Consider the following 72,089-nt stretch of genomic DNA (forward strand, 5'->3'; position numbering starts at 1 on the left):
ACCCCCTTAAATTTATGGGCTTACATCTGGTCCTACAGGTGAATGATGATTATGCTGAAAATGATGAAATCATCTGATTTTTAGTACAGGGCAAGGCTAATGGCTAATATTTGTATTGCACTGGAACTGCTGGGCAAACAGGACATCAGTGCTGCAGCTACTTTTTGTAGCTATTAAGACATAAAACAGACAAATTTTGACTAAGCAAATCTAGAAGGTGTTTATTATCTAGTGGAATTGGAACACCAAAAGGGTCAACAGGCTATTCAAATTTGAACAAAAGAGAAAGAGAAGAGCTTTTACTTTTTTGTCTTTGTTATGCTTGAGACAATCAGTAACTTGATGGATCAGGAGAAGCGCACTTATTTATAGAACAGCAAGGGTTTTGATGAATACCAAGTTGCTGGTATGCATTTAAAAAATATAGAAGTGTACTTTTCCTATGTTTCTCTCTCTTAAACCTCTCTGTTTAAGTGGGAGTTTTTATACATGATCAACTTACAGTTTGTCTCTGTTCAGGGTGCCAGAATGGCAAAATTTGAGGGAAATACGGAAAAAACTGACAGTGCTTACTTTTAAGGGCTGAGAATATTTTTTCTTTTTCTTCTTTTCTTTTTTTTTCTTTTTTTTTTTTCCTCTGAGGATTTCCCTGGGCTTTGGGTGGAACAGAATCCATTCTTATTCTTTGATAAGAATATTCTGCATTTGGCTGATCCTACTATTCTAAATTTGGAAATTATTCAAATTAATACTTTTTGTTTTTTTTTTTTTACCTTCAGGGCAGTAGCGCCCACTCTGTTTTAGGCATGCCTCATAGCTGTGGTTTTTCATTATACACTGTTTTCCTCCACTCCTCCATCATCCATGATCTGTGACACCTCAATGTCCCTGCCTTTCAAGATCTATAGCACTGTTTTCCTCACCACCAAGCAGCATGTTGTTTTTTTTTTTTTTCTCTGAGATTTAAACTTGGGAGTGAAAAAAAGAGTGAAGAAACATAATAAACTTAAGAATTCTCTCTCTTCTGTTCTTCTCAGGAGTATCTCTGCTCTCTCTTCTGTATCTTATCTGCAATGCTGTCATGGCTCACTAAGAAGGCTTGACTCATGGGTTGGGAAGTACTGCTTTTGGTGTTGACTTGTTACTTTTTTTTTCCCTTTCTGTTTATCATGTCTGAGCTAACTCAACAACTTTCAGTCACTGCCAGATTGTCAATACTGGTCCCAGAAGTTCCCTGTATACAGAGTGAATGCGGTCATAGTTGTCCAAGAGCAGCATCTAAAAGCCCTGCTTCTCTCCACACCAAATATGCCTCAGTCCTCTCCTGGAGGGATGGCATCAGTGGCGGAGTGGCAGGAGGGGGGATTTGGCTCCTTTGGCCACTTGCCTGTCAGTTGAGATGCCAGCCCGAGAGTCCGCAGTGATGCTGGTGTTGGGATGTGGCTTAAAGCAGAACTGGAATGGCTGTTTCCCATCTGGTTCCGAGCAGCTGTCAGATGGCAATGAATGCCAGTCTCCAACGGCAGGAGCCTGTTTTCGTTGTGTGTCCATACGTTGTGTGTCGTGCGTGTGCAACTTCTGAACCATCCCTGCGCTGGGAAGCGGTTTTCTTGGTTTTTGCTAACGAATGTACAGGATGGCTCATGTAAGGGTGAATATTACCCAGTGCCATGGTTTGCAAACCATAGTTTGCATTGTTCTGGCTCACTAGCTGAAAGGCCAAGTTAATGTGTATCTGTTAAAGTAATTAACTATTAACTAGAAATACATTTTATTTATGTTTTGAAAAGGGAGCTGGGAGAGTTGCTGGCTTGGTATCTTGACTAAGAGTCAGAAATGACTGCAACAAGTCCTTCATTTAACATATAATGTGACCCAATACCGAAAAGATCAGCTATGATGTTTATATATGGTGCTTGGATACGAAACATGCATGTGATTCAGGCTCCCTGAAGGTAGTCTTTCTGGAAGGACATCACATTTTCAAGAGCTGTAGAAGTATCTGAAAGCCTGTAGCAAACCTATAAAATGGAACATGTTCAGAACTTTCTCTAACAGGACATTTTCAAATAAAAAAGAATATATCTCCTCTGTAGCAGGTGCATGCAGATCCCTGCCATGAGGAAAAGTGAGGGCTACTTCAAAGCTGAGTACCGAGAAGCAAGAGAAACTAAATAAAAGGCAGATTGTGTTAAAAACTATCACTGCTTGCTTGCCATTCTGGCCAAGTTTTCTGTGAAGTTTTAGTTACCTCAAGAACTGACTGAGTAATGGGACCAGCTTTCCAGTGCTTGTTCTTGCCCATCTGGCCAAGGGGCTTTGTGTGCTTGGCCAGGACCTGACAACTTTTGGACTGCTGGTGTGTGGCATTTAACCAAGGAGAGCAGCTGTTGCTTATTGTAAAGCCAAGATCTCACCCAGTCCTCAACTGTGAGCTTGTCATATAACCTACCCCCGTAATGGAGATAATGTTTGCCCTTCTTTAGAAATTACTTTGAGATCTGCCAAAGAAAAAGGCCTATTCAAATGCAAAGCCTGATGCTTTTATTTATTAATAGATATTGTGCCAGAGTCACCAATCTGCTCCTGATGCCTAGTGAGGCTCTGAAAACAGAGGATCTGCTGGCTTGCTTTAACCCAGACGGCGAGTTGAGGCCTAGGGCTGCCTCGTGATATTGGAAGAAGCATGAAACGGCCAGATGTTAGCCAGCAACAACTCAAGCTCAGTGTTATCCTTCCTGTTACTCCTCTAAAACTCAAGCAAACATTGGAGTGCCTAAGCTTGCTGGCTGGCAGTGCTGCTGCTTCTGACGCACAGGACTGGGCTTCACTGAACACTCTTATTCCCTTACAGAGTCACACATTCTTACAAAAGAAAAAAAATAGCAGTTATAGGTAAAATTATGATCTCCCTTGGGGAATGAATTTTATCTACCCCATGGGATTCATGAGGGCAGCTGCTTTGTGCTGCGTTGGTAAGCACAGCACAGGAATAAAGTGAGTTCACCTGGTGCATTGCCATTACTACAGCACTACCTGCCGTCTCTGGAGCCTCTGGCTCAGCTCAATCCCAGACAAAATTTCCAGGGAAGACAGGCAGGAAGAGAAAAAAAATCTCTTTTCAAGCTTGCTATGGCTTGATCCCTCTCCTGTCAGTGATTAGCAGGTGAGAAGTCTGCTTGTCTGATCTTCTGCCTTCCCTGTTCACTTTCTGACTGCACTTTTCTGGTGTGAAAAGCCTGGTACTGATTTCAGTCAAACAACAGGTTGCATGGCTGGATCCATTTTTGGTATCCTCAAGGATTTTTTTAAGTCAATCACTTTCCCTTCCGCACAGGTAACTTTTTGAAGCTGTTCTATGAGTATGAACACAAGGGGCACATTTCCACTGGACAACAGTTTTACCAGGTGAAATGTGAGTGGAAGTAACTTCACTGGCATGATTTTACAAAGCTGGTTGCTGGAACTGGTATGTTACTGCCTGTTTATTTTGGTTTCTCATATTTAGAATTGAGTTCTCGTCTTAGAATATTGCTTCTAACCACTGAAGCATTTTTATCGCAGACATCTCATAGGCTGATGCCTAATTTTAAATGCATTGTTAACCCTCCCTGTAAGTCCGAGGGAGTACAGTAGAGCCCTGCTGCTAGATGTACATCGGCTTGTTTTGATAAACGATGAGTCTAAGCAGGATCAATTTCCTCTTTGAGCTCCAATTCAGCACCAGCATGAGCAGAAGGTGCAGCCAGGAGGTGGCAGCCTCGGCATTGCAATGCGGCTCTCTTTTCTTAGGGCGTTTTCCAAGTGGAAATTCCCCCTCCTTCAGCATAAAGTATTGCTTATCGTGTGTTGTCATGGATTTAAAGTAAAACAAAGGGGTATTCTCAGGGATAGGTTTTGCCTTGCCTCTGAACCGCTGCTCCGGCTGCTGCTGTCATGTGTGAATGTTGCACCAGAGAGAAAGGGAGATGGCAGCAAGGTGAACACCATGGGTGACTTAGTGAGCTCCTTTTGATTGACAAGGGTCTAATTTTCAGGTGGTTTAGGTCACTGTCAGTCAAAAATGTTAGAAGAAGAGGGTCACTGGAGCAAATCAGGAAATAAAATAGAGCAAGCATTGAAATAAGTCCAGTTTGCCTTGTTCAGATTACAGACACCTCCTAACAATGTTCTCCTTCGTTATGGGGTGGGATTTTCCTTGGCTTACTTCAGTTTCCATTGAAGTAACTTGGAAAATTCCAACAGCTTTGGTGGAAAAAAACTCTAATAATCTGGGATTCTCGGAAGTGTTCTTCCTTTCCAAGATACATCATTCTTCTGCAATCGAGAGAGTTCTATCTTTCACAGAAGTTTAATGATTCTTCACTTTTCATGCTGAAAATGTACGGCATCAGAAATTAAGCCCAGTGCAAATGAGGTTATACACTGAGCTTCCAACTCGAAGGGATTAAATCGCATGGCATTTTATATATCTTACATTAATATTATTTGGTCCTCCATTTAATTCCTTTGTCTGACATTTGAAGTTTACTGGACAGTCTGAGTTGCCCTCAGTTTAATTCATTGTCTTCAAGGAGTTGACATATATATAGTGAATTTGGCTGTCTGTCTTTAAATAGAGATTGCTACTTTGTATGAGCAAATTCCTGGAGTTGTAAACGCTTCCTTGGTTTTTATACCTCCGCAGCACTGCTGTGAATTGACAGAATCACTCAGAAAGCAAAGCTATTTTCGGGTGTCTCCCTGGTCAATAAGGAAAAATGTTCCTCTCACAAAAGAAAACTGTTTCTCTTCTGTATGAGTCATGACTCTGCTTGTGTGCGCAGAGCAAAAGATTTCCAGCTTCTCAGGCTTCACTGGCATACGGGGTAGGCTTCAGCCCGCCAAGATTCACATGTGGAAACTAAATATGGTCATAGGGTTACACTCCCATTTTTTGCCCATTACTCAAGATCCTGCATGGTGTATTTCAGTGCCTACTCCCTCTCTGCTGCTGTGCATCTCCCTCTGCAGCAGTAGTTTACTCTGTGGTTAAGGCTAGTAAGATCTTAGACAGCACCAGTTACAAACAACTAGTGTGCTTCGTCTTCTGCTTAGGAGAAGTACATAAATAAAAGAGACCCAGTATTAATCCTGGGAGGGAAACTAAAGCCTAGATACTTTAATAAAGCTCCATGATAAAAGGTGTAATCTTAAGTCTTACTCGAGCTTTCAGCTGTAGCAATTGCCAGTTTTCATGGTAGAACCTGCCAAAAATAGAAAAACAAGAGAGAGAACATGTTTTTTTAAAAACAAAACAGCCTGTGTATTTTCAGCAACAAGAAGTCAGAGGGACATTTTTATAATTATATACAGCAGCAGAAGGGTTCTGATGTCATGGGAGCCAGAAAATTACATCCTACATTATACTGCATTTCGCCATGGAGGTTAATCAGTGCAGCAGCAGCATTTTCAGTCAAGAAGGTGTTCAACCCCTGCTTGGGACTGATCAACCCTTGTGGCTCTGGAAGAGCAGTGGCAACCAGGAATTACTGGGGTCTATCAAGTAGGCACAGCTCTGACACAGTGACACAGCTCTCAGCAAGGCTCTGGCTTGCTTTCCATCAGCCCTCCTGGGGAGCCCTCATCCCCCTTCAGGCACTTCGTAGAGCTGTGTGGGAGTAGCAAGGGGCCTGATCTCATCCTTTGAGCTTGGATTTGACTTCTTAAAGAGCTCTGTGTTTTCCATTTGTCTAAAAGCTATGCCACGCTGCCTGCAGGCACAAACTTCGAGGCATCCTCCAGTGGACAGCTGACACGTGCTCTGGTCTCAGTTTCCACCTTCAACCTCCATGCAGAATTCATTACAGAATGGTAAGGGCACCATGACCAAAGATTTCTATGAATCAGGCCCATTTTCAGGAGGCTTTTACATATTGTCAAACGCATGAGTTCTCCCAGTAATTTATGTGAGGCCATACTTGACTTAGACAAACTTATGGTCAGGCTGGATTACCATTTTGATTGGGAGATATTTTATAGCTGATAATTTGCTTTTGCCCTGTACAACCTCTGCGTGACTTGATGGCTCGGTCTAATATTTCTGTTAGAATGCAAGCCCAAGGTTTTTTATACAATAGCTGTGGTGCCTACATGGATTAGCAGCCTTGAACTAGAAGTATCTTTCACCATGACTGCACTGGTACTCTCTGACGATGGCACGGTTTGCATGGCAGGAACGGATCCAGTTTCAATCTTAGGCCCACACAACACAGAAGTTATCATAAAAATGGTGTCAGTGTAGGAAGAAGTAGGAACTAAGGAATCCTTCAGTTTATTTCTTTACCATGAGAACCAGCCCTTTGAAGAGACATGGGGTAGACATTTCTGGAGGGCAATATGAAAGTGCTTTTATTTCTGATGTGTGTACCAATATTTATTCTGGATACAGACAACTTGTTTTGGAAGAACTATTTCATTTCGTTTCATGCCCTTTTCCAAGACTATTGAACTATCTTTACAAATATTCAGACATTCCTTATGCCAACTATTTGCACCTGTTACATTCTTTATGCAAAATTAAGTCATTGACTGTAAAGCTCCTAAGGGACTTACGTTCTGCCTCAGAAAAGTCAGTTGGTGTTTATACATACTGAAATCTGATAGTATGTGCCATGAAAAGGGATCAGCATGGCTGCTCATCTGGACTGCAGCTATCCACAAATCCTTGGTTGACAGATAAACTGTTATTTCTTAAGATGGAAATGACATTTCTTAACAGACTTTCATCAGTAGCAACGTTTGGTAACCCAGCTTAGTTTTGGGGAGCAATTTTAAAATTGCATTTGGCATACTCGGTGTTCATGGGGCCACAGCAAATAGCATCATGAACAGGAAGAACTGGATCTAATACATTGGTCATTATCTGATGACATCGGTCATTATCTGATGGGCATTTGGAAACATCATACTAGGACTCAACAGAGAGCAATAAAATGGTTAGCTTGTAGTTTTTTGCCACTTCAAATGTGTTTTTCTTAAAAGGAATAAAGACTTTTTGTTTCTAGCTGTTGTTTGTAAACGGAGACAAAAAAAAACCCCACAAGATCCACCTAGGAGAAGGTAATGAAATATTATTAAACAGGGAGAGGAGCAGCTAGGAAGTGACTTTATTTCCATAAGCTTTCTATCCAAGATCATCTACATAACTGCTGGAAGCTCATGCTGAAATGGAAGCAGAGGAACAGAGATCAGGACAGAAACAGAGCACGGACTCGCTTTAAGACCCCCAAAGTTCTGTAGACATTATAATTAGCTAATTCAGAGGTGGCTTTGGAGGGAAAGAAATGCCTTGAGCTGAAGCTGTTGAGCATCCCTGTGTCTGTGTAAATGCAGGGATTCCTGGATATCATGGTGATGTGATCACTGATGGTAAGGTAGGGAAGAAGGGCTAGCTGAAAATGACAGTAATGACCACAAAAGGCTATAGCTGAAACAAGTATCATGTTTGTGGCAGTGAAACTGAGTAAAAGGTTTAGTGCAAAGAAGTACAGCATGCACCTTTAATGATTGCTAATACAACTGAGCTATTCTGCATTGTTAATTCTTCCCAGGTTTATTTTACTTTCCCTTGTCTCTCTACAGGCTTAAACTTCTGAATGAAAAATATTGCTTGTCAAGAGAGTCAGGGTTCAATGTCCCCAGTATTCAAGGTGAGGGGTCAAACTGGAGGCTTTTCCTAGTGCTATGAAGAACCCCTCTGCATTAAAGCCCAGTTCTTGTTTCCATTACCACAGGGTGGCTTTGTGTTTCAGTCTCAGTAATTCACAATTCAACAGGTCATTGACAAATCAGTTTGTTGGTTTTTTTTTTGGTTTTTTTATTTTGTTTTTCTTATTTTGAATAACTATCCACCAACACAATAGTTTAAACTGTAGAATTTTTAGTCTGTCAGCCAGGAAGAAGTAAACTGATACATGGAGAGCTCCAAGATTTTTAAGAACTCTGCAACAAAACCTAAAGAGCAGTACTGGCTTTAACCTCTCTGTACTGAATACTGGTATTTGGTCAGACAAATCTACAGCCTAGAGGAGTAGATCTGTATTTTCAGCGGCCTTCCTCAAAGGATGCTTGTTAGAGATACGCAAAGAAATCTTTTTTTAACTATATAACTGATGCTCCAAAGACACTCAAATTCAGACTGAAAGATCCAATCCTGCTAAAATCTGACAAAAACAGCTCCAGATTTTTGTCTCTAAGCAACTTTGTTCCCAGGCTTCTTTGGACTGTTTCAGAAATTGAACACAGATGAAACAGGCAGGATTTTAGCTGCTTCTGAATGTAGTTGAATCATTGTCCAATAGGGACTAACAACACCTGCTCTTCTTAGGAGAAGGCAGATGAATTGACAGATGTCTGTAACAGTTGAATCAGAGTCTACACATCAGGAAATGCAAAGATAAAATACTGTACAAGCCAGAAGATTACAAGTCAGGGGATGAGAAACTATGAATAAATGTCAAAGGCACTCTTCTAAACCTAAAAGAACTCATGCTCTATTCAGTTGTCAGTTCCTATTATTGGGATATTTACTGTCCTATGAGGAATCTAGACTACAGCAGAGAATTTCTGTCAGTGAGATAGAGCGTATTTATAAAATGCGCAGTCTGGAAAGGCAGCATACACTTACTGCAGGGAACACAGGCTAAGTATTGCCCACCAGCACACTGGGGCTGGGCTTTGGGACTGCATGCAGAGAGTTTTCATGCATGGGTCAGGCTGATGCTGGCAGCATGAAGTTATTCCCCAGCCTGCTTCTCAGTGTACATTTAAAGCCAGCTCTATGTGACCATATCTACAGTCATTCCACTTCAAGGCAAGTCACACTTAAGTAGGAATTTGCACATCTTGAGGATACATTAATGCCTTGATTATTGCTGTGCTCTACTGGTACCTATCAATGCACTGTTCATATTTGCTCTCTCCCATGAGTCCCTTTTGGTTCAGAGTTTACCTGCAAAACATTACAGGTAGGAACTGAAGAGAGGTATGAAAAGTTCCCCCTCTCCTTTTTTCCTTTCAAAAATCTCCTTGTGTCACTTCCAGATGGAAATACATCTGCTGTGGACAACTTCTCATTCCTCGAGTATGAAAGCAGACCCCTGAGATTCCCTCATCCCCTTGCTCTCTCTGTAGAATATACCTGCTCCTTCTGATGATGTTCTTCATTTTGTTTTTTCTCTTAGCACCAACTAGTCAGTTTCCATGTCACATTTTTCACTTGGGATTTTCTGCTGGTATGATTTCTGGCAATGTGTACATCTGGCAAGCTACATCTGGAGCTCTGGTTGCGGGAGATCGGCAGGCTGAGTGTTTTGATGAGTAATAGTCACAGATGAACGCCTGCATTCTGATAGCTGCCAAAAAGTTACACAACTACAGATCCCTTGGTCCTTAAAGTTTCCTCTGAGCTGATCCTCTGGTGTAATGCATTTAGTAGCTCAGAATAACTAGCCAGGAAAAGACTGTCAGTGCCTACATGCGCTGTAGGTGTACTCCATATCCTAGATAGAGGTTCAGAGATGCAATCGACTGAGAAGGTAGCAGTTATGACAGCTAGATTTAAGTTAATCCCTGGGTGCTAAAATAACCCTTGATAGATGCTGTCAGTTTGAAGAAAACAGACCAAGCTTCAAGCTAGGTTCCTAGTGTTTCAAGCTGGAAAACAGAATCACCTCTAGAAGTGCTACAACTGGAGACTGTAACACCTTTATTTCCCTTTGCACTGACATAGTTGTCAGCATACTGAGTGGTGAGAGGTGTAAGTTTACACCTAGGAGCTCAGGGTGAGGGGTTTAAGTCTCCTCTATCTCAAGAAATGAGATGGTTGGTAGACTAGAAGCCTCAGAAAGGCATTATTTCCCAGCTCTTGTTAGTGGTCTCTGGGAATAGCTATCATCTCCAGTTCCTGCAGGAGACAGTGGAAGCCAGAAGAACCTCATATTTGTACCTCCCAGCACTGTGTAGGTGTGACCTGGCACCCTTGCGGTGAGTTTTACTGGCAATTATGTGCTATGAAAATTCAGGTATCGGCAGGGTTATGTAAATATAGGTTCTCAGAACAAAAGCAAATTACCTACTGGCGTTGAGCCTAGGGCCTTTTGTGGATAGAATTAACACTGAAATACACCTTGACTATGAGAGAGGACACAAGCTTGTATCGACTCTAATCAGTCTCTTCCCACTTTTGCTATCCTTAGTAAAATCAGTTACAAATTTAGTGGGAATACTGTACATTTATATATTGCCATAGTTATCAAATGTGCAACATTCTATCACTGCTCCTTCAGAAGGCTATAATAGAGAAAAGAACCTTGAAAGCAGGATGTTCTAGTTGTACTATACAACTGAAAATTTAATTAAGCATTCTGCAGAAGAAAGTAAGATAGAAATAGCATAATCTGTATCATGTTTCCCACTGTCAGATAACGCTATTGCAACTGCGTTCCAATAAATATATATATTTAAAAAATAATATCTGTATTTAGTTAGTTCTTACATCAGGAAAAAGGGTGATCAGGCATTGGAACAGGCTTCTCAGGAAAATGGTGGAATCACTGTCCATGGGAGTGTTCAAAAACTGTGTAGATAAGGTGACATGGTTTAGTGGTGGACTTGGCAGTCCTGGGTTAAAGGTTGGACTTGATGTTCTTAAGGGTATTTTCCAAACTAGTTGATTTTATGATTCTATTCTATGATTAAACAATCAAATTCAGAAGGATCAACCACACAACCAAGCAGTTCACACTCTCATTTCCCACAGCTTGGATGCTCCAGCTGCTTTTAATTGCCATGTCCAGCTACACCATATATTGTCTCAGGGTATTCAAAGGAAAATAGCTAAAACTACATGGCACAATTTAAGAACTGGTGACGCAGTGGATGAGAAAGGCGACCAATGACAGCTATGAAAGTTTTCTGGTAGGAGGAAAAAGTGGTGCTGAGGCCACCTGAATCCACAGGTCCTGAGGCCACTTATGACACCGACTTTCATACTGAGCAATGTAAGACTGTCTACACCACAGTACCCACGACAGGAGATTCCCTGATGCCACTAACAGCTATGTCTAGCCCTCTAGTAGACAAACCTGGATCTTGCTATGTGGTGGTGAGATTCACCCACTGAACAGCCCTGTGATCGCTGCCCAGTGAATCACCAGTGATGGTGCAATTGTAGGGTGAATCTGCACATCTCTTCTGTAGAAGAGTCTTGGAGAAGTGACATTATAAATGGTTAAGATTAATAGATGTGTCTTTTCTGAATCTACCAAAGATTTTTTACAAAAGCAAACTGGTTTTGAATACCGGAAGGTTCATTTGCTTTATTTTCACATTTCAGCCTCTCTTTTACCTTTTAAAATATTTTTAATTTTCTCACATAGTCCAATTCAAAGTACTACTTGCTACCACTGGACTATTAATTGCCATTAAATACACCATTCTTCCACTGGAAGATGTATGTCACACTACCTTAAGCCGATGTCTACTATTTAGACATTTAAATACAAGTAATAGATTTGTAGGCCAAAATGTAATACTTTCGTGTACTAGTTCAATAGTGACAAGTATTGTGCAATAGCCCCATAGAAAACTGACCTGTCACAAGTTAGTCTACACACAGCAGGATAAAAGCTGTCATTCCCATATTTCCATACATTAAATGCTTTGTCTCATGAGCTTTTATTAAGAACAATCCTGTTTCCACTGGACTGAAAAAGAAAGCTTTAAACAATTTTAACTGAGGAGTCTATTATCAGAATAATCCAGGAATGAATTTTGGGTGACCAAAGACTTTAACATAAAATGAAATAGAAACAACTCATTATATTGTGATATTCTGGTTATTGGATATTAAAATTGTCTACAAGTAAGCATCATTATCCTAATTTAAAATGTAGGAAAACTGAGGAACAAGCATTTAAACAAGCTTAGGCTCCTTGTTCAACACTGTATTCACTAGTCCTACTGCCTACTAATTTAGCAGCAGAAAATATTTACTTGGGGAAAAAAAAAGTCATTCTTTTGCTGGGAAGAACTTTTCTGAGTCAGATCCTGAACCACAGATCGAGATGATTTTGTGCATTCTTTCTTGAGAAACAAACCACATTACTTTCTGCTTCTTTATCAAGAAATACTGGGCTTTTCTTCCTAATAATATGAGATTGTCCACATGACTTTCTAGGAAAAAGAAGTCAGACAGGAACTACCATTAAACATCTTTTTATTGTAGTCTTTAATGTACATGCAGAATTTAAAAAAGTGTCAGTTATGTCTGTAAGCGTATAACAATATAAATGTTTTGGATCAGCAATGTATTTGGGTTAGGGACTAATAACTCTAAGTGAACAGACACCTTGCAGGATATACAGTTTATATGGTAAATCAAAAAGGTTTTCTTCAGAGTGATTTTCCTCATAAAAAGATAAAATATTCCTTGTTTACAATCTCGCTTGTTTTTAATAGTGAAAAAATCTGTAATAGTACACTCTTCATTATGTACATAGAAAAACATAAAACTATATCCATACCAGTGTCTGTTTTAAATGCAAACAATAGTAGCTAATAGCTTTGTAATTCTTTTTGTGCACCCTCTCCCCTGTTCCCTCCCTCCCCCCTTAAAAAATGCAGCATTTCCTAAAGAAATTGAACTGAAGGCACTCCTGTGTTAGGTAAAGCAATACGTGAACTATCAGCACTAAATATAAAAGCTGTAGGTGTACCAGACAGCTCCATGCTCATCCCAAGGGCATGCACTCTTCAATGTCAAGAACTGGTTTGCTGGAGATTCCAAGTGGAGCAGGCTCAGGCTCCAGCTTGGTTTACAATAAAGCTGATTAGCCTCACAAAGATTTCTGCAAATGCTTCACGCAAACCTTATGAGGATGCAGAGAGCATCTCTGAAACAGTACTATCACGAGGGCAAAAAGCTCTTGCAGGTCACAGCATCAGAACATGTTGCAAAGGCTTTGCTTTCTGGGCCTTGTACTTTGCAACACGGTAGTTTCACACAACACCCTCTGTTTAAGACTTCCTGATTTTGCAGCTCAGCTAAAAATGAACAAACCAACCCTCAAATGTGAAGTTTCTAAACCATCTCTTGTGATGGATTAGTTCAGATTCAGCAAAGCATCCTGAAAACTACCTGTGTGCTAGTGGCCTGCTGACTTCTGCTGACAGGGAAGTTTTGACAGCTCATAGAGAAGTTTCTCTCATGGGAAGCTCCTCCTTGGCTTCATGTGGCTTGTGTTTGGCACACCTTCATTTTTCTTGTAACTTGGAGTTATCTCTGGCAAATCTGCGATATGTATTTGTATGAATACTTTGCAAAAACCCGCAGAAGCCTACGACATAAGCACCTAAATGCTTGCTAAAGGATGTGTCATAAGTCACAGTCACGAAAATGTCTCCATAATGACCAGTTTTAGTTCTCAGCTGCAGTTTGTTTCTGCAATCCTAACAAAGGTTGAGAAATGACTGGTTGCAAAGTGATGAGACAGAAAGGCACTGTCTGAAGCTTTTCAAGCATGTGAAAAGCTTTCATGTGTCACTATGTCCAACCTGACAAATTGTTAGGGTTTTGAGAAATATATTAGTTCAGTAATTTGTTTACTTAACTAGTAAATTCATAGTGCACCATATCTGACCATGACTGTAAATAGCTGCAGTCAACTGACAATCCAATTGAAAAAGAACATTCTGCTAAAACCTGCCAGCTGGTCACGTTCATTCTGCTGCAATAGCTCTGCACTCTTTGGCCACAATAAAATGAATGGCTTTATAGTGTTGGAAAGCATTTTTGTCGTTCTTTAGTATCACTGTGGATTTATCTCACAAGGAATGAAGCGTGAGATAGAAAGGCATCCAACAACACTTCAGTCTCTGAATTGAACAGCCAGCAAAATGATATACAGCTGGCATGGAAGAATAGCCATTTAAGGTTAGTTTGAAATGCAGACTGAAGGGAGAAAAAAAAAAAAAGCAGCAAGAAGTAGTCCAGTAAGAATAAACAGTAGAAAAAGAAACTGAGCAAGTGATTCTTTGTTTTGGGCCAGTATATCCACCACCAGTTGCTGTATGTTGCTTTGGGAAACACGAAACTGGCATCAAAACACTACAAACAACACAAAACCCCCGCCCTCTTCCTAGGCTGATGGCTCTCCTTGAAATGTCCCTCAAATCTCTTTCCGTACTGTGGCTCGGATGCTGCTGAACATTTTGCCTATGGCCTCAAACATTGGGTCGCAGAACGTGTGGATGCAGATCGAGTAGACGCGGCTAATGCACTGGATTTCAATCAGGTAGCTCCTTATGCACGGCACCACTGCCCAGATGTGCAGGAATGACAAAATGGCAAAGTAGATGCCCCAGACGAGAGCCATAGGAATGCCAAAGATCGCTGACAGTAAACGATAAAACCAGTATTTCGTTACAGTGAAGGTGGTAAAACTGGCCTTCCAAATCCCATCAAAGCTGTGTGTTCCCTCTGGCTCAGCAATGACATCTTCAAAATCAATCTGCAGCAAAGAACACAAAGTCAGGTCAGTCAGATGTTTGTATCAAGGGTGGATTCCAGAAGCACCTTTCCTGGAGAACAATGGTCCCATGCAACAAAATACTGAAGCGTGTACTTCCTACATTCCAACATGATTCAAACCGTCTTTACACATCAATTTAAGCCATGAATCTTCGAATAACTATCTTTTGCTGGAGATTACCAGGGAGCCTTAGTGATTAGACATCTAACTTCTAGGTGGAGATGTCCACAAAACTGCATATATTTTCCTCATCTCCTACAGTCCTAAGGGTGTGCAGTGGGACAAATCAGGTGAACAGAATCATTGTGCTTTCATATGCCTAACTTAACTGTTTCTCATCTTTACGAATGGAGTAAATGCAGTCACTACTTCTTTGACTTTTTATACACCTCAAGCATGTATCAATAAAACATGTTTCGTTTGTCTAAATTTTCCCATCCTTCTTTGTATAGCAATTGCTGAATTTTGACAGTGAATAAATGGTGAGGCTAGCTATTTTAAATATATACATTAAAACAGGTATAGAAAGTTCTTAGTAGACTGAAAAATAAAATGCTGGATTTAGAACTGCATCAGGTGGAGGTGTTCCTTAGTCTGAAAGGGTTAAGGAGCTCTTTCATCTTCCTGAACATAAGAAGGCTCTTCACATTATAGCTGGGTTTTTTTTCTAACCTACCCCGTTTATGTCATAACACCCTGCTCATGAAAGACATGGCCAGGCTAACATATTAATATTTATAAGGAACACACTTTTCCACATATTTCATAGTTTTGACTAACCATAAATAGTTCGAAATGTCACCTAAGGAAACACTGCATTCCAACAGGCTTATTTTAATGCTCTCTGCTGAAATTCACGGAACTTAATTGTCGTAACATTTCTATTAGAAAATTAACAGAATTGTGACGATAGTTCAGCTCCATGTCACACAAACGTGTTTGATATAACCCACAATACAGGATATTTAATATAGCTAGCATAACTAATTGTATAGGTACTGCATTCAGCAGGAAAGAGAATATCACAATACTATTCCTCTGCAAGAAACTAAATGACTGTCTAAATCAGGTGAAAGAAAAAAAAGAAACTACATTCCTTGGACTGGATCCCAAAGTTATAGGATAATGCTGCTGTAAGTGAAGATTTACAGAAGCTAGATAAGCGTGATACTGGCTAGTGGTCTCAGAAAATCAAGCAGAAGTACCTCAGCATGCTGGAAGGAGGTGAACATATATATGCTCAGATTAAGCATTGCATGTATGTGGGAAAAGGCTCACAATCACTTCTTTTGATCTGAAGTATACATAATAATTGGAAAGAATTCCTTCCTCTCTCTTGTTGAAACATTAATCACCTCCAACAAAAGTTACCGACAAAGTGAAAAATACTATAAAGCCACTGGACTTCCCAGTTTCTTAAACATAAAATTCCAAAGCAAAACTGCACAGTCTAGGCTCAATTTACTTGAAGGGCTTGGAAGTCAGGGGGAGGAAATTTCCAAATCAGCTGTTGTATGAAATGTCTTGAATGCCTAACATCAAGCTGGCTCAATTCATGGCCTAAACGTCACTCTCTGCCAGTGCTTCTCCCTAGGCATCATATAACACAAACTACAAACTTCCTTTTTATCTGCTAGTCTGAACTAGGCTCTAGTGATCTGAAAGTGATCTATGATCCTTTGGGTTGGGAATTCATCATCATCATCACCATCACACCTAACGGTAGCTTTTGGATTGGAATTCTATCTCCACAGAAACCAATGGCAGACTGCATTGGCAGAGTACCCAAGGAACACACCTCATCACTGCGCACTTGTCTGTGAAGGCGTGCAGAGCCAGCGGTCTGTCTGGACTTTCTGAAACTGAACAGCATAATTTCAAATGATAATTACAAAATGAGAAAAGAGAGTTTGAATCACCATTTTCGTCTGCAATAGTTCTGCATGTATGTAATAACCTCTACTTCTGTAGGTCATGCACATGAATTCTTGGTACAAAACTTAGAAAGCAGTTTCCTTTAAATCAGTGCCTAAAGACAGTATAAAATGTACACTACATTCATTGCTCAGTGAAGACAGGAAATCTGAGATTATTTGGGGTCTGCAATTTCAGTGAGAGTGAGACTGAAACTCTGGTGGAAATAACTAATTCTGGAGAAGGCACCACAGGCAACAATAGGCTCCATTTTCATTGTGGGGTTATTAGAGATAAAAGTTTATGTTTGGGGACTAAACAACTGACAAAATATTAGCTTTATAAAGTACATTGGCCATAAAATAGTTACATGAATCAGTCCTTAAAAGTTAGATGCAGTCTGGTAAGACAGAGCAAGGAGCTTTCCTGGATGCATTGTGATCTTTTTTCCAAATGAAACGATCAGATAACCTTGTGTCAATCACAGAATTTTAGGACTGCATCATGAAAGAAAGAAGAAAATGTTGTAGATGTATACATGAAGAAGTCAATAATATCTACTGATGATGGCAGCTAATTATCTGGTACATGTTCCTGCTCTGACAAAAGATGATTTCAAGGTCTATATATTGCTCACTGAGATCAGTCTTGTTCTACTGAGTGTACATGTTGCAAAACATATGCCTGAGTTTATGGAGCAAATATATTTTTGTTCTAAAATACACAATCAAGCATGCTTATAGTACCTGTTTCTGCAGCTGTTCAAAAGCAAACTTTTTACTGTAGCCCATATCCCATGTCAGCTCATTTTCAAAGTGAATGTGTGCTCTTGGCTTATCATCAATGCTTGTCTTGAAATCAGGTAACAAAAATATGCAGATGATGGCAAACCCCAAGATGATAACAGCAAAAAAAAGTTGCTTCTCAAAAAAATGCTACTACATGAAGACTACATGGTTCAGCCCTCTTATTCTAAAACTTCTAGCAATTTATTGCATGCTTCCCATCAGTTGATGTGATGTATGGCAGATCCAGTTCGTGCACACAGCCATCACATAGCAGTTCAGTACATCGAGGATTATTCAAGGCCAAGATTAAAGTGTTTTTATTTAGATCAGTTGTGTAGTCCATCTTGTATTTTTTCACCTGTCTGACAAGGGAAATACTGAATCTCAGCAGGAAGGCAAGTTAGCCCTGAGCTCCATCAGCCCTTTCATCTTTAATCTAGCTAAGTGGGACTTCTTTTTATCAGCAAAGCATATTTTTGGCATGCAAAAAGAAGCCATAGGTTATGTCGGTTTATTAGAACTGGCACATAATTTGATTCCTTTCAAAATAATTCATTGTAATGAATGTTTTATTGAAAAATGGAAGCCAATAAACTCATTGGTTTTCAAATCAAATAGTAAACTTTCTGCAATTGTGATTCTCAGTAACTAATGTTTTAGCTTGTTGTGTGCTCCAAAATGTCCATGGAGTTAATCCTGGGGAGCTGACAGAAGAATAATGACATATAGCATTTCCAGATGGACAGCCCAGTCCTCATTCCAGGAGATGATGCTAATATTAGAACATTTATGATATATCTTTGGCCAGGATTTCCCAGCTCAGGTCATACACAGTTGTCCTAAAAATATTCAAGAATTAGTCTCTCTGTGAGATGATAATAGCGTTGTGTTCATGCCACCAATAATTGTCAAGAGGTTACTTTCTTGGAGCAATTTCAAAAGCTCTCAGAATGTTTCTACCAATGCACAGAAGCTGAATACATGGTCCTGTAGGAACCATATCTGATGTCTCACTACCATAATCTCTCCCATTTCATTATTCCTCAAATCCCATGTTCCACACATTGCTCCAGTTTGAATAAGGGAGGTGATGCCAAACCGAACTTGGAAGTGGAAAGACAGAAAAACAGCCTGGCAACTCTAAAAACTCTCAGCTGAGTTAAAATGAAGCTGTTTTCTCCCTGAAAGCCATAAGAATGTAATGAAATTATATAGATGTCAAGAGAGCCCAGGTACGACTGGAAGGCAAACTTCTGCTGTCCAAACTCAGAGTTAGCTGCAGCAGTGTACAGTCTAAATAAAGATAGGCAAGGAACTGAGGTAATTTGGGTTTTTCTTCTCAGCTGCTAACAGATCACGTACAGATTCACTGGCTGGGAAACACTATTTTTTTTCACTGTTCAGGCTGTACAGATAAGTCCTTATACTGCAGGAACTGAGATATCACCCAGGTTCTTCCTGCACTGAACCACTCCCATGAAAGATCCTGTTTTTAACTCCTGGGTATCAGTCCTCCGCAGGCAGCAGGAGCAATAGGTGACTGGATGCATTTTGCCTTGCTATGGATTACATTTATATCGCCCAGATTACTCACTCCTCGCTCCCTCCTATTACTTTCCTCTATTTTTTTGTTCAGCAGCACCCAGTGATGGTGAATGTCGTCAGACTGATAATGGGAGTCCAACTGAACTAAGTGAAGTAAAAATAGGACTTACAGGAGAAAGAGAAGTGGCCAGAAATCTGATCCTAGGGAATAAGGACACTCTAATTTCTGGAAATTAATCTAACTGGCTTGCAAGGATAAGGTACCTTTTTTAGGCTATTGCTCTTGAGGCCACTTTTACCAAAGCATCACGTGCATGTAGATCTGTGAAGAGCTCTGTTTAATTTACACAAAGGCATACTCAGGTTAGACACAGGTCTAGTTCAGTAGACTGCATGTTCAGCATTCAGTTTGTTCCTCCAAAGTTCTGCTGTGAAATCACGCCGAGTTATTTGCCAAGCTAATGAAAATACAGGAAAGGTCACTTGCAACAAGGAGAGAAGTAAAGAAAATTTGTTTTGACTCTCTAAAGGATGCTAATAACTCACTACAACCTTCTGTTTCAGCCAAACACTATTAAACACTATCAACTCCTGTTCCATGCCTACAATACACTTCCTGACTTCAGCTATTCTTTGTTTCCTACTATTCAGTTCAGTAAAGCCAGTTTTTACATTGCTTGAAGCCTTTGTCTGATTCTGCTATGAGAATTACCGCAGCTTCTTTTGCTCTGCATATGTTTATTAAACTCTTATCAGGAAATTAAGGAACCTGCTTTGATTCTCAGAGATTTATTTACAAGAAAGGGAAATGGTACGGGGAATTTGTTTTCCTTTTTTTCAAAGTCTGTTTAAAGAAAAAAATATTAATTAAAAAATTAGCAGCGTGAAGTTACTGTTTTTGTGTAAAAAGAACCCAACAAACCCAGCTGACTCAAGAATATATGCCTTATATATGAAAAGAGTTGACCTTGCCACTTTAGTCCCTGTGTATCAAAACCTGGCAGGCTGGAAAGGTGTACTAAATGCCAACCTCAAATTGCCTAGCTGTGCACTCAGCCTAGCTGGGGTATGTAGTATCTATTACATAGAAAAAAATACTGTGCTGGGGCTACCAGAAAAATATTAACGCCATCAACATTTTTTGGGAGCTTTGACCTCCTGTAGATTTCTGTGATTGTAACTACCATTATTAAAATCTGCATGTGGTAGCTGTATGTTGCTACTGTGCTCACAGCATGCAATTTGCATAGATAGGTACCACCGCTACTCCACTGAGGAGGAACCCAAACAAGTGTTGAGGATGCCAGCATTTTTTAGTGCCATCAGTATCTTTTAGTGCCATCAGTATCTTTTAGTGCCATCAGTATCTTCAGTATCTGCCATCATAGGAGTCAGTGAAAGGATGCTCAAGTCCTGACTGTATCTCTCTTGACTGACTGCTAACACCTCCAGTCAGGCAAACCACTTAAATATGCACGCAACCTGACAAATGTGAACTCTCTTACTGATGTCAGTCTGCTCTGTCAGACCAGAGCTATAGTCAAGTATTAATGTATATGTATGTAAAAAAGAGTCCCAACCTAGTTTTCTCTACATTTTTAGCACAGAGTATGGAAAATGTCAGTACTGGGTACCTCATGCTGTTTTTAATCAGTTTGTTCCCTGACTGTAAGCATAATACTTTTCGCCATATTATACTGTGTCCCTATGAGACTTGAAACAGATGCATGGAAAAAAAAAGCAGACTTTTTTTCTTTTTTTTTTCTGCTGTGATAAATGCAGTTTGTAAAATTTCCTGATGCCTTCAATGTCCTTTAAAGAAACATTCAACAGAAGAAAACGTATACAAGATCACAAACTGACAAGCCATTCAAAGGCATGAGTCACATTTGCAGGGTGGCGTTCAGGACAGGTGCAGCACTAGTAGCTTTGGAGAAGGCCATGGTGTGTGTTATTAAAAATAAGAAAATGCATTGTATGAGATCACTATTAGTTTCTGCACTTCTACATACCATTTGGAACTTAAAAATTGCCAGTTACAGTGCTTGGAGAACAAAAGCATCACAGCAGCATAAAAGACCTTAGGCAATAAGCTCACATCCATTCTGTTAAATCAGTGACAAGAGCTAAACATCTAAATGTTTCTTTGACCCTTTGAAATATGTTTCCACATTCACTGATGGTGTCTTCTTGAATTCTGCCACAGTTTATCAGAAAATGATGGAAAAGTGTATAATGTTGTTTCTACTAAACCTGAGTGAAAGTGCATAGGAGGCATCATGACTTCATAGAGTCATGGAATGGTTTGGGTTTGAAGTGACCTTAAGGATCTTCTACTTACAACCCCCTGACATGGGCAGGGACACCTTCCACTAGACCAGGTTTCTCAAAGTTCCATTCAACCCGGCCTTGAACACTTCCAGGGATGGGAAGTGTTCTTCCCATCCTTCTTCTTCCAGCTTCTCTGGGCAACCTGTGCCAGGGCCTCATCACCCTCACAGGGAAGAACTTCTTCCTAAATCTAATCTAAATCTAACCTCTTCTAGTTTACAGCCACTCCCCCTTGTCCTGTCACTACATGCTCTTGTAAAAAGTCCCTCTCCAGCTTTCTCGTAGGGCCCCTTTAGGCACTGGAAGCTCCTTTAAGGTCTTCCCTGAGCTTTCTCTTCTCCAGGCTGAACAAGCCCAACTCTCCCAACATGTCTTCATAGGAGAGGTGAAACAATGATATTCATGTTGGAAAGTAGACTTGAAGGACTACACTCTTCTAGCCAGAGAAGAAAACCAGTCCTGTCAAACGTGATCCTTACTGCACACGTAACAAATATTCAAACAGACTACAAAAAATTTTGAATTACATGACTTAAAGAAAGTTGTGACTGCAGATCACCATATCACAAACTGAAAAGCAATGAAAATAGCCAAAAAATACTTTGCTGCTAATTACTGACAGAACAACCTGCTGCTCCCTGCCCATGCTGAGCTACTGATTGTATACCAGAAAAGACCTGAGGATGGGCTTCGTTTAATCAGAGGGGCAGGATCATCAAAATCTGCGGAAGTACTCAAGAGAAAAATGCAACTGATGCTAATGGTTCAGCATTGTAGCAACCAGCCATTCTGCAGAGATCTCTTCCTGAAGCACTTGTCTGTCCTGTCTCAATATAGCCCAGCAGAAGGAAAGACTAGCAGCTTCAAGGAGATCTGCACTCCTCTGAAACACAGCAAAACTTCCTGTGCAGGTGGGGATATCGTGTCAGCCAGTTCCTTGGAAAATACACTGATGTCGTTGGAGTAAGCTGTCAGAAAATAAAGTGGTTATTTTCCTCCCTGGACACTGGCCTGATGGGAGGTTATTGCAGCTTTCCCAATGAGAAACTCTTCAGAAGCTTTCTTTGCTTTACTATTTATGTTCTGCAGTTCCTTGTTTGATACAACTATTTTAGCAAAGAACTACGGTATGTCTGTGTGCATGTACATCCACACACTTCTGTCCATCTGTTATGTTCAAAGATGTATATTCATCAACATGAACACCAGGGTGAAGTTTTGACTACACTAAAGACAATGGGAAATTTTTTATTGATTTCAGTGGGGTCTGGCGTAAGCCAGAGTCCACAAACGTTAATAAAAGTGAAGATACCCTCTAAATTTAGAGATTTCAGCTTATATTTCAGTATTTTATTTTATATGTATATGTAAATGCAGTATTTTATATTACATTGCTCTCAGTGCAGGTTTACGGACCTGCTGTTAAGGTAATAAACTGCTACTAAGTAGAACTCATTAAAATTTGCCCTAGCTTCATGCCTCCTAAATTTAGGCACTAACAGGAAATAGAAATCTAGTGATCTTAGATTCTTTAATAGTGTGCAAGACAGGCACCTTTGGAGGACGCTTTAGATGCTTTCTTCTTTTTATCATTTTTCAGGCAGTCTAAGGAGAGCAGACTCTTAACTAGGTATATAAACACATCCATCTGCACCGCTACAATTCTTTTTAGTAAATCTCTATATCTTGTTCTCACCTCTTTCCTCATTTCTACCTGAATACACTTATTGCTGACAGTGAGTGTGCAGTGATGCCCAGCTGCCTCTCTGTTCCTTTAAAAAAACATTTCCCTCTGCATTTCTCTTTTTAGAAGGTTGTCTTTGTTAGGGGAGATCTCAAGTTAATAATCCTTAAATAGTGTTTAAGTAACTGTTTCCTAACAGAAACTGTTACCAGTTAACTGGTAATTGTTTCTTAAGTATTTCATAAAAATCAAGATATCATTTGTCTATATATCTGGTCTTGTCATAAACCGCACTAGAACAGAGACATATGAACTTGGACTTCATAAAACACCAGGAGACTTTATGGCTGAGGTCAACAGGAGATATTAACCTGATCTTGAAGGAAAACTGTTGTTTGTTTGCATTTTTGGTTGTTTTTTTTTTTGTTGTTTTTTTCTTTTTTTTTTTTTTTTTTGTAGCATTTGTTTGAATTCTAGAAGGGATTTCAAACTTGACAGAGGAAGTGTTGCAATCTGTCTATGAGACTCCCTTAGATTTCTTTGGGACTCTGAGTATAAATTCAGCACAGCAGGAATTTGGAGAGGGAATGTGGCGCTTTCACCTTCAGCTCTGAGAGCATCTTCTTGCTTCTTATCTACGAAGCTGAATTTATCAGTTCCCATTTCTTTGAAAATAAAGTATACGGGCCTGATAAACAGAAGACTGTGGACAAACCCCATTGTTGTACAGCCCCACTAACACCTCTAGCACAGCTCCTTGACTATCTTGAATAAAATCAGGCACAAGGTTTATCAATTAATATGCACATTAGAGTGGGGATAACGGTACTGAAACTATTTGTCCTTTAGAATACTAACCCAATGACATTTCTGACAAGGATGATACTGCCTAAAATTCAAAGTTTGTTTTGAAACTATTGAAAGACATTTTCATAAGAAATCTGCAAGTAAAATGTAAATAAACTAACAGAGCTAAACCTTCCCCCCCAAAAAAAAATCAATCAAAATTAAATGGCATAACTTCTCTTTCATCTTCACAATAACAAGTCCTTTTTAGTCCAAGATGGTTTTTATTACTATCATTTGCCTGGAATACACAGATGGTAGTTCTGGATCTAAAAGCTAAAAAAACATCATTTACTGATGTAGATTTCATCCCACTGTCTGTTTATCACAAAAGTATTTGAGAGCTGTGGGAAATAAATACAGACTCATCTTGGTTTAGAACTATATGTCTCTTCAGCTTTTCAGAGATCACAAGTTTTACAGAATCAGCCAAGTTCATTTGTATTTTCTCTCTCTGTTGCCTAAAACACAACAAAGATCACATTCTTGTAGGGGACCCCATGGCAGACCTCTCTACTACACACATTTAGCACTCCTTCCCCTCGAGAATTTCGGATTTCAATTTTTGTTTGCTTGTTTGTTTCAGACATCCATACTCTCTGCAATAGAAGATGGCGATTTCTATCCATATAGTAGGCTAAAAATTCTAAAATGAATTCAAATTGAGTTTTAAATTCTGTTGAATTTATTTGAAACAAAAACTATTTGTCTCCTGTGAATCTGAGATAGTGCCCAATAAAGTCTAACAAAAGGAACAACCATGCTGAATTGTTGGCTCTGTCCCTACAGCCATCAAATCAACATTTTCCTATGGAGTTATGAGTCATGTTCATCATGCTAAGCAAGAAGGCAACACATAAGGCTTTAATAATACTATGACCTTAAATGCAAATTTTTTTTTTGAGAAAGAAGCTTTTGTTAGAGCAGATGCCATTATTCTCTGTAATCTTATGGACATTCAGAAGTTCCGTGTCTGGAAACTCCTAATTAACGTGCAGGAAAACTGTTTTACAGAACTCTAAAACCTTGCTAGGTCCTCATATAAACTCGCATTCATAATAATTTGAGTTTTCAATCTCTCACTCCGAGACTAGCCTTGGAAGAAATATTTGAAACAGAATTGTATCATGTGGATAGCAAAGTCAAACATTCAGATATTCTTGCCTTTTAAATCTAAACCCCATGCAAAGTTTCAGAATAATTTCATTTATCTGTAGTTATGCAAAAGTAAGGTGCCATGTCTGAGCTACATAGCTACATGTATCGTCAATGGAGAGAAACATGCCCCTGGAGAGGACCCCTCATCCTGTCCTATGGCTAGGTCTAAACTCTGTGACAGGAATCTGCCTCCAGAGGCATCTAGCTTCCATCACTGCCAACAGCTAGAGACAAGATTACAAGCTTGGATTGGAACGTATGTTTATATTTATACATTATATGTTTTTAAAACTGTACATTTATATACGTATATATGCATATATATACATATATATGTGCATGTGTCAAGATATTTCATATTATTTATATATTTATATTGATGTATTTAAATTCACACATTCACCTATTTTCGCATGACTTTTAATGATACCTGAAAACAAAGAAAAGGGGTCTGCATTAAATTTCACATAATTCCTTGTTTTAGAAAAAGCACTAGACTGAGCTCTGCTTTTCTCTTGTTTTACCATGTTGAAGAGCAGAACTCTCTTCCTCCAGGTTGACATCTGTTGTCACATCAGAGTGACAGTCTTCCCATTCATAAAAAGCAGGGCACAGTGCTGCCCTTCGTTCCAGGAGGTGTGGAGGCAGGAGGTGTTATGCCTAGTCTTCTCTCTGTGTGTCTTACACCATGCTCAGAGCAACAGGGATGGACCATAATTATGAAGGATTAAGGAAAATGGCAAACTAATTTTTAAAAAGCCTCTTTTTTTTTTTTTTTTCATTTAAAAGTGGCAGAAACTATAAATGGCCTTAAAATGTCTGAGTAATACTTTCCTCCCTAATGCCTACATAAGGGTGTTGTGGTATTTGTCAACATCTGACAAAAATTCCAGACTTTTGCTTACAGTGAGTTGAATTGTCCTTAACTCCATTGGCTTTAAGTAAAAGGCACAAATACATCACTGTTTAAAGCTTGGTACAAAAGCTCTGCATCCTTATATTTGTAGCCAAGGACTGGATTTTTATTTTTTCTTTTTCCAGAGAGAAAAGGACTCCTATGCAACAAACAGCAGAGAGACACCACTTTAAAACAAAACAATAATTATGTTTGGAATGGTAGACCAGGCACAGGCCTTTCCTCCTGGCACTGCATCCCAGGAAAACATCTTCCCTTGGCTGCAGATGTGACTTCATTTGGTCTTCACTTGTCCTAAAGGAGTAGACTTTGCAGGGTGTGTTGCAAAAGTCCATCCCCATTCTGAGCAAGAGGTGAGGAAGTACTGAGAAGTGCAAGCTGCAGGAGAACTAACTCCTTCCTCTGCTTCTTCCAAATTCAGTGAACTTAGTGCAGACTTGACCACAGACACTTTGAGAAATTTTGAACTCCAAAGAGTTGGAAGGCTGTAATTTAGCTGTACTCTGGAAAACACAAATATTGTGCTGGGAAACAGGAGCATCAGGCACCTTCATATGAGTCCTTGGTCATTGGGGAATGAATGAATGAGTGAAAAAAACACAAAAAATATCAGCTTTCTACCCTGTTTGTTGCGCCCCATCGCACAGATACGAAAACTGTGGTACGCAGGTACAAAAGTAGAATTGTCCAGTGAAGGACATATGAAATAGAAACAACTGTGAGGCAGAATAGCTGTATAATCACCAGCATGATTTCTGGAGAGGTCCCAAGTGCACAGAGGCTGTTTCTCCCTCACTAGATTCCCTCTTTGCCTCCTGTATGACCAGCCATCTTCACAAGCATGCACCTCAAGGAATGGGAGCCCTGTTGCACGTTCTCCCTGACAAGGTGATGCACGAAGGCAGCTGTATGAGGAAGAAACTCCTTCCTTTCTGCTCCCCATTGAAGGAATTGGAACAGGAAGGAAATTCTGGTGATTTTACTAGATTGTGCTTCCTCCAGCACAGAGCTGCCAACTCCACTGCCTGCGGACCTCAGGCTCAGTAAGGCCTCACTTCCATCTCTCTCTGAACAGAAATCTTGCTGTTTTACCCACTTTTCCATAAACCTCCCATCACTTAGCTTCCGCTTGGTAGCTAATCGGAAGATAAGCTGAAAGCAAAGTCAAGGTCACTAATAACTTTGGTATAAAGCTGCTCCATGTGTCTAGTTCTTGCCTGGATCCCCACCCTATTGCTGCCCGTACTGTGTATCTGCTGCGAGGAAGCTATGCAGATGCTTTGTGTTGCACATCAAGGCAACATGTCTCCTGCTTCTCACAAGCAAGGGTTATTTTTAAAATGTGCTATGGGAAGTATTTGAATGCAGACAACACTGAGGCCTTTTAGAGAGCTGCTTACGGAGCAGATTCCTCGTTCTCTGTCTCATCATTTCTATTTCATGGCTGACTGGCTTGTCCCCAGTTTCCATTCTATTGTGCCTCATAGTCAAGTGGCAAGAAATGCATTAAACGCTGGGCAAAAAGCAGAAGGTTCTGAATCTAGAAAAATGCAACAGCTCTAAATAAAACTGAGCTAAGCCTGAACCATATTTCTGGCTTTACAGCACTCCTTAACAGTTTTTTTTTCTCTGACTTTCAGTAGTCAACTCAGACTGGGGACTCCTGTTACACAAGTGCATTTTTTGCACTCTGCCTGGACGATTTGCAGCTGAAGTAAGAAAGGCAGATGTGTGACAAAAGGGGACCACATACTGATGTCTGAGGCAGGAGCTGAATCTGTGTATCTTCACTCCAGTCAGAGCATGTCCCCCAGGCACTGGGTCTGAACTTTATTGCTATGCCTAATAGGCTGAACTTGAAAGTGTTGTCCAAATAAACTCAATTTGTGCCAAAATTCCTCTCTGCTTTTCACGTTGGACTATGAAACACTTATAAAAATAAAAGCAATTCTTATTTATCCTTGCAGCAAGACAGAAAGGTGTTGTTTTACAACGCCCACATTTTTTACAAACACTGCTGGTTTTATGATGCAAAATGGATCCTGTCTGGTTAACATCAAATTCATTTTGGTATATTATTGTGTCTTGATGCGAGTATGTGCACTAGCAGGAGCTCACTTGCTGACTGTGAGGCAGTACTGATATTCTAGATGTTTTTCAATTAATATGCTGGTCTATGATTATTTCAAAATAACAAACTGAAAAGCTTGGTTTTTCCATTCTTGTAATTCCTGTTTTTCAACTTTCTTTTAGATGATTGGCCATCACAAACTTTCTTAATCATTGCCCCTGTGGAAGGCAGAGAGGGCAGGATGGGCTTTGTGCATTTCAGCTTCTTTTAAGTCCATTAGGAGTTTTTTCCTTCAGTGGTCTCCCTCTTTTCCCAGCAGGAACTTTCTTTCCCTAGTTAAGTTTGTGGACACTCGGATTCTGACTTGCTTGGGGGCTATGACTCATCCTCAGAAGGTTTGGTTGCTTTGGGGACTTCTTCTGTTGCTGTACGCAATAAGCCATAATACAGTCTCATTCTTCAGCTCTTGCATTCCCTTTCTCCTCAGCTGCTACTCCACGGGTAGAAGACAAAAGAATGGCTTGCTCCTTTCTGAAATCAACCATTTTAATGGAAGTTTTGGACCACTCGTACACAGCTGTTTTTTTTTCTAAACAAATAAAAACTTTATGCCTTTGCTTTCACAATCACAAATCTGACAATGGCTCCTTAAAGGTATACCCTGCTCTGAGGGATAATTCTTAGTACTGATCCAGCATGACAGTTAGTCATATTCAGCACCTTGAAATTGTGTTGAAGTCCGTGGAATTTGAGGTTTCTCAGGACCTTGCTATATTGTCTGTACATAGCATGAATCATTTTACTGACATATGTTCAGGAACTAGAATACAACCTTTTGATTCTCTGGAAACAATGCAATATTTCTCTCTTTCAATAATAGGTCTTCCTGGTTAACAAGCGTCATGAACTGCACACACTGACTGCTGGACACTAAGCCAGTCACCCACCCACTGTGACTGGGCAGCTCCTGTTTTTTTCTAGGTCTGACAAACTCAGATGACAGCATCCACAGTTTTCACATGCATAGCATGACGTTTCTCTGCTAAGGGAAAATACACCTATCTGTTTTTTCTGACCAAAGTGAATTCAAGCTAAAACCTCCATCAACCCTGATTTCTCAAAACAGTGGAATTCTGATTTAAGAACTCAAACTCTGATTTAAGACCCAAAAATGTCTTAGACAAGGGCACCGTCAGATTTTGCTTAGCTTGCTTCCATTTATCATTTCTTGAGGGAAAGAAAAACACCAAAAAACCAAAACAAACCAAGGACACATTCCGAACGACCACCGATCTTGCACCCCCTTGGCTCAGGGAGTGTGATCTGTCCCGCAGGCCGTGCCCAGCAGCGCAGCAGCTCCGGCTGCACTGGGCTGGTGCCACCTCCCTGCTTCTATAAGTGCCCGCAGGGGAAGGAAAATCTCTTTACTGCTGCTCCATAAGGTCACAACTTATTTTCCGCCGGTCCCGGGCGGGACATCCCGGCTGCAGAGCCGACCTGCGGGCACACAGCTCCCGGAGACTGCTTCCCGGGGACAGCCCGCGAGAGGATGCGACCCTGCCGCGCTGCAAGCAGCTCCAGCGGGCTGCCCTGGCCCGCTGCCCGCCTCCTCCTGCGCGCTATCCTTTACTTACAGAAAAAACATACGACACCCCCCCCACACACACACACCCTCCCCGGCTTCCCCGCACGCAGCAGGTGAAGGGAAGCGGTTCGCGGACTGCTGTCGCCCCGTCTGTGCCCGCGTACTGTGTCCCGCATCGCCCCTCGCCCCGTTCCCCCCTCGACCCCCTCACCTTGACCACGTCGTCGTTGAGGTGCTTGGGGTCTCGGTTGACCAGGTCGATCTCTTTGGTGTGCACGTCGTGCACTGCCTTTTCGCTCAGCTCATCTGCCATCATCTTGTTGTTGGGCTTGTAGATGTTGCCCTGCTCCCTGACGGGCGCCGTGTATAGAAAGCCCTGCGGAGAGGGAGAGGGAGAGCGGGAGGGAGGGGACAGCCGAGAAGAGCCCAGGAGGGCAGGGCCGGGCCGGGCAGGGCCGGGCAGGGCAGGGCAGGGCCACGCCGGAGGGCGGGCTGCGGGAGGTGGCCCTGGGTGCCGCGGGGCGCGGGAGCGGCGGGAACATCGCTGCGGGGCGGCTCTCTCCCGGCTATATAACCGCGGCCGCGGGGTGCGCAGCACACCTCCGCCACACCAGCGCGGCGCTGCCTCCCGCTCCCGCCGCCAGGCGGCCCCGGCCCCGCGTCCCGCACCGCCCGCGCCCTGCCCCGCTCCGCTCCCCGCGGAGCCGCCCCAGCGCGGACCGCTGCCGGCACTGAGCGGGGACGGAGCAGCCGCGGCCATCAACGGGCAGTGCCAGGAGCGGCCGGGGTCCCCGCAAAGCACCCTCCCCACGCTGCCCTCCCCACGCTGCCCTAGCAGCGAGGACCAGAGCGCGGTGCCCTTATCATCCCACCTCCACCCCGGCGCCCTCACCGTACTGTCCTCACTATACTGCCCTCACTATACTGCCCTGCCAGCGCGGCCATCACCGCTCCCTCTTCAACCCGGCGCCCTCGCCTTATCGCCTCTCAAACATCTCCCTCACCGTACGGCAGCTGCCACGGTCCCCTCGGCCGGCAGCGTGGGCGAGCCCCTCGGGTACCCCTGCCCCGCTGTCCCTGCCCGCAGGTGCCCGGTTGTCCGCCCTCCCCGCTGGGCACCGGCCGCTGGGTTCCTGCGCCCCTCGGAGGGAGCTGCAGCGTACGTGGAGCTCAGGGGGTCCGAGACGCTGCAGGTACCCCGCGGCGGGCAGCAGGGCAGCCGGCGAGGAGCTGGCAGTGTCGCGGATCCGCCGCCCCTCGGTCGTCCTACCTCCGAGTCTACGTATTTGGTACCGGACATGCTGTCCCGGGCTGGCTGGCTGGCTGCTCTGCCGCGGGTTTCTCTGCGCTATAACGTGTAGGACCGGAGGCAGGAGGATCCCGCTCTGCGGAGCTGCCGGCCAGGGGGAGGTAGCTGCCAGGGAGACGGCTGGCCACCTGCCAGGGGCTGCTCCCTGCCTCTGCCTGGGGTGGATGACAAGCCGCGGTAGGGCCCGGCATATCGCAAGGCGGCGGGGAGCCGCCGGGGCTGGGAGGGGAAAGCAGCCCTGCCCCGGCAACCTGGGAGCTGACGGACCCGTCCCGGATGCTTGGGCCACGTCGCGCGGGCACAGGGACAAGACACGGACGCGGGCACGGACACCAACATGGACAGGACCGGGGGGGGGGGGCAAAGACGAGATGGAGACGAGGGAGCAATGAGGGGATGGAAAACTTCAGTGGTATTCCACGTCCAGAGCGAGCAAGGAGTTTGTAGGGCTCCCCCCCCCCCGGCATTGACAGTAGTTTACATACAGTCATCGCTGCCCCAGGAACAATTGTGGAAACTTGGACATCCTTGGGATGAAGAAAAAGCGATTTTTCCCAACTGGTTCATTTCAAAACTATGCAAATATTTAACAGTTCTGCACTTTAGCTGTGCTATATTTTTTACCAGGAGGAGACTGACCCATGCATATCTGCCATGAGTATTAACCCCTGGGATTAAGATTTAAAGAGGAGTGGTGGGACACTGACGTTTTGCTACACGCTGTTCTCGAATTCCTTTGAAAACTAAGGGGCATATGTTGGTGTAAAAGCTATAAGGATTCATCATTGTATTCAAGATGGTTCATGTTGGCACTATACATCTATAAACTATGAATTATATTTTGCCCTATTTTTCTTTTTTTGGTGTTTGCAACCATCATTTTTCTGTTAGGAAATGGGACGATGGTGAAAGATTTATAACATTAAAAGAAAAATAGTGACCTTAGTGTTATGCCACTGAGCAAAGAATTGCAGCAACAGAAGTAAAGAATTCTTAACTGCGGTGTATTTGGCTTTGGCAATTCAACAGAGAAATGACCTCAAAAAAGCCAGTGGCTAAGATGGATGTAGGCTCCACAGATGTAAATAACTGCACCTGCTGAAAATGCAGTCCACATGGGCATGTGTTACTGATTTGGTCATGAGTTAGCAATGAACTTTCTTGAAGAGTTTATATTGCTGATAAACTTTAGAACAAACGCTTTGGGTGGATGTTTTCCAATTTTCCAAGTTGTAATTTTTAAAAATACCTTTCTTTCATTGTTGCAATAATTCACTGAGGCCATCATTAAAGTATCTTCATCTGCCCGTACATTTGAGTGTGTACGCAGTCAAATGGGTATATTGAAAGATTTAGTCTCTGCGATTTTTCAACCCATCTGAAAAAAAACCACAAGACAGTTGTTTGTTTCTATACTTAGGAAAGTTTTGCAATTAGCCAGTACCCTGCACATGAATCAGAAGATTTTGATCCATCAGTATTACTGCTTTTCTTAATGTGACTAAAAAAAAAAAAAAAAGGTATATTTGTTAATTTGAAATGCTGATTTGGCCCTGAAATGTGGTTTCTGCAGAACCACAGTCCCCTTTAAAAGCAATTTCTGAATCACACAACACTGCTGTGGCTAGAAGAATATTGGAAGCTGGTGGAATTTATAAACTTTGTGAGGTGAATTCCAGAATAGGCTGCATACGAACTAAAATGAGCCGTCACATCTAGTGAACCTTAGCCGTGCTCATCTCAGCTTGAATACCACGACAACAGCCTACAGAGAAAATGCCATGGATACTAAGGGTGAGGAAGTGACTTCCGCAGAGATGGACAGGGATAGAACTGTGGCCCATTGCCTCCAGCACTGCTGTATGTGAAATGCAATCAAATTTAACAGCCAGGAGCTCAGCATGGATGTGTGCAGGAGTTCTGCAAGGAGCTCCCATTGCGTACAGAAGAAGAGTGTAGCTCAGCAGGAAAGGACCTGGTAAAGGCTTGCAGGAATCTTCTGAAAGTGCAAAGGTTCTGATCCTCTTCTTAGCTATTGTGGATGCATTATCCAGGGGTGGCCTAAAATTGACAGGGGTTATAGACACACAGGCTGGCCTTGAAAATGCCACCCAAACTGTCACCTCATTGAGCTTTGCTGTGTCTTTTGAAGCCCAGGTCAGCTGTTGAACAGGACTACCTACTACCTTGGCTGGCCACCTCACTGCCTTTCTTCCTCCATCACACCAGCCTTAGACATGTCACGCCTAATTTTAACAAGTTCTTATAGCTCCAATGTCTTGCTTTAACTGAACTTTCAAACTTCTGGATTACCTTAGTTGAGAACTTGCTGTAAACATGGAGCAAAGTGTGTGCAAATTATGAGCTGTTCTTTCCATTCTGAGCAGAGGAAAGGTTTTGGTAAGGGTAGGAAACAGTGCAAGGAAAAAAAAAAAAGAAAGGAAAAAAAAAACCCTGATTGGACAAAGTTCTTCAAAAAACTGTCAGAAAATGAGTCATGAAACTGAACTGAATGTGCGTGACTGCTCACTGAGTGTCTTTGTGTGGTATCAAACACTCCCTCTCCTTCCACTCATTACTCCTCCTCCCCACTTTTTTTCCAAGCTTGTGTAATTATTCCTATTATGGTATTAGCAATACTTCTGATATATTCCAATGTAAGCGAGATCAGAATCATTCCTGGGAAACTGTATTCTTTATGTATGGTTTCAACAGCAGCGAGGGTGTCAAGACACAAGACACTGTCAAAGCAGCCTGCCTTATGTAGAGCATTTAAGAACCTCTTAGAAGAGGAAGATCGTTGCATTTTTTTTAGTGGCTTCTGTTCAACTGCTTAACTGCCTTGTTTTATGTGCATTTTTGGATGTTTTGCTGGATGAAAGCCTGAGCTGCCAGAACTGCTGATAGTGAGCTGTTATCAGCAATGCTGCTGTCATCACCTGCTTCATGGTAACAAGCATTGGGACAGGTTTAACATGCAGGCCACTGTTTTGCTCATTCCATTGTTTGCAGATAGTGGCCATCCTGTCTCCAGTCTCTGGAAGATTTCTGTATTTTAAATTATAAGTCACTGGATCAGGACTTTTCTGCTGAGGTGGGTGCCCCTCACTACCACTATGTATAGGGCTGCACTTTTATGTATGCATTTGTTATTTGGCCTGTTTGTTCCCTGTATCAAAGGAGTTATAACAGGAGAAATGGCGAGATCCCTTCACATTCCTTCCTCCTCACAACCTCTAGCTAGGAGTGATTTCCTTTTACATGGAAGCACTGCTACCATAAAACATTTCACAATAGCCTTGAGGGCTAGAAGTAATCCAACACCTGATAGACCCAAAATAAATTTTTCCCTTTCTGAGGTGTGTTAACATATTTGTCTTACTCCTGGGAAAGCTCATTTTGGGAAGCACCTTATTCTGCTGATGTGCAGTAGGTGTACTTTAAGGGGTCCAAGGCATTCTCTTTGCTTGCATCTTAGCCCAGTCTGGGTTTCTGTCTGGGCTTAGATGCAAGTAAGATGCCAAGTTGCCCAAATAAGGGTAGTTCTGGGCATGACTGAAGTAAAAGTGTAGGTACTGAGGGAATGTTATGTGAAAGGGAGGTGCCTTCTCAGTTTAGACATGTTCCTGTTTGGGTGGCAGCTGGGCAGGGATTACAGTTTTGGATGTCAATGCCTGACTCCCAGTCCTTTGCTAGGTGTGTACATCTTTTATTAGAGCTAGTCCCTGTAGGTCTTGTTCAAGATAGCTAGTAATTGCCTTGGCTGGAGTGGTAAATAGATTGAAAGCTTTAATCCTGCCAGACATTGTGCAAATCAAGACACATTTTCTCAACTCTTTTCAATATCAAATTCCCTGATAAATACTGAGGGGGACCATGAACACTGGTCCACGTCAACACTTTTCTGAACCATTCTGCCAGTTCTAGCACATTATTAGCTCTTCATATGTCTTACAGAAATATCAGAGTGTGAGAACTAGTCTTATTAATGGGACTTAAATACCCACTCCTTGAGGCTTATGTATGATCATAGGATCATAGAACCATCTAGGAAAAGATCTTTAAGATTAAATCCATTAAACTATGACTATGAGGGCCTCATCTACAAGGTCTTTGAACACTGCCAGGGATGGTGATTCCCAATGCCTCATCACCCTCCTGTTGAAGAAATTTTTCCTAGTATCCAGTCTAAACCTCCCATGGCACAGTTTGAAGCTGTTACCTCTTGTCTTATTGCTTGTTATCTGGGAGATCAGCCACCTCCTCTCTCCATCCTCCATTCAGGTAGTTGTAGAGAGCAATAAAGACCCCCTGAGCCTTCTCTTCAGACTAAACAACCCCAATTCCCCAGCTGTGATGTTTTTTTTTTGTCAACAAGCTTTGCTGTCTAAGTATTTTGTGGTCAACAGAGCTTATAGTTGTAGCACTGTGATAGCTCTGACGTGCAAAGTAAAAAGCAAGGTGAGGCAGGTACATGGGGTGAAAAAGCAGTGCTTATTAAATTGAGGCAGCTGGCAAAACCAGACATATTTTCCTGAAAGTTTGGGAAAAAAAAAGTGTGAGTCTACATCTTATTGCATTAAAGTGTCTGAAGCAGTATCTGATTCAGTGCCTTGTGGAGGGGTCCTTCTTTCACCCACTTGTGGTTGGAGGGGGGGGGAGCCAGACAGCAAAAACCAAACACCTAAGACAGGTGACACTCACCCCTGGCCTCAAGTTGTGAGAGAAGTGTGTAGAACAGCACCTGCCCCACTACTTACATGAAGTTCTAGTTGCTTCCATAGGCCGTGTCTATTTCTGCACCAAATATAACTTTTTGTGTAGAAGAGGTAAGGAGCCAAGTCAAGCCAAACATTTTGCATTTATCGGTGCAGCATGTCTTTGCTGGAGGATGATTCAGAGCAGGAACCTATCATAGCTCCTCTGAATTGCTTCTACAGAAGACATTTTGTTGCAATAAGCTTAGGAAATTTATTGTCACCAGGATAAAATTAGCCTTTATTAATTCTCCCCTTGGTTGTAAACACTTGCATGAAGAAAGCACCTCATTTTTTAATGCATAACTGCTGCTTCAGTATATTCGTTGGAGGCCTTCAGTTCTAATTTTCATAAGCACAGTGAAATAACAAACTACACTGGTAGAACGTCTGGTGTTTGACCTTGTTCCATTTGCATTTCTATTTTCTTAAAAAGAAACAAAACGCATGTATTTTTCCATCTATTTATAAGAGAGAGTTAATACAGCTTAACAGCAGCAGTTTTATCTCTGCAGGTGGGGGAACAATCACACCCTGTGAAAATATGGACTTGAACTTTGGGTTCCACTGAAAATGAGTGTGTGGTCTGAGGTCCCAGAGCTGCAGGGAAGTTCTGAACTTTTCATTCAATGTATGCATAAGTGGGCTTTTTGGATAGGTGGGAAAAAGCTCCTCATTTACCAATATTTCAAAGTTGCTATTAAAAATTTGTTCCAATGTATATAATGAACAAATAGAGTAGGGAAAGATAAGACACAAATATGAAAGTTCTATAGTCAGATTAGAATGATTTTATGAAATAGCTCTCATAAGAAAGCAGGTTAAATTTCTTTGTGAATTGACAGAAAAAAGTCCATAAACACAAATTCGGGGTTAGTTCTGTTTGTTAGCTGTGTTCTTTATGAAAAACAGGTGAAATAATTTGCATCACAGACCTGAATCTCCAGCGCATGATGATAAACCTGAGGTCATCAGCAACAAGAGGCAGGCTTTTATCCTCATTAACTCTACCATGATGATGGAAAGTCTACCCTTGTTAAGAGCCAAAACATTTTCCCCATTCCACAGAGAAGATGTATCAAAGTACATGACCTGAATCAGGTGTAAATTTTTCTATATTTGTTGCAGACAAAGAGACTAAGTTTCTGTATTCCTTTCTTGGCTAAATCCTCATGTGCAAGTTGCTGTTAAGGGATCAGCTGGGATAATTTGTCCACATAACAAATGCACTGCAGAAGAACTCCAGGAACCTACACTACATTGAATATTACAGTTCAGTGCCAGTGCCCATTCAGTCCCTGTTGTCCAACAATGCTGTAAGCTATTGACAGTATCAGCTGTGGCAGAGCTTTGGGATGTCTGTCAGAACTGTCAAATCCATAAAATCCAGAGCATACTGGCCAGCCAAGGCTGCCTGAGGCAGATTCACATCGAAGCACTGGAGAGTCTGTATATATTCATGCTTTCTTTAACTCCTTTCATGGATGAAGTGTATTTGCCAAGCATCTTATATTTTACTATAAGCCTAACAGTACATTTGGTAACTCTTACAGTAAGAGTACTTAGAACTAGCACTTATCCAGAGAAAGATACTGCTATAAATCATGTAAGAAAATAACAGGTTTAATTACTTAATTACAAGCTTGCTCAAGTCCTGTAACAGCTAGAGAAATGGTGAAAAGAACTAATTAATGACATGCCTAAATTACAATAAGACTAAGATTTGTCTGTGGTATAGCCAGATGATTTCAGTAAGCTACTTAAGGATGCACATATCCAGGAGTTCATGACCTAAACCGATACATTTTTCTCTAGGGAATGGCCTCATTCTCAAAGTTTGGACCCAGACTTGAGCTCCCTCAAAGCTTTTATAGGGCTCCTTTTAGACACAGGAACTAGTACTGATTATTTTCCTTTTTTTTTTTTTTTTTTTAATGAATTTACCACAGGGATATTGTTTTCCATGCAAAATATCTTTGTAAAAATTCTTGGACTTTGTAAAAGAAAATAACTCTCAAAAGAGTTCAAGCCTAGCCTGACCAATTTTTATTTTCAAAAGAGATATTTCCATTTTTAACATAAGAAAGGTATCTTGCAGAACACATCTGAACAACAAGCTAACTTCTTGTAGAACAAAAAAATTCCAGACAAGTTTCCATGGGCAGTAATCATTAAGATCCATTTTCAAAAGCCATATGAATCCCTCTCTAAATGACATGAATGGCAAAAATATTTTTAACATATGTTAACAGATGTTCCTAGTGTACAAAGAATATACAGGGTCAGCTAGCTTCTGTAGGCCAACAAACAAGAAAAGGAAAGTTCTGCAGCTCACCTGTAAAGGAAGCTTGTGCCCATAAAAAAAGAATTAAGCATTTTTTTTAATGTAGCCAAAATTCTGCAGAGATACCTGTTTTAGAGAAAGCAACCGTTCTGTATGGGCTTAATAACAGAGATACATCATTTTCTACTATAAATATGTTAAATGTAGTTGATAACAATGGAACGCTATTGATGCTCACCCTTTACCCTTTCCCATATTTTGGAAGAACCGCATAGTATTCCATGCTGTTCACTATTTATCTAAACAGCTTTTTAAAAAGCTGAGAAATATGAAAAAAGATGAAGTTTTAAATGGGAAAAAGCTGACTTTTTATTATTTTATTATATAGTTCTTTTTTGATATGAAATCTGTGACATCATTTTAGGAAATAACATTCTGAATCATACAAACATTTTACAATTGCAACTTACCATCTGTATTTAAAGAAAACAGCAGCCTAAGCCCATCAGAAGGCTAATGTAATTTTCATGTACCTCTGCATACATTCTGTTATTCTGGTTTACAAAGTCATATTAAGTGCAGAAGGAAGAAGGGCTTTTTTTAGCGGTTAGGCTTTGAAGGAGTAAATAAGTAACATGCGGAATCAAGTCAATAGGTGAGGAGAATTAGACAAGGATACCAATTACACTCACTTGCCTTCTACAAGAGCTTGCTACTTAGTTAAAGTGCTAGCATAGTGTCTTTAATTTTAAATATCACAATGTTCACACAGATAATACACAGAAATAGGCAGGGTTGCATTTACTACACCCCATTTTTAATAAAAAAACATTTCTCATAAACAGATATTTCCAACTCTTTTGCAAGGTCTTGTATGAAAACACTTATAATCTTTGCTTTTACACACAATCATATATAATAATTACACTAGAATTGCACGGCAGCACTTAAAAATCTACATAATTTAGAAACAGAAATTTTAGTTATCTAAAGTAATTTTTTGCAGTGTCTCACTCCTGCTTCCTAATAAGTTGGTTAGAATTAAAATACTATAGAAATAGTGTTTTAAAGAAAACTATCAAGTGCCATTTACAAAGGTACAAAATATACAGCAAGTTAACTTCTCATAAAATAAATATACAGATTAGCTGATGCCCCAAATCATTAGCTAACACCTTATTTTAAAGGATAAACTTCTAGGGAGCTCTTCCCTCTGGTATAGGAGAATTATACAACAGTTCCTCTTCCTGTATGTTTATGCAATGAATCATGATCATTTTAACTGCTGACAATAAAGGACTGGGTTTATCATTCTGCACAGTGAGTGGCAGAACTGCACTGAAGTCAGTGTGAACCCTCAGAGATCACTTCTGCCTAAGGTACCACAGCCTACTCAATGAAGTTTTTATAGTAATAATGCAAATCATTATCACTGTGGTGGCTGTTAAACCTTCACAAGAATTCTCCTGTCATCTAGCAACTAACGTACCATTAAAATAAAGTGTTGCCAACATACTCCATGATTGCTCTGTTGTTAAAATAGTGAGTTATGAAAACTGCCTACTTATTCTTAAACTGATCTCCCTGATAATAAATGAGTTTTAGGAAAAATAGCATGTTCCCGCTTAAACCAGCCATTATAATTTATCAGTTTGGAATGAATGGTAAGTGCTTGTATGTTAGGTTAGCAAAGAGGTATAAAACCAGCTACAATTACAGCGCTGTTGCACCCCTGATGTTTACTCTTGGTCCAGGCGTATATTAACCATGGCAAAGCATCGGCCTAAACTTTGAAAGAATGGTCTGATGAAAACATCTGTCAGGCTCTTCCATATGGTTTGCATTGAAGGCAAGAGCATGAGACACGTTTTCACGAAAGGCACCACAATCCTGTAAAAGAGAAAATGGAAGATTTAATGATTGTTTCTGTTACAGCATGGAGAAATCAGAATAACCAAGCACAAGTATGAGAACACATGGAAGAAGTGATTTTCTAACTCTAAATCTCTAAACAAGTTGGCTTTACACTCTTGCACTCATTCTCCATCAATTTCGCTTACTCACAGCCTTACACCTGCACATGCAGAAGCACCGTGATGCATGCGGTCCTCTAGGCAGGATCACTTGTGTGCAACCCAAGGGACAGGAGAAGCCAGCTTTCTTGTCATCATGTCTCTGCTTCCTAATTGGCAATGCTAAGCTAATTTGTGGACATGCCTGTTACTGAGGTGAACTTTTGCTATCCTCTCCCTGATGCTGGAAGGGCTGGTGTATGTGATATGTGGCAACCTTGCTGCCATCCTGCTGTGTCTGAAGAGCAGAGTCATCCCCTAGGGATTCATTTGCCCCGTGGTTGTATCTGAATGTGGGTCTTTGGGCTTGGCAGAAACACCATGTTCTCTCCAGTTTGATTGACTGGGAACAGTGCTCTTTACAATCTGTTCTTGCTCTGCTCTCTCTTCTGGTGTTTCTTGTATTCACCTCTTTCACCCACCCAAATGCATAGGCACATCACCATTCTCATCTCATTCCTACAGCCTAACTTGGCTGTTAACAACTTGCTACAATAAAACAGGAACAGTAAAGCAATATCTGGTTACATTGGACTGCTGTAGTACAGAGATATGCCAAACCTCAGAAAAATGGAATCCTTGAGGATCCTGTAAAGATTTTCATTTGTGGGTAAGAAACTAACCTAGAGTGAGGTCAAAACTCCTGGACAGGGAAAGACCTTTTTATTTGCTCAGGGTGCATATTTGAAAGTATTGTGCCTTCATCTCCTAACACTGGTAAGCAACCGGGGAGTGCTCTCCATATGTCCCAATTCCAAAGTAAAGTCATCAGTGGTAGGTTAAGCCAAGCATACCAACAACAGAGGCAAGGCAGAAGTGCACATATGGGCGGCTGAGAAGGGCCAGTGAATACATGGTAACTTATGGATACATGATAACTTATGACGCTATTTTAAGTTACTCTCCTTTCTTAATCATTTACTGGCCAAAACCGTCTGTCATTTTACAAAGCTGGATGTTCTTACTTAGGCGCAGATACATTAAATGCGTAAATAACTTATGTAATACCGAAGTGGTAGTAGAGCAAGGTTTAAAAAAAGAAAAATCTGTGCCATATATAACACATTTATTTCCTAAATTAGGTAGAAGAAACTATAGATTCTCTTGATAAAGAATAAACTCTGTTATAGTTTGCTGTTGCATTCCAAATTTAAGATTCAAGTCTTGCATCCACATAAGCCCATTGTAGAACTCTCACTGACTTTGGTTGGATGACAGGAAATATTTAATTTACTATTTCATCATAGGTATGGAAAAAATATACAGGTATTGTGTATTTCCAATGAGTACTGCTCAGAATAACAAAGTAAAAACCCAACAAACAAACAATAAACCAAAGCCAAACTGACACATTTTTAAAAAGTTGGAGCTTAGAAATGTAAAATTTAAAATAAACTATTTATTTTCAGCGTTTATTTAACCAGATTCTCAGCTTTTATCATACAATGCAAGCCATATACTAGTGTGTCTATGTTGCACTCTAAACTAGCCCAGACAGATTTAAACAAGAATAGTTTTTCTAAAACCTTCTGTTCTTTTGTCTCTGCTGAAACAGCTAGTAAAAGACACACTATATAGAACTGTGAGTGCTGCTGGAATAATGTGTCCCTAGTTTTAAACTGACCCCTGTAAATTATGCACTTTACAACCTACCTATAGTATCACTGCATATAGAATAGATAATTTCTAGAGAATAAAAGTAGGGCTTCAGCTGTTAGAATAAAAAAAGATATTTCTCCAAGCAACACAGGGAAAACACCAGAAATGACTACTCAGCTTGTGTTGACTTCATCCCTTTTCCATTTTGGTTAGTTTAGAAAGGCTATGTCACTGCTCCTTTCCTGCCATCTAAAATAAATTTGGCTTTCATTTTTTTTAAATCCAACTGATCTAGAGAGGAGCAGAAAAGCTGACATTTCTGGTGGACCTTATGTTGACAGGATCACACGAAATACAAACTAAACAAATACCACAGTATGCAGAAGTTTCACAGAAAGATGCAGTGAATCACCAGGATGCCATTAGGAAGGGCTGGAAAAGCAGTGATCATACCACCCACAACTGCTGTAGAGATCACTCAGACAGTACCAGAACTCAATATCTTTTGATAATGTTAAATACAATAAATATAAAATGTTTTGGTAATGTTTTATAAACATTGCCAATTTTATGGTAAATGCATATGAAAACCAATGTACACTAGCTCGGTAGGAGGACATGTGAGACATGCTAGCAAACAAAGCTAATTAATGTAAACAACTTTCAACGTTAAAATAAAAGTCAGTCTAACTAAATAACAATTACTCAAACACCTTTCCTCAGAGAAGGAAACCCTTTACACATAGAGAGCAGTAAAAGGCATTTTCTAACTTTTAAAACATGTGAGTGTGGCTATATAGGTATCTACATGTGTATATGTATGCATCCTGTTCGTTCTGCATTTCCACATCATCAGGGTACGATGTGCCTTCTGTGGAATGACCAGGCACACTTAGAAACATAAATAACCAAGGACCACTAAAAGCTATGTATTGTTTTGTGACCTGTCAAGTAAACATTAACATATACATTCTTTACTCAGAATGCTGTGAGTTTACCCCAATCTGCACTTGTATTCACAGAGATAGTAACAGCTTGCTTAAGTGATGTCTAACAGTGGAAGTTGGCATATCCCAAGGATATCAACACTGACTGCAATATTTACACTAGTAATGTCATCACACAATGCAGCATCGGGAAGAAAATCAAAGCTCTGTTGAATATGGCATCTAAGCTGAAGCACAGACAAGATATTTCAACTAGCTATATGACCTCTCATTGAATCTTGCTATGTATAAATATCATAAAATACCCATCCTTTCACTGAGGAGAAGGAATCCCTTCTTTTGGGAACTGTTGAACTGAAAAGTGCAAATTACCCCAGTTTTTCCATCTATCCTATTTTCTTTCTGTTCAAGACATGACATCTACAAAATTATACCCATCAACCTTTTTCACTTTTGCTCACATTACTTTTTTGCTGCTAATCTCCAAGGGATATATACCGGACATGAAAGAAGAGGCTTCAAGGCAACACCAGATCATAGGGTGGGTCTTCATGGCATAGCTATACTGTCATTTCTTTTGATTTCAGACAGCCATCAGGGAGATGGTTTTGGGGTTGAGTATGATAACAATAGGTTATATAAACAGAGTTGTGGAGAAAGAAGTGAGGGATGATACAAGTCCATATTTACTTTGCATGTAAGTCCCTGGCTGCATCTGAGCGCTGGGAATGGAAGCTAAAGCCAACAGGAGCTCCGAGCACCTGCTGCTCCAGCTGATGACAAGAGCATAATCCTGCTCGACTCCTTGTGCTTTAGACCCCATCTCAGATCCAAGACTTGAGTTAAGGATCCACAAATGAACCATTCTTAGCACACATATGCAACATACCAGAAGACTATTCAGACAGGACTACAAAAAAGCATATATGATATTCAAGTGTTAATTTCCAAGAGGTGGCAAACATGTGGCTTGGAACATCAAGGATAAGTCTCTGATCTATAATAAATATAATGAGTTTGCATGTGTTGCCTGAAAAACCACTAGTGTTCTGCTCATGATCAAAAATCAGTAACAGCCTCAACCTAAGGAAATCTTTAAAAGCTTGCTAATATTCACAGAAAGATGTTAAAACTCAGTGTGACAAATTCTGCCATTTATAGTCTGTGGTGAGAATGACAGTCATCAGTAAAGGAGAAGAAAGGTGGAGAAGTACCCTTCCTTGAACAGGCTTGTATATAGGTCACCAACTTGCTAGCTGGCACAGTTTCAGCCCATCATTATCTTTTATCAGCTAGTACAATGCTCGATTCTGTCTCAAGCAGACAGTTTGAGAACAGGAAAAGGATATGTCCCATCTTTATAGATAAAAATGTAAGTTAAAGTGAATTATTACATATTTCTCACTCAGCTTTCTTTCTGCTTTCCGTAAAGTCTCACACATTTGCTTCCTTCTTCAGCCACCTTTTTGCTGGTGGAAGGCAACATTTACTATCAGGTCTGAGAGGGGCAATTCATGAGGTGCCCTTGATGCATGAGGAATGGATTTTTAGCATCCTGACAAAACCGCAATGACATGTGTGACAATCAACAGGGCTTTGTGCCTGAGCAGTTCCAAAAGTTGCTGCAACATGTTTGAATTTAGCCTCAGGAAAGGCTCCCCTAACTAAGATAGATAACATCATCATCTCATTGGTTTGGATGCTGAAAATGAGGCACGGTGACTCTGATGAGACCTCCTACAGGCAGCCATGTGGGAGGGTGTGCCCAGGGTTTTCCCATGACATTTCAACAGATGAAGACAAGAGTTATAATGGAAATCCCTTCCTCTCACCCACAAAACAAGGAGTTACTATTTTTTTCAGACCCAGTGGGGCTACATGGGAGCCAGTACCATGTGTTTTGGGTCTCTACACCTGCACTGCTCATATGCTACCCTCTCAAATGCAGAAACTTTGAACTCCTTACACCAAGAAGTCTGGAACATGGAAAGCTGCAGAGAAGATGACTTAGTCTCAGTGTTTTCCACCTTTGTGTTGGAACAAATCCGATTTGTGGTTGTGGGAAAATGAGGCAGTGCTGGCTCTGGATGGTAGCCCTGGATGAGCTCCAAGGGGGGCAGGTAATGCTACCAATTTATGTGATGCTTTCACACTCATCCCAGGCATAAGGAAGATCAAAATGAAAGATCTGTAGTGACAGTGAACATAGGGAAAGAAAAGTAGTTGCTGGGGAAGCAAGTGTGTTCACAGAAAGTCAAAGGAAACTTTTCAAATGAAGTGCCACATGCGGACAGTCCTATTTCAGATATACTGAGAACCCACTGTTCTTGAGAGAGTCACTAGGGACAACTTGCATAAATAGAAACTGACCCCAGAGTCCTGGCTCAGTGAAACTCATGTCCACACATCCACACTGTAAAATCCATATACCAGATCATACTGAAGCACAAAAACTTCTTACAGTCTTAATAAATCTGGCATTGATTAATTCTTCCACAGATATCTCACTACTGGAAGTCGATATGGTCATCGTACCTTTTTGCAGTCACACAGTACTCACAGCGCAGTGACAGCTCCAGACTTGAAAGTCTAGGCATGCTATACAGTGTTCATAATTTAGGGACCAGAGAAGCAGCATGTAAGCAGCTCTAAACTTCATTGCAACTCTTCTGGGTGAGATGCCGACTCAATGTTTCTAAATTTGAGTTAATTGGGTTTTGAAGTGGCTCATGGCAATGTCATCAACCCGAACTTCCATTCCACTTTTGAAAACAGAAATCTGCACCTTTGAGATTGCAACCAAGGGCTCAGATAACCAATGTATTCCTATTGACTTGAGATTTTTTTCCTAGTTTCTGGATTGTATTTTGTTTTCCTTAAAAATTTCTTGATGATTCCAAGTCAAATGAGACTTTGGCCAAAACCCATGTATATGGAAAATCCTGGTTTGCAGGAATGGCTTTGATAATATGCATTCATCCCTTCCTCTGCAGCCATAGAGAGGTTTCCTTAACATCATTATTTTCCCTGCCTTTCTTCCTTTTCCATGATCATCTGCCTTTCTTGTCTCCAGGTATTCTTCCCTAATATTTTGCCAGTATATTCTGTTTCAAACATATAAGGTTTTTTGTGACTTGGAGTACCAGTATATTTGCCTGTGAAGCTGGGCAATGGCCGCTTTCCTGTGCTTAGCAGGGCTTTGCTTATGTGGAAGTGCTTTGGGGCACTGCACCTAGAGATGGCCATGTATTAGATGCAAGGCAGTGACAGTAGATTTTGTGGTAACAGCAAAGAAAGAGTGAGTTGGGCTCTCAAAAGCTTACTTTAGTCTGTGAGGAAAAAATGGAAGAGGTAACCATACTGAGAAGGTGGCAGTAACGCTTCTGCCCAAGACTTTCATTTCAAATAAACACGTTTTAACAACTTCTGTACTCCAGTTTTAAAAGAACAAGCAATCGTTATTACTAGTCCAGAAGCCAGCTGAGTCTGGAATGCATTGTGTAGATGCTATTCGAAGTAAAGAAGGCTCTCTGCTCGAAGGAGCTTCCACAGACATGGCAGACCAAAAGCACAGCAGGGAACTGAATCACAGTGAAAACACTGTTGTCATTTCTCTCCCTTTAAAACCAAAGCAGACAACGTAAGCAGATCTGACTACTGGCTGTAAAGGCGGTGATCAACAGCTAGGAGTAGTGCTGCTGGGCCGTCTGCAGAGCCCACCCACCACGGGCAACAGAACGCACTTACCAGATGTGCAGGCAGCTGAGCGCCGCAAAGACGATCCCCACAACCAGGGCCAGGGGTATGGCAAGGACCAGGGTCAGGAGCTTGTAGATCACGTACTTGCTGAGCTCAAAGAGAGCGTGGCTGCAGATCCAGACTTTGTCGAAGGAGTGCGTTAGCTCTGGCTCCGCGATCACGTCCTCGAAGCCCAGCTGGAACGACAGCAGCCAGGCCGTTACGCGGAGCTGGCACTAGGGGAGACTGGGGGCACTCCGCCCACCGCCCCGGCCCGTCGCGGCCCGGCCCGTCCCGCCCCGCCGCCCCGGGCTGGGTCCCCGCGCCCGCGCACCTGGAGGTGGGCGTTCATCCCATGGGGGTCGCGGTCCAGCTCGTCCTCCGCGCCCTTCTCCGCCTCCGACAGCGCGGGGCCGCCGCTGCGCGGGAAGTTGTCGTCGTCCATGAAGATGCGGGTGTCCACCTTCTCCGTCTCTAGCCCCATGGCGCTGCCCGCCGCTCCGTGGCTCCCGGCCCGGCCCTGCCCTGCCCCGGCCGTTGCCGCGGCACCCGCCGCTCCGCCGGGCTGGGGCGGAGCGGGGCTGCCCGGGACACGCCCCGCGTGACGGGTCGTGCCGGGGCCGGGAGCAAGAAGGAGGGGATCCCCAGGAGCGGGCAGCGAGGGGTCCTCCGCCCGCAGCGCCGGCCTGCAGCACAGTCGCCCCTCGGCTCGGTGGCCACTCTATGGATCGGCACCTCCGCCCGTTGGGAGCCGCCAGACCTGCTCGGCTTCCCCGTTCAGCTCAGATCCGCGGCCAGCAGGCCCTGCGCTGCCCTCGCCGCGGCCTCACGCATGACTGAAATTCGTAGGAGCAAGCGTTTGTGGCGTTGCGACTACAGGCAGATGGGGAAAAAAGTAGAGGCGAATGTGCATTAGGCCGTATGGGGTCATGTCTGCTGCCTTCTCTGCAGTTGTAAGGGATAAATGAAAAAAAAGGGGGAGGAAAGGTGTGCTGCCGCTGCCCATCAAAGTTACCACATCCAGCCCTACCAGCCTGTACCCTCCAACATTACTTGTACCATGCTCCCTCCCTAAGCTGCTTAATCGCTGCCGTGATAAAACATTGCATCCGTCATTACAAGGTATTGTCATGCCTTCCTTGGGTTTTAGCTTCAAATTATTTCCTTTTTTTATTTAAGAACGTGTCTTAAACCTAAGAGTGATCTATATAAAAGTGAGCAAATTGCTGTAGTGACTGCTGAAAGTATTTGATAATATCGATATACACCATGAGCTCATGAGCTGTCAGGAGTAAATTCATGCCGCATTCAATGCCATGATCATCTGTCACTCAGAGAAGTGGTATTACTAATCAATGATCCATTGTTAAATTTGAAGGAAGCTACTACTGATAACTTTCATTTTCATCACTGCATTAAATTAAGGATAGCTTTAAACTTTGAGAAGCTCACAGGAAAGTGATATAAAAATAACTACGCAAGGTTTGCGTAGGAAATCACTTAATACAATGCTCTGGACCGCACTGCATTGTTCTTGACCGGATAACTTCTGCAAAAAAGCTTTTCATCTATGTGTAACTCGTGTTGATGCCTTTTTCTCCCATGCTGATGAGTTTAGTGGTACTGGTGTCACGTAAATGGTTTGGATCCAGCACTGTAGCTGTGGCTCATTAAATATAAAAGGCTGCAAATACAAGTTTACAATAGGTTCAAATGCAAGCAAAGAAACGGCTTGATGACTCAAGGCATACTTATGAGCTGCATTTCTGCTCTCCCTTCCACCTTCCCCCCCACCAATTCCTCTTTGTCCTCCTCTTGTCCCATGAGTGGGAGGAATAAAAAGGCCCATTGACAGACCTGAGGTCCCGACTCAGCTTTCAGGGTGCTTCTGTTCAGCAACTCTTGTTTTTCAGTCTATCCATATGGGGAGCTGAGTGAAGCCTAAAGGCAATCAGACAACTTCTGGTAGTTACTTGAGTCAGGCACAGAAATTTGGGTTTGGTTCTGCTGAAAAGCAAGGTAGGAACAACCAGCAGAGAATCCCAAACTAGCCCCTTGGCTACTGAACTCTGACCATGCTGGTTTATATCAACTGCTTTCTACCTTCCCCCTCACTAGAGGCATGGATCAGGGTGCATGTGTACAACCAGGGAGCTGCTTTTGAAAAGCTCTTTCCCAACACTGGACACTTATAATCTGGCTGGACAGGGTGCTGGGACATCCAGTCTAGGTCATGTTTTGCTCAGAAGGATTGGACCACGTTATCCTTGAGGTCCCTTCCAACCTGGTATTCTATGATTTCCCAACCACTCCTGCTGCATCTTAGTCTACCAAAGCAAGTCACAGCTCCACTTGCTCAGCTCCAGCTTTGCTAGAAGCTAATGGGTGGTTCTTCTTGCAAGATCACCCAAATCACTGTCTGCCACTGGAGAGTGGCCTGACAGTGTCAGAAACAGCACTTTTTTTGTTCATGTCCATCTGTCTTTTGAAATCCACTATTGCAATAGCTGATAAATGTCAATGCCTATCAAGGCAGCACCATGGAAAATTAAGTTTTCCTTTGTAATCTCTGAGGATTTGAAATAAAGTGGTGCTGCAATTGGTCCTGAAAAAATAATATTTTTAATGAAAAGCCTGCTTCAAAGCAATAAAAGCTCAAGGCTGTGTATGACTTGGGATGTTATTTATTAAGAACCCCCCAAAATACTCTGTTTTCAATAATTCTGGTAGTTATTTTGGAAATTATTTATGTATGAATTATTAAATGAGGTTGATGGCAAAGCCTGAGCAGTGTCAAGCTCTTATCCCTTAATTTTCTGGCAACTGTACAGAAAGCAAGTGGGCATATACAATATTAAGTAAGTGGGATTTTTCCAGTTTCCCTGCCCAAGACTGCAAGGCTCAGCTTTCTGCCAGCATGGCTGGACAGAACAGTTTGAAGGACAAAAGTGAGAGTAGAAAGCAATGATAACAAATAGCGTGGAAATATTCTCCAATCTTATATCATGTTCTGTAACATCTGTTTGAGACACTGGAACAGGTTGCCCAGAGAATCTGTTGCTGCTCCAATCCTAGCAGTGTTTAAGGCCAGGTTGGATGGGGCTTTGAGCAGCATGGTCTATCGGAAGGTGTCCCTGCCCATGGCAGAGGGGTTGGAACTGGATGGTCTTTAAGGTCGCTTCCAATCCAAACCATTCTAGGATTCTAGGACAAATTTTATTTATTTATTTTTCTTAAATCTCTGTATAGGTAACAGCCAAAGACTTACATCATGTGACATGAAATGCATGCATGTTTCCACACTTTGACTCAGGTGTAGTTCTTTATGGTGCTAAACTTGTGCTTGAAAGTACCATCAGCTATTGAAGAGCTATAATCTATCTTCATTTTCTAAGCATTAAACATGTTGCTGCTGTATTTTAGTAAGTGGAAGGGTGAATTGTTTATTATCACAACTTGCTTGCATTAAAATAGTCTCTCAAAACTTAATGTGGTACAGAGTGTACAAACACTGAACAAGTAGTCTCTCAAAAAACATGTAATCAAAAATGTAGGCCCAGGGATGAATGATAGAGGTGGACAAATAGATGAGATATCCCAGGAAACAGCTCACACACAGATTTTTGGAAAGTTCTCAGCAAAAAAAGTTTTCATTTGTCCATGGTGAATAATGGGTTAAATGTGTTGCATTTAGACTCTAAACAATGTGCAAGTTTATTAAGTAATGTGGAGCCAATTCAAAATTTGTTTTATAAGGATGTAAGGATGTGCCTGTTTAATCTTTGAACATGTTGGAGTGCTTTAAATGCAGGTAGAAACTGTCTTTCACAACTAAGGCAGGGATCTCAGCTATATTCTTTTGGCAAAAGCTTTCACAATTATACTTTCCATTTGAGAAAGCTCCCTAGTCTTTGCAACAAGGCCATAGATAATTGCCAGTTGGGCCTTATCTATCTTACTTCACCTGGGATGAATTCAGCTCTCTCTCCCTTCTCCCCCCCCTTTCCCTTTTAAAAAATAATTGCAACTTTATCTGAAAGTATCATTTCATGATTATCATATAAATAGCACTTTACATTTTCAAAGATGTAAAGGACAAGGAATCCTATTCATTTCTCTGCTAATTTCATTGGAGTTTTAACAGATCTGTACTTCAAATGTTATTTTCTTTTCAAGATCAGTATTGAAAATCTTAATGAAGTCACAGAATTTTATTTTATCCTTATATCTCTATGACATATCTGGGGAATTTTTGTTCCTACCATTTCACAGGTAGACTGTGGGATACCAGAAGATCAGGTGGGCTTTAAGTATTTGTGTACATTAGGAGTGAGGTGTAAAAATGGTGGCTGCAGACTTCACCTGGGCACGCAGAGGAGGGTGGAAGTAAGAGGCAGCTCTGCAGCTGAGATCTCAAGAAGTGAACCAGGCAGTGTTAGTGGAGAGGTTACAACCCCTTTTCCCAATTTTCCTCCTGATAAATGCATGTAAGTCCATATGAAGGAAGCAGATGTAATGAACTGAGTTTGGGGATATGCAGGATGAGTTAAAATGAAGTAAAAGTTTCACCTCGACACAATGAAGAACCTCTTTACATTGAGGGTGGCAGAACACTGGAACAGGCAGCCCAGGGGGTTGTAGAGTCTCCCTCTCTGACAACATTCAAAACCCACCAGGATGTGTTCCTGTGTAACCTGCTCTAGGTGGCCCTGCCTTGGAAGGGGGGTTGGATTAGATGAACTCCAGAGGTCCTTTCCAACCACAATGATTGTGTGAAAACCTGAATGATGTTGCAGATTAAAGATATGGTTTAGAATTCTGATTTTTCTTGTTTTCACAGTGGCAGGTCAAATATTCAGATTTGACACATATAGAAAGGTATAAAGTGCAAACTCCAACATGTTCTCCTTATGTAGCCATATCTGTACAAGAAAAAAAAAAATTACTTGTTTGAAGAGTGTGGATAAGAAAACCTGATGGGAAGCTTTTGGAAAAAGTGGGCGCATCATATCATATGTGTCCTAGTTTATCACCACTGATGCAGTGACTCTTGTTCTATGCAGCAGGATGATTAGATCCTGTCTCTGTGTAGGGAAACTCCCTTGCTCTCAGTTGCTTTTCTTGTAGTTGTTTTTCTGCCCTGTGGAGTGTAAAATTCACAGTTTTCAGTGATCAGTCAATGTAAATAAATGTAAGCCGTAGCTGAACATTTATATTTATTTTGCCCAGTTGTATCCAACTGCTGAGCTTAAGCCAAAAGCTTCTAGGAGACTGGTTTTGTATGTGTCAGGGTGAAGGCTGCTTTGAGAGTCAGAGTAGAGATAACATGATAAATGTGACTAGATGATCTTAAGGTCCTTTCCAACCCTAACTATTCTATGATTCTATCAAAAACTTGTTGCAAAAATAGTATCTCTTTTAGCTAAGCCAGGTTAGTGGTGATAGAGATATTTATAATAGCTTTCAGCATAGTCTCTGATTTCTAATGTGAGGAAGGAGGAAAGAAAGTCCTCCCATGAGGTCTCCTGAGTTACTGTTTTGATGATTTACCAGTTAATGCTCCAATGGTCTCCAGTGAGGGAGTGAGAGAATTTGCTGTTTAATACTCGCAATGGGAATACAATTCCTTGTGAGCAGATGGAAAGCATGGGGAATAGCAAAGGGGCTGGGCTCAGACATTTTTAGATATTTCTTTTTTCTGTTCTCTCATCAGTAGAAGTCTGAAAATGTCCTCAGTGTGTTTTCATAATTCATTCTTGTCTGGTTCCATTTTTTTCAGTTTTTGCTTCTCACTGCAGTTTATGGGATGTATCAACAGAGCTTTTATTAATATGTCAGTGTATGTTAGAGAGTAAAACTCACAATAACTCAGTTGAACTTGGATTTGAATGCTGAAGTAAGTAATGATGGAGTGAAAAAGGTCCCAGGGTAGGATGTGGGGGCACATGTGATAAGTACTTCAATGTTTACAGCAGCACAGGGACTGTTATAATCAATGCTTTCTGTGATGTTAGAGGTTGTTAAAGATTATAAAGAACTGTAATGGGACTTGAGAAAGTATTTAAGACAGGTTCCTGCTAAGTGGGCCAGCTGCACATTGGGGAAGGTTGGGAAAGGGATTTAGGGTATAGAATGCTGCTCAGCACCGAGTGGCAACTCAGGAGCCTGTTTGTGCTCTGGGCCTTCCAGAGCTGTGGAGAGAGGAAAATCATCTGCTTTGATCTTGGAGCACAGTGGTCAATCAGCCAGCTGCTACTGTTGAGTTGACTGGTATCTTGTTAAAATGTGGTAACCCAAGTGTTTATGACTTAAACAGGGGAAGTTTGGGTGAGATATTAGGAAGTTCTTTACTGTGAGGGGGGTGAGGCACTGGTAGCAGGTTGCCCAAAGTAATAAATGCTCTATCCCTGGCAGTGTTCAAGGGCAGGTTGGACAGAGCCTTGGGCAACATGATCTAGTGTGAGGCATCCCTGCCCATGGCAGAGGGGGTGGAACTAGGTTATCCTAATCATTCTATGATTCTATGATTTATATAAGCAGAGCAAAGTAAGGCATTAAAGTTTGGTATAGTGTGAAAGCAGAACCTGAATGTGGATCAGAGTTTCAGATCTTACGCTGTTCACCCACTGGCATGGAAAAGGAAAAGGGAAATAGTGGAGGAGATATAAAAATAGCTGTGATGCTGGTGGGATCTGCAGGAGGGACCAGATGATTTCTCCATAAACATCCAATGGTTAAACCAGATTCTTACGGAAAATCATTATAAAAACAGTAACTGTGCTTGGCCCCTCTCTGTTGCAAACATTCTCTGGTTGACATAGCTGTCAGTGGTGGAGGGTCCTGCTCTTTATCTTGGATCACACCATGTTCTCTGGAGATTGATAAATTCTCTGGTTTCATTAGGATTCTGCTAATGGTGTTTTATACTTCAATTGTTGGAGTGTTGCTTCACAGGGTGCTAATGTCCAGTGGGAAGCAGGTGACGAATGGTGGTATGAAGCAGAGTGCTGTCATTGGTAAATGACTAAAAGAACAACGAAAATCAAAGCCTTGAACTCTTCAGTAGCTGCCACAAGCTGCCACAATTTATAAAAAAGCCCTGGTAATTTTTTCTGAAGATGCACATTCCTATCCATTCAGCAGCTGGACCAAATAGATCTCAGATCTGTTTCTAAAAGCCATCCATCTGGAATCTTGATTTTAAATGTGACAGTCATTTGATTTAGAATAGCGTGGTTTAGTTTGCATTTCAAAACCACACTTCAGGGGTTTACTACCACTAAGCTTTCCAGATGATTTCTGCAGTTTGCTATGAAACAGCTTTCTGTGTTGAAATCTCCTTGATCTTCTCACAGGTTTTGACACTTTTCATGCTTTAGATATGGAAGGGGAAGACTGAGCATGCTATGCTTGAATTAGGTCATTCTGTTGTGCAGTTCTTTTACAGAAATTCTTCGATCTGATAAACTACTTATCCTAAGAGTGCACTGCATTTTTGGACTGTTTGCAATATGTTGATGAGCCAGAAATTCTCCAAGGAATTTAGGACATTCTCAACAATAAATTATTCAAACCATGGAGAAACAACAAATATTTTTTTTGCTAAAATATAAAAACAATATTTTCAGTTCTTGTTTATCGTATAGTTTTAGAATGGCTTATTGGAAAGCCAGAAATATCACACAGTATCACACACAGTATGCTAGAGATTGGAAGGGACCTCGAAAGATCATCTAGTCCAATCCCCCTGCTGGAGCACGAACACCTAGATAATGTTACACAGGAATGTGTCCAGGCAGGTTTTGAATGTCTCCAGGGAAGGAGACTCCACAACCTCCCTGGGCAGCCTGTTCCAGTGTTCCGTCACCCTCACTGAGAAGAAGTTTCTTCTCAAGTTTAAGTGGAACCTCTTGTGTTCCAGTTTGTACCCATTACCCCTTGTCCTATCATTGTTTGCCACTGAGTAGAGCCTGGCTCCATCCTCGTGACACTCCCCCTTTATATATTTATAGACACTTATAAGGTCACCCCTCAGTCTCCTCTTCTCCAAACTATAGAGACCCAGCTCCCTCAGTCTTTCCTCATAAGGGAGATGCTCCACTCCCTTAATCATCTTAGTTGCCCTGCGCTGGACTCTCTCCAGCAGGTCCCTGTCCTTCTTGAACTGAGGGGCCCAGAACTGGACACAATATTCCAGATGGGGTCTCACCAGGGCAGAGTAGAGGGGAAGGAGGACCTCTCTCGACCTACTAACCACCCCCCTTCTAATACACCCCAGGATGCCATTGGCCTTCTTAGCCACAAGGGCACAGTGTTGGCTCATGGTCATCCTGTCGTCCACTAGGACCCCCAGGTCCCTCTGCCCTACACTGCTCTCTAACAGGTCGTTCCCCAACCTATACTGGAACCTGGGGTTGTTCCTGCCCAGATGCAGGACTCAACACTTTCCCGTGTTATATTTCATCAAGTTACTCCCTGCCCAACTCTCCAGCCTGTCCAGGTCTCGCTGGATGGCAGCACAGCCTTCTGGCGTGTCAGCCACTCCTCCCAGCTTAGTGTCATCAGCAAACTTGCTGATGGTACACTCAATTCCCTCATCTAAATCATTGATGAATATATTAAATAATACCGGTCCCAGTACTGACCCTTGAGGCACTCCACTAGTTACAGGCCTCCAACTAGACTCAGCCCCATAGACTACAACTCTCTGGCTTCTCTTCTTCAGCCAGTTCGCAGTCCACCTCACTACCTGATCATCCATACCTATCCATGACCTATACATAGGTCAGCTGAGTACAGAGTGATAAGTTTTCCTTTCCAAGGCGTTTCCTATTTCTACACTTAGGGTTCACAAAACTCTGACTTTTACTTGTGTAAGGAGAGCTTCACAAACACTATTGTTTGGGCTTTTTCTTTTTATTATACTTTATTTATTTTTTTATAGTCTGATAACTTGGTTGAATTTTGGCTTCTCCAAACATATTAAGTAATTTTTCAGTAAAAACATTCCTTTATGAAAATGGATGCTGCTTCGCAAAAAGCAGAGTTTGGAGAATACTTTTTCAAAGGGCATACTGTTTAAAAATAGGTACTTTGAAAATCCCACTGAGAAGAGATTTGAGGAGAGAATGGAAGACAAATGCCCATGTGAGCAATTAATATTTTTTGCTAGCTATTTTGAGGTAAATAACTGTAGTTGTTCCCACTCTTGAAGATGCACTTGGATTACATTACTCCTTCATGTAACATTCCTCTAGTATGAGTTGACCTGCCCCTGCAGTGACCATGCAACTAGTCCATGTATTATGACACACGTATATATAATAGATATACATATATGTACATTATATGTACAAATGTATATCTATTACAGTGTTCCGCTCTATCCAGCTTATTCAAGTAAAGGAGATAGGAGCAGATAGAATGCAAACTTACTTTCCAGCCAGGATGTACAAAATCCACAGTCAAAGTCTAGCAAGCTGTGTTTAACCTTCTCTTGGCTACTTCTTGGGTTTTTTCCTTCCAGCCTCCTTTTTCCCAAGCCTGTGTGCTCTTTCTGTATGTCACATAGCTTTTGTTAAATCCAGATGGTATAAGGAAGCTCTTGCCTAAATGAGTCAGCAGCACCCAGAGAGTTCAACAAATGAAGAAAGAAATTATAGGGGTGTGATGCTTGCATCTTAAAATTTCCTTCAGTGTTCGTGCTTGTGAGGCAGTGGTGGCAGGAGATATGGCAGAGACCAGTGATAAGGTTGGGGATCAGTTTGTTCTCCACAACTGTTTTGACCAGAAGTAGATGATCCTTGAATAAAATGCTAACTATGCCATCTTAGTACAAGGAATGTTGAATTGCAAAGATGAGCTAATAAGAACAGGACTTAGACATTTTTAAGAGGCCATCTGTAGACAGGTCTAGGAGAAAAAAACATTGTTAATCCCAGGCTAGCAGATCTTTTACACATTCCATGCTTGGGAGACTACTCAGTGTATTTTTGAAATCCAGAATCCATTTGTCTTTTTTCATTTAGTTGCCCTTCCTCTTTTGCTGTAAAAGTCCCCCCCCCCTTTTTTTTTTTACTCATGCCTTTCAAACTGTAGATTGCTGTATCTCTTTAATTGTCATAGAGCCAAGGTCGTAAAAATCCAGTTCTATTTTAGTCATTCACTACGTACCAGTCTCTCCAGCTCTCTGATCATTTTTGCTGTTTTCTGGACTCTTTCCATTTTCTCCCTCAGTCTTTCTGATAGTTAGATGTCTATATCTGCATATAAAATTCCTGGCAAGGACACAGTGAGTAAGGTAATTTACAGATAGATTTTCACTTCCCTTCTTTTTGTCATGTGTATGTGAAAACAGCCTAAAATTTCCTTTTTTTCCTTTTTTTTTTTCCCCTTGTATTGCAAACAGTGCATTTAGTTTTTTTTTTTTTAATATGGGCTCTTTCAGGTGTTATAGCTTTAAGATTAATCAGAATAAATGCTTGGCCACCACTGCTTCTGTTTATACCAACTGAAGGTCTGCCCCTTTTGTTTTCTATAGGCTGCTTCAATTTGTAGCTGAGTTCTCTTTATTTTTTTTAATGTGTGTGTATATGAACATGTTCCTTCATTTGTACTATTTATCACTTTTTTCTTCTATGGCTTTCTTCTTTTCCTCTTTGACAAAGAATTCTATGTAAAGACCTCCATTGTCCATCAAGAAACCAGTTAGTCCTACAGCTGACATAAGTCAGAGCTCTAACTTTTTGAGCTGAACCTTTGGGAATAAGGGCAGAATCAGACATATGAATATCAAAGTACTCAATGGCTGTATCCAGGCTATATATGGTAAAACAACCCAGTCAGTACTCTGAATTCTGGGCCATTCCTGAGACTTAGCCCTGTCTTGCCCTTTGAGGGAGTTTTCCCTCGACCTGAGCTCTGGTTCCTTAAAAATCCTGCTTATTCTGGGCTGGGTGATGTTCTGTGCAGATTCCTGGGGCCCTTCTAAGGAAGTACCCAGAAAGCATATCTCTATCCCCAAAGTAAAAGGGCATATGTATCTACACTTTGTTTTCATGTTGGTGACTAAGACATATGCTGGGCACTCTGAACCTCTGAAAATCAGGTTTAACACATAATATTTATATATTATACTGAGAGGGTGGCAAGCCTAAGGCATTTCTTGGATTATGACTCATTCTGTTTTCCATTTCAACAGCCCCAGGTTTATTTTGGTGCCTTAACCAAGTACTTTAGGTTTGTTTAACCCATTTAATTGTAGGCTTTCTAGTTTGCTTCAAAGTTGTTAGTGAAAGAGAAGCAAAACCAGGAGAAGTCAGCTTGAGGACCTTCTGACATGAATATGAAAGTACCAGTATGATCATCTGAACACTGAGAGCAGACAAACCAGGGGTTTGTTTTACTCTATATATAACGTCTGGCAAAACATCTGTGCTTTTTTTTGTTATATTGTCTTTATCTGTGTGACTCATTACCATTTCATTGTGTGGGAATGAAATGCATTTTTGTCAGGCTCATGTTTATTAATACTGTGAAGCATATCAGGGAACACATTTGTCTTTATACGTGACCAGTGTGTCATTAAAAACCAGTTAGTGTGTGCTGCGCAATACTGTATACATAACTTCCAGCTGTATCATGAAAAATCAAAACTTTCTGGCAAGCTCTCCTTTTCTCTCATATTAACTTTATAGCCCACATCCTGGTAACATTGTATGAGTACCCAAGTTCTCAGAAACAGTATGTTAAATCTTTTTAGTCATCTAATTACCAAAGGTATAGCCTTTGCTTCTTGAACTAATTTGTACTAAGGAAAAGTGCTGTTCGGCATGTTTGGTAGGGAAAGCTATTAGGAATGTGAAAACTCTTTTAAATAGACTCTGCCTGTTGTGTATGATAAGATGGATGCAGGCTGTATCTTTATGGTGGGTTTGAAAACACAGGTAAGGACTCAACCCTAGGATAAACACAATATCTGATGAAAGAACAACATATCAGCTCGTTTACTGTTTCTTCTCTTTCTTCAGTGGAGATGTATTTTTCCCAGTCCTTGATTTGCCATAGATCAGGTGAGTGGTATGGGTAGGGTCATAAAAACCACCACTCTTTTCCTAGCTCACAGCCTGCACATTCCATTGTTAGGAAGCAGATGACTGGTTTCACCATTGTATTGTTGCCTGTGATGATCTTTTTTAATACTGGGGGGGACAGCTGAGGTGTAAAGAGGTACAGAACAGTCCATTGCTACCCACAGTGAGTGCATAGGCTGAAGCACAAGCCTGACGAGAACTGTTATGAGTAGAAACAGCAGTGCAACCTTTAGGGACAGGCATTCTGCAGATTGGCCAGGATGTATTTTACTGCAAGTGCTCGATCTGCCTGGGAAGGCCTCCTGTGACAGGCTGTCTGGCAAGGATCTTTCAAAAGAAAAGAGAATGCAGTCGCAACACAAAGGCTGTGTAGTCTAACTATCCCTCTAATAGGTGTCAGGAGAACAAAAGTCTCACCTTTGCCTGTCGCACGTAAGATACAGGTTATTCTGATATTTTTAAAGATACCATTTTAAGACAGGCCTGTGAGAAAATGTCTTTTCTTTCTGTTTTGTTCTATCCAGAGACATGAAAGGGCATGAGTATTACAGAGTGTCTCTGGCAGAATATAGCTGAAGGCAATATAATCTGGAGAGAGATGCCTCATAAATTCCACCCTATCTCATGACCCATCCAGAAAAGTTGGTTTTGTTCAGGCACTGATCAAACCCCAGCTATCATCATGTAAGCAAGGAAGAACAGCAATAGGCAATGTGAGCATTTACCCAGAGTTTACCAAGGATTAGGCAGAGAGCAAAAATCTATAGAAAATTCAGGAGCAGGACCTGATGAACAGAGGCATGGTTTTGTGATTAGTATGTTCTCAACAGCTGGAATCTTTTGCTGCTAGTTAAGTGCTCTGTACAAGTCAGTTGGGCAGTGGGGAAAACTGGCCAAACATTCCTGCGTTTGCAGAGAAGTGCCACATGCCTCAGCTGTGTGCAATGTTTGAAGATGTTGCAAGGTTATTTTTCCTGTAATATCTGCAAACTATGACTAACAAATGAAGAATCAGAAGGGTACAGTAATGGCTACGCCACCCTTCCCACTGATAAACTCGCTCTCTCTTATCTGCCCTGGCAGTGTTTGTGCTTTGGGCATCCATGTCCTGACAGCTGCAATAAAGCAGATGCAGTGACAAAAGCATGTAAGCAGCACAACTCCAGCTGAAGTGGTAGAGAATAGGTAAAAATGAAAGGTAGGGAGGGCAAAAAGCCTTGTATTAAAGCAGCATTGTCTTTTCCCTTTGGACATTATACAAATCTCCAGTAATAACCTCTGTAGCATGAATTTATAGAACACAGTCTGGATGGAGAAGGATTTTACTTGTCATGTGCTCAGGGTCTGATGGCTTTTACTCAGAGGGTCCAAAAAGAATCTGAATCCTGCACAGGTTTTATGTTTCCCAGGTGCAGAAGTTACAGGAACAATGAATGTTACCTGTGTTTTTATCTCAGCATGCCTGGCAGAGAGAAGGGGGCTTGGCCTTTGGAGTCTGCTTGGCCAAATACTTCATGTCAACTCAAGTTCAGGGAAAGCAGTAAGAGATTCAGCACACACAAATTGTTTACATTCTGGGGCTGCCCTTTTGCAGGTGGAAATCAGGGTGGTTCTGTCTTTTGAAGAATGGAGAAGTTGAAAATCCTGAGAGCACCTACCCCTATGTTTTGCTATGTGAGACAGACTTATTTGGTCTGATTTCTCTGTGAGAGGGATTTGGAAGGTACTGAAGTAGAAATCTGTAAGGTAAAAACACCCCATGAAAGAAGAAGTTTGAGGTTTATTGGTTGTATAATGCAGTAATTGAGGTTAACTACTGAAACAGTATTTTTTTCTCTATTGATGGTTAAAGAGTTGATAGTGAAAATAAGCTGTTAAAATAATTGCATAAAGTTTCATATATTCACAATAACTTTCAATGCAGGGTGTCAGCTCTGCCAGCACATCAGTTAGCATCACTGTTCCTGCACAGCACCTCTGCAGTCTGAACTGAGGAGAACCAGGGGCGCATGTATGGTAACTAAAGCAGAAACTGGAGCCCTGTTGCTTGCTGGGCATAAGGCAGCAGTGGGGTCTGGTGTTCCAAGAGAAACACCGATCCCTGAATTCTGATTTTGGATAGTAAAAGAAAGGAAAAATAATATTAGGTGTTTTTGCATTAAAATGTGCTTGAGCGTGCTCACTGATGTTAATAGTCTGGCAGATGAACTTTGAAATTAGTGATCTATCAAAGTGTAATTCCCTTGCTAGTCACAGTTCTCACCACTAAGGGATACTGGTGTTTTTTTGAAGAGCTCTGGGAGCAGGCCAGGTTTGATAACAGCTATGCTCACATCTGTCCGGGTGGTTGGTTAAGCATTTTCATTCTATTCACCAGATCAGAATTACAGATTGAGGACTCAGTCCATTCATTCAGGAGAGGCAGCCTCTTCTGTCTACCAACTCCATCTACCAGCACAAACTTAAAAACATAATAGAAGCTCTTTTATGCCTCTAGCAATGAACCACACGCTTTTATGACATGCAGGTAATTGTTTTGGGTATGCCAGGAGACCAAGTTTAAAAATTTATGACCAGATAAGAGAGAAGTAAATCTTGTTTCATGGGACTGGCCAAGTACTGACCTGCAGCATGGTTATTAATCATTGTTAACTCCAGGGACTTAACAGAAAGGCTCAGCCCCTGCCAGGAGAACAAAGTGTCAGCCTTAGGGGTGGCTGTTGTGGTTTCTGGTTCCTCTGCACTGTGTAAAGGGAACCCTTATTGTTAGTGGTGGGGTTGCAGTTTCATTTTGTGGAATGTAAAAATGTTTGTAATTTTTTTCATGTGGTTGTGTGACGCTGTCCGCACCTGAAGTTTGGTTTATGTGAGGTTTGATAAAGTACTGTACTCATAGGCTTCTTGGGTGTTGATTCAATGTATACTCTGGGTACTTTTTTTTTTTTTTGGCTGAGCCATTTTTTGGTTTTATATACTTTTGATAAAAACAGGTCTTTTTAAATTTTTCAGTGAGGTGGGAACAGTTAGATTATTGTATTGTGTGCCAGTAAAAACCACAATATCCTACTTCTTCCCCATGCTGGCTGACTAGTGCACTTCCCTGCGATTTGCAGGCTTTAATTTTCAGCCTCCTGGGGCTGAAAAAGCTGAGAACATAGAACCCAAAGCTTATTTATAGAGTGGTTCTGCTAACCACAATGATACTGTGCAAACGTAGACAGCACCACAGGCTGTTCTGGTCTCAAAACTATCAATATATGCTGAATGCAAAGGATACCTCCTTTGCAAATTATGTGCATTTTAACTGGAGATATATCAGCTCAACTCAACCAGAAAAGAATTCTTCTTTTGGGTGAGAACAAATTAATAGGAGAAGCTTGATACCTAGTAGTCTAGTAATATAGTGCATCATTTTCACTTACAGGAACAGTTTACTGTACATCTAGCTTTAAAAGTTAGCAGGGAGTTTTGCTTAGGCTGTGAATTTGTATTGCTGCTAAACAGCAAGGGACATGAACTGTGATCAGCTCCTTTGGAACCACCTTCAAAAGACAAGATCATTTAGAAAAATAAAGCAAACCAAACACATGTCCAAACTGCTGCCTTTCACAGCATCAGCAGTGTTCATTACTATGAGTTCTACATCCTGGTGCTCAGATTTATTTTTGTCCCATTTTCTTAATATCTTGGTTTATAGCCTGTTGCCATCAGGCAAGGAAACAGAAAGATTATTCCTTGCTCCTAATTCCTTGTTATAAGAAAGAAATTGTAGTTTCCTTTACATGTGCTTTCCGTTTCATTGCAGAGCGTTAATCTAGAACATGTATAAACTGTCTCACAGTAAAAAGATATATTTTACAGATTTCAGGTTTTTTTTTTCCAGTATTATATGGTGGAGATACATGGAGTGTGCTTTAAGACAGCTTTTAAAAACTGACTTATCTTTCTTTTATAAGTAGCCAAGTCAGAATATCATCACTGGAAATAAGATATCCACAGGTGTGAAGCATGCCAAATGCTACTGCCTGGTCTGATTTTGGAGTTCTGTTTATGTTATCACTAACATGGCACTGTTCTTTTAAATTACTTTCTGTCCTGCAGGATAAGATAGTAACATACTTCCCTTTGGCTTTCAAGCTGTAATTAAGTTAGGCTTAGTTTACTGTTTTAATGAGAACTCCCTATACAATTCTCTGTATCATGCATAAACACAGATTCCTGTTTATTCATACTGAGAGATCTGTTTAGTACTATATTATACTAACATTTGCATCTTGAAACAAAATGCACCATTTTAAAAATCCATGAATGAGCAGCATGTGTAGTCAGGTTTATGAAATATTAAGCTGATGAAAAGTTCAAGTGTAAACAATCAGGGAAAGCCACTGAGCTTATTTAATTAACACTCAGAAAAATGTGAATATTGAGAGAAATGCTCCTGTATGTTTTGACACATTTCTTTGTTCTTCTACCCAGCAAGACAGAATCCCTACACAGTAGAAGCACAGAGATTGCTTAATGTCTTGGTAACTGCTAGCAGAATAAGGGCTGTGCTGCCTGTTTATGTGCCTTATATCTTGGATCTGTCAGGGAGGTGATGCAGGCCCTGTCCAGCTGGCTTAGGTTGGCTGCATTCCCATGGGAGCTACATCGTGATGGACAGGGCAGCCCAGCACACTCCTAAGCAGGGACTGGGGGTGTGGGACCAGCAGCTCAGAATCCTCCCAGCTCCCATGGTGAGACATGACCTGTGTGAACTGGATGAAACAGGACTTTACATGGGAGGCAGTGCTGGTGCAGGCGGTAAAAACCTTTCAATCCTGCAACATCACGGGTGATTCGAATCACAGTTCTTGCACTGAAGTGAACACAGGGACTGCTTCCCATCAATTTGATGTAATAAGGTGATGTGAGACGCCAGAAGAAAAAGTATATGGCTTTGTGAAATGTCCTATGATGGAACTATTTGGATTTACTGTAAGAGATGTGGCCATGATATCTGTTCTAATGATACCTGCTTTTATCCGCAAAGTTTTTATTTAGAGACAACTGAATAACAGGAAAGCATTTTCAAGTGGTGGTAAATTCTCTGTGAATGCATGTAGCTACATCTGAGAACTGGAAATATTTTTATTGAGATCAAAACATTAAAGAAAATACTGAAATGGTGAATGCCAGAGTGTGAACAATGGCTGAAAGATAATCTTTCAGTAAGAAAATACAAGGTAAATTCCATTTACAGGGGAAAAGAAAGTTTTCTCCAAATGCCTTTATTATAGAGCATGTATCTGTCTCCATGAAACAACTTTCGATGCTACTGGAGAACTATGACGTGGAGATACCTCCATCCCCAGCATTCCCTCTAAGCGTATGTTTAACTTGACATTTTGCCTAGAGCATTTTTGATGACTGAATGCTGGCAATATTTCAGCATCTGTGATGCTAATTTGTATCTATGGCATGTTTTTAACAGCATTATAGGAAAGAACTTTAGGATTGTACAATATGAGATTGCTGTGTAGCTTTTTCAGGGTCCTGTAAAAATTGCAAATTTACATTCTTCGTGAAACTGGGGCGTTCCTTGAACAGTCATTGCCTTGCTTCATAGTAAATCAGCTCCAGTACCTTTGTACACATGAATTTACCAAGAGCCTGTCTCTGAAAGGTCAGCAGATTGCTCAGTCTAGTCCAAATGTCTTTCCAAGTTTTAGATTGCACAAACTTTGGTCTTGAGAAAGGTCCCCTTGAGTGATTCCTTTTTTATAAAAAATATTGTGCTGATGTGCCACTGAATTTTCAGTACATTTCTTCTTCTTGAAACATGTTGCTAAGGCGCACTGTCTTGTTTTGTATTCACCATTTGGGCAACGCTTCACCATGTGCTAAGAAAATTACCTTGAGGAACCTTGTCTGCTGATTAATCTAGCACTGATGAGCTGCTGTCCATGACCGCCTAAAGCACAAATGTGTCCGTTGAGAAGGTGGGAGGCAACACCACTTTATTTAGATTTTATTTACTAATTGAGACAAATATTTCATTTTTAACAATGCTGTGCTTTACAACAGAGAAATCCTGGGTCCCACTTCAGTCAGTAGAAAATACATTTGGCAGTTCAGTGCTGACACTGTAATTGCTATTTCCCAATGGCCTGTTGCAGTACTTTCCAGCCTTATATTGTTCGTGCCTTAATCATTTCCTATCTTAACTATTCCTGCTGCCACTTTTGTGCTTGTAAGTCTCGTAGCTTCTCTGCGTCCAAAGTTCAGTGACTAAATCATGGGCTTACTCAAGGAAATGGAAATGTCCCACCCTTCTCCTCAGTCACTTTACACTGGCCTTATACACAGCTTTAAGGACAATTCAAACTTTGCCCTTTGTGTTCCAAACCTTTCCTCTATAAGCTGAAACACAATGTCTGTTCTGTGGTGATGGCTTTGACCAAATTTTGAGTCAGCTATTCATGGTGTTCAAAGGGACCAAATGCTACTACATTTTATGTTTTTAATTGGGAATAAAATTTCTCATGATTACAAATGTTGCATTAAGCAACATTGTGAGAAAGAGTTCCCCAAGATATCTGTGAACATTGTCGTCTGGACATGGTTTTTGGGAGATGGCGTGGGGATGGCCATGAACTGTAGATATTTTCTAGAGATCCCTGGAAGAATTTGGTCTTCAGTGATTGATATTATGAAACTCTGAGGTTCTCTCGGTGGCAGCAGCTACACATACAAACGTCAACAGCCAATGTGCACAAAAAGATTGGGTGAAATTGCGGCCATCTCAATCAATAATAAAACATATAATAATTGAATATTTCTGTCTTCCAAGTTTAACGGTCTTAAAAGTGGAAATTCTATAATTTAGATGTTTAGCCTAAGCTAGTTCTACAATTAGTAGAAGGAAAGGCTCTTCTGAAGGTGATTTGCGTGTGTCTTATAGTAGGCTGTGTGATGTGTTGGCTAAAACACCTTTAGGAGCCAATTTCTCTCTTGACTGTAGGCAGTGTAAGGGACAAGCTTAAAAAAAACCCTAGCTGTTGTATAGCTGTTTTAAGTTATGCATTGTCTTCCAGGGTTTTGCCTGTATAGTCTTGGGCTCAGTCCTGCATTGTGCAGTGTGTGATCCTGCCCAGTCACCTTGATTTCGGTGGAAGAACAGGTGGTGCCTTTGGACCACATCCAGCTTGCATCAACCCAATTATCTTTTTTTCTATTTTGCTGAAGTGGCGACATTCAGCAATTATAAACCAATTTTAATGCCATTTTGGTAGGAAATACAGAAACATGCTCATTGACAAGAAATAACAGGAAATTTTAAAATCCCATGCTTACAGTTTTAAACACATTTTGTATAATTTTTCACAAAATAGAAAATCTCATTTCTATAAAATAGAAAATCTCATTTCTATGAAGGTACAAACCTTCTATCAAGGTACAAACCTCAGATGTTTGCTTTACTGTGAAAACCATTGACAACTAAGGACTAGACATTATTTGGTACAGCTTACTTTAGTTAAGCTGTAATTGCTTTGCAGATTCTTTTCAATCTTAAAATTATTTAAAAAGTATAGTATATGAGAAATTAAATCTATTTGCATTTAACTCCTTCTGTCAGAATACTATGTTGCATTTCCCTTGGCTTTCACTCTTCAACCAGTGTTTCTGAATGGTTGTTTTTCCTTTACCTCAACACTTGTTTCTCACTTAGGCTATGATTTTGTGAACATATTATTGCAAGCTAAGTGTCAATTTACACCCGGTAGTTATTGTTTGGTAGGTGCCTGTGTGCATGTATCTACCACGAGTAAATGAAAGGTGTTTCACCAAATTTCTAACAATGTCTAATCAACTAATGAGTCAAAATTGTAATCAATGAAAATGGAAAATACAAAGTCAGCTGTCAGAGATTCATTACGCTTTATAAGAGTCTTAAAATGTGGCAGATTGTATCAGAATGCTTCCATCATCTCATGTTCATAAAATTAGTCATCCTTTGCTTCCCCTAGTTCTGCCTTAGACAATAGATATAGAGGAATCCACTGGGATAGCCATGGAGTTCCAAACCATTGAACTATATTTATTTAGATTACAAAAACAAAAGCAGCAAACCTGATGAACATCACAGACTGAAGGAACAATGCCTTTAGAAACATGCAAATAGATTTCCTTTAATTCTGGAAGGAGGTCTTTGAAATAAACAGCGTGGTAAATTATTTAGCCTCTATTTTTTTGGAGGTTAAGCTTGCTAATGTTCCAGATGTGAGAGAACAGGAAGTCCTATCATTTCCTCACAATATGTGATGTGCAGACTATTTTTTTGTTTTAATGGCAGATTGGTAAAATAAGAAAAATAAAACAGTCATTCCCTTATACAAATATGTTATGGTATTAATATAATTCAGGAAACCACTTTTTCTGTTTTTTTTTTTTCCTCAGTAACATAATTGCTTTCTACTTCATAAGAATTAATTCGTCATAGTGTGATGAGAAATCATTAGAATGATATTGAGAATATTAGTAATATTACAGAATATTAACTAAGAATATTGCTTAATATTGCAAAATATTAAGACTGCTGGTAATAATAAAACAGTATTGCTAAAGCAATGGAACAACTGTGTGTGCATGTAAGGTTTATGCATTTTTCTTAAGAAAAGTAATGAACATGAAAAATACTGAACACCATCTTTTGATCATGAATTGTTGAGGTACATTCTGCACTCTGTCACTGGTTCTGTCAATAGGACAGTCTCAGGCACAGGCTTCCCAGGGAAGTGGTGGAATCACCATTCCTGGAAGTGAAAACATGTAGACAAGGCCCTTGGTGGACTTGGCAGTCCTGGGGGAATGATTTGACTTGATGATCTTAAAAGTCTTTTCCAACCTAGATGATTCTATCATTCCATAAACACTAGGAAATCCTTCAGGAAATGTAAAACTTGAATTATGCATGAATTCACACATCCTGAAGGGCAACATCTTTCAAGAACATCTTTTGTTGGATTTTAGTATTTTTAAAAATACTACAACCTATTAGCAGTCCCTGTTTGGTCTTAAAATATTTACATTCCAAGATAAATGTTGACCTAGCAAATGAACAGATTTCTGTGAATAGTTTTTTAGATAAAGACATGAGTGACTGACCCAAATACAGGAATCAAGCTAATTCACTGGTAAAGCTTACAGAACAGGGGTTCCCCTGGGCCTAGTGAGATTTAAACCTGATCATTATTAAACATAATTTTGTTAATTTAATCTACTGAACTATATTTAGACTGTGTTTACTGTAACTGTCATTGTTAACGATTAGGCCATGCTATAGCTGAAGTTGGGTGAACTTCAGGCAGTATTGATGCCTTAAGAATTCAAAATATAATTCAGGAACAAGTTGCACAGAGAAAGATGGGCTATAGTCCTGTTACAGTGCCAAGTCTGCAAGAATTTCATCCTGGCTTTGTAACTAACCAAGCCTGACAGTAGGTATGTGGTACTACAGATAAAGCACCTGTGTGGAAAAATATCATGAAGAGGCTTCCTAGTGACCAGCTGGAGCTATACTGAGCCCTGAATTACACAGAACCTGAAAAAACCATAATGTCTGTTTCTAGTCCTGTGTGAGAGCTGCTTTAGTATGAAAACCAAGTTTTATTTTTTTCTCCACCAGCAGAAACCTCAGACCAAAGGCAATTCTGTATTGCGGGGTAATAAAATGATCATACAAACAAAATGGAAAAGGATGTAATAACCTGTGTTACATATGGAGAGAACAGAATATCAATTATGTGTATAAATATCACTTAATAATTTAGGATTATTTTAAACTGTGTACTCACCTGCAGAAAAAGCTTTATTTAAAACATTGCAATATGGTGACACATTCAAATTTGTCTCGGATTCAGCTCAGAGACTTGTGCTCTGCAAAGTGCCAGAACTCCTTAAATTTGCTGAGATATATTTTGAGAAAGATACTCTGTAGAAGCGCCTAACAGACTATCAATAAATTAGTGGGTTATCAATAAAGAGTCTGCCCAGAAAGCCATGATGCTGCCCCTCTACTCTGCTCTTGTGAGAACTCACCTGTAGTTTTGTGTGCAGTTCTGGTGTCCTCAACATAGAAAGGACATAGAACTGTTGGAACAAGTCCAGAGGAGGGCTACAAGGATGATCGGGGGCTGGAGCCCCTCCCAGGTGAAAATAGACTGAGAAAGTTGGGGCTGTTCAGCCTGGAGAAGAGAAGGCTGCGTGGAGATGTCATAGCAGCCTTCCAGTATCTGAAGGGGGCCTATGAGGATGCTGGGGAGGGACTCTGCATTAGGGACTGTAGTGATAGGACAAGGGGTAACGGGTTAAAACTTAAACAGGGGAAATTTAGATTGGATATGAGGAAGAAGTTCTTTACTGTGAGGGTGGTGAGGCACTGGAATGGGTTGTCCAGGGAAGTGAATCAAAGAATCATAGAATCGTTAGGGTTGGAAAGGACCTTAAGATCATCTAGTTCCAACCCCCCTGCCATGGGCAGGGACACCTGACAATAAATCATATCACCCAAGGCCTCGTCCAACCTGGTCTTGAACACTGCCAGGGATGGAGCGTTCACAACCTCCATGGACAACCCAAACTACAGTCTCTAATGAAGAGTCCATCCCCAGCATCCCTATAGGCCCCCTTCAGATACTGGAAGGCTGCTATGAGTTCTTCATGCAGCTTTCTCTTCTCCAGTCTGAACAGTCCCAACTTCCTCAGCCTGTCTTCATACAGGAAGTCCTCCAGTCCCCTGATCATCCTTGTGGCCCTCCTCTGGACTTGTTCCAACAGTTCCATGTCCTTTTTATGTTGAGGACACCAGAACTGCACACAATACTCCAGGTGAGGTCTCACAAGACCAGAGTTGAGGTGCAGGATCACCTCCTTCGACCTGCTGGTCACGTTCCTTTTGATGCAGCCCAGGATATGGTTGGCTTTCTGGGCTGCAAGCGCACACTGCCTGCTCATGTTCATTTTCTCATCAACCAACACCCCCAAGTCCTTCTCTGCAGGGCTGCTCTGAATCTCTTCTCTGCCCAACCTGTAGCTGTGCCTGGGATTGCTCCGACCCAGGTGTAGGACCTTGCACTTGGCATGGTTAAACTTCATGAGGTTGGCATCAGCCCACCTCACAAGTGTGTCAAGGTCCCTCTGGATGGCATTTCTTCCCTCCAGCCAGTCAACCGAACCACACAGCTTGGTGTCATAGGCAAACTTGCTGAGGGCGCACTCAATCCCACTGTCCATGTCACCAACAAAGATGTTGAACAAGACTGGTCCCAACACCGATCCCTGAGGGACACCACTTGTTGCTGGTCTCCAGCTGGACATTGAGCCATTGACCACTGAGTGGTCCATCCACCAAATTGGTGTCTCTCCAATTTAGAGACAAGGATGTTGTGTGGGACAGTGTCGAATGCTTTACACAAGTCCAGGTAGATGACATCAACTGCTCTACCCCTGTCCATCAGTTCTGTAGCCCCATCATAGAAGGCCACCAAATTGGTCAGGCAGGATTTCCCCTTAGTGAAGCCATGCTGGCTGTCACCAAGCACCTTGTTGATTTTCATGTGCCTTACCATGCCTTCCAGGAGAATCTGCTCCAAGATTTTGCCAGGCACAGAGGTGAGGCTGACTGGTCTTTAATTCCCTGGGTCATGCATTTTCCCCTTCTTGAAAATGGGGGTTATATTTCCCTTTTTCCAGTCATCGGGAACTTCACCTGACTGCCATGATTTCTCAAATATGATGGCCAGTGGCTTCGCAACTTCATTTGCCAGCTCCTTCAGGACCCGTGGATGGATCTCATCAGGACCCATGGACTTGTGCACATTCAGATTTTTAAGATGGTCTCGAACCAGTTCCTCTCCTACAGTGGGCACAAGGTCTTCATTCTCACAGTCCCTACATCTCCCTTCCAAGACTTGGGTGGTGCAGTCAGAGCCTTTTCCAGTGAAGACTGAGGCAAAGAAGTCATTCAGAACCTCAGCCTTCTCCAAATCCTGTGTAGCCAGTTCTCCTGACAGCTTCCTGAGGGGCCTACATTCTCCCTAGTCTGTTTTTTATTTGCTATGTACCTGTAGAATCCCTTCCTGTTATCTTTAATACCTCTAGCTAAGTTTAATTCTAACTGAGCCTCAACTTTCCTAACCTGGTCCTAGCTTCTCGGACAACATCCCTGTACTCTTCCCATGCCACCTGTCCTTGCTTCCACTTATTATAAGCCTCTTTTTTCAATTTAATTTTCCTCAGCAGCTCCTTATCCATCCAAGGAGGTCTCCTGGCTCTCCTGCTGCACCTCCTTCTAGTTGGGATGCAACACGCCTGAGCTTGCAGCAGGTGATCCTTGAATATCAACCAACAGTCTTGGGCCCCCCTGCCCTCTAGGGCTGTATCCCATGGCACCTTCCGAAGCAGGTTCCTGAAGAGGCCAGAGTCTGCTCTTTTGAAGTCCAGGGCAGTGAGCTTGCTGCATGCTCCTCTCACTGTCCTGAGGATCTCAAATTCGAGCATCTCATGATCGCTTCATCCAAGGCTGCCCTGGAGCGTCATATTTCCAACGAGCCCTTCCCTGTTGGTGAGCACGAGGTCAAGCATGGCGCCTCTCCTTGCTGGCTCCTCTATTACTTGCAGAAGGAAGTTGTCTTCTACACAATCGAGGAACCTCCTGGATTGCTTGTGCCGGGCCGTACCATCCTTCCAGCAGATGTCAGGGTGGTTGAAGTCCCCCATGGGAACAAGGGCCTGCAAGCGTGAGGCTTTTCCTATCTGTCTATAAAGTGCTTCATCCACAGAGTCCTCTTGATCAGGTGGTCTGTAACAGATCCCCACAGTAATGTCTCCCATAGCTGTCCTCCCTTTAGCCCTGACCCACAAAACCTGACCCTCCATCCCTGGTGTTCTGCAAGGCCAGGTTGGACAGAGCTTTGTGTGACATGATTTAGTGTGAGGTGTCCCTGCCCATGGCAGGAAGTTGGAACTAGATGATCTTAAGGTCCTTTCCACCCCTAACTATTCTATGATTCTATGAGTCTATAAATTGCTTGGCTTCCAAGAGCTTGCCAATAGCCTACTGAAAGTCGTGCAGCAACAAAGCAAAAGGGGCACACACGCCTGGCAATAAATACTGCTTTTTTTGTCATGAAATAGAGCGATGCAGTAGGTAAAGACATATGTTTGGACACCAGATTCTGTCTCAAATGTCATCTCCAGTTATGCTGATCAGTCCAAAGACTTCATAAAACTGAAGTTCCCATTATTGGATATCAGCAGTTCTTGATATGTCTCTACTTGAACATGTATTAAGTTACTTCATGTTGTTTCATAAAATACAAAAGAAACTGAGCCACAGTGATGTAAACCAGGACCAATTTAGGGAAATCAATGACATTACTCTGAAGTTAGTGGAACCTTCAGAGTAATATGCATCCCCAAAGGTCCACTTTTAAGAACTGTCTGAAAAACAGGAAACTATATTCAGCAATCCTGAAAACACCTTGGACCACAGCAAGGAAATAAATAGCTCCTTTCTACTCCAGGTTCTTCTCACGCATTGTTTTTTTGGCTGGGTAACAGCTGTGAAGAGAGGAATATTTTCCAAATGCAAGCATAAAATGCCCTTGGGATGCAGACATTTTTATTGCTCTTTGGGAACAGTGCATTCTGGTTTAGATTTAAAAATTCAGCATATAGCACATAGTTCACACCTGTTCACTAGATTTCTTCTGATGGTGGACCTAAAAAGCACTGTGCGTGGCAAGGATATAAGGAAGGAAAGACTTGATGGAAATTAAATGGCTTCTAAATATACACTCGCCACAGAATTACCGTTAAACATTTTCATTCTGTTTCCA

General features: G+C 41.3%; 2 protein-coding genes across 2 annotated transcripts; both read right to left on the reverse strand.

Moving 5' to 3' along the window:
• Positions 1–12,444: 12,444 nt before the first annotated feature.
• On the reverse strand, positions 12,445–30,843 carry CAV1 (caveolin 1). The gene is made up of 3 exons (XM_061467673.1): positions 30,682–30,843; positions 29,623–29,787; positions 12,445–14,552 (listed from the first exon to the last, which is right to left on the reverse strand). Exons 1-3 carry the CDS (start codon positions 30,709–30,711, stop codon positions 14,211–14,213), a joined length of 537 nt encoding a protein of 178 aa, XP_061323657.1. The 5' UTR covers positions 30,712–30,843; the 3' UTR covers positions 12,445–14,210.
• Positions 30,844–38,105: 7,262 nt separating this feature from the next.
• Positions 38,106–46,663, reverse strand: CAV2 (caveolin 2). The gene is made up of 3 exons (XM_061467674.1): positions 46,452–46,663; positions 46,127–46,314; positions 38,106–39,651 (listed from the first exon to the last, which is right to left on the reverse strand). Exons 1-3 carry the CDS (start codon positions 46,599–46,601, stop codon positions 39,501–39,503), a joined length of 489 nt encoding a protein of 162 aa, XP_061323658.1. The 5' UTR covers positions 46,602–46,663; the 3' UTR covers positions 38,106–39,500.
• Positions 46,664–72,089: the final 25,426 nt, after the last annotated feature.

This window comes from Pezoporus flaviventris, unplaced genomic scaffold, assembly GCF_033815535.1.
Source record: "Pezoporus flaviventris isolate CSIRO_AGI_PZ_B2104156 unplaced genomic scaffold, CSIRO_AGI_Pfla_v1 ptg000045l, whole genome shotgun sequence".
NCBI lineage: Eukaryota > Metazoa > Chordata > Aves > Psittaciformes > Psittacidae > Pezoporus > Pezoporus flaviventris.

Bases quoted from the DNA above. Each gene is read 5' to 3' on its own strand.
- CAV1 (XM_061467673.1), bottom strand. From the start codon at position 30,711: ATGTCCGGTACCAAATACGTAGACTCGGAG. The intron at 29,788-30,681 runs GTAGGACGACCG...CCCTCTCCGCAG, and splicing joins CCAAATACGTAGACTCGGAG to GGCTTTCTATACACGGCGCC. The intron at 14,553-29,622 runs GTGAGGGGGTCG...TCTTTGCTGCAG, and splicing joins TCAACGACGACGTGGTCAAG to ATTGATTTTGAAGATGTCAT.
- CAV2 (XM_061467674.1), bottom strand. From the start codon at position 46,601: ATGGGGCTAGAGACGGAGAAGGTGGACACCCGCATCTTCATGGACGAC. The intron at 46,315-46,451 runs GTGCGCGGGCGC...CTGTCGTTCCAG, and splicing joins GGATGAACGCCCACCTCCAG to CTGGGCTTCGAGGACGTGAT. The intron at 39,652-46,126 runs GTAAGTGCGTTC...TCTCTTTTACAG, and splicing joins CTCAGCTGCCTGCACATCTG to GATTGTGGTGCCTTTCGTGA.